The sequence below is a fragment of the Nicrophorus vespilloides genome, unplaced genomic scaffold (genome assembly GCF_001412225.1).
Source record: "Nicrophorus vespilloides isolate i.1.1-1 unplaced genomic scaffold, Nicve_v1.0, whole genome shotgun sequence".
Classification (NCBI taxonomy): domain Eukaryota; kingdom Metazoa; phylum Arthropoda; class Insecta; order Coleoptera; family Silphidae; genus Nicrophorus; species Nicrophorus vespilloides.
In genome coordinates, this window is record NW_017100084.1 from 106,515 (window position 1) to 167,462 (window position 60,948).

The following is a 60,948-nucleotide window of genomic DNA, read 5'->3' on the forward strand; positions in this document are numbered from 1 at the left end:
TAATCCTCGTATAACACGGATTCCCGTATTTCATTGAATTAGGCGTTGTACTAGTATCGCGTTATATATTTTAAGGGTGTTGTAGGAATTCGCGTGTACTGTAAATAAATTTAGAACATATGTGATTTTTTTCCTCAAGAAACTGATTATTACTCGGCAATTGTTTACATATCATAGCTATTTGAGTTTGTTATGTCTGAGTCTGCCTGAAAATTATTTTCAGTTGGTTTGATTATTTTTAGAACACTTTTCAGACATATACAATAATAAGCATAACCTTAATTATTAAAATACAAATACGACTTCAAAAAAACAATGTAATTGTATGTAAATGTAACATCATCGTCATTTATAGTATAATTATGATATTAAAATAAATTATATATATTTGAATATGAGAGTTGCTAAATTTGGACCACTTCGTTAATTATTGTAATATACTAACGACGTCGCTATGACGGTGAATCGTGAAATATGGGGAGCACAAACTGGAATGTCACCATACCCAAAATTCAAAGGTCCTGCTGATGACACGCTTAGTAAAAATTATAGCAAAACCTTTGTTAATATAACTTGAAGAATTATACTAAGTAAATGTTACAAGAAATAATATTTTAGTATTTGAAGAAATGATGATTGTAAGAAACGTACATACCGATAAAATTTGAAAAATAATTACGCTTAGCATCACTGGCGCTATGAAGATTGAAATTGTTGCGTTCTTATATGCTGAGTTCAGTGTATTCGACAATCTGAAACAGAAATTTTGAGCACTGTTTCTAGAAAATGAATTTGAACTCACTTGATGATGCGTAAATGGTAAATAACACAGTTTTTGATCTGAACTTTCCTGGATGATCTGGTTTTGAAGTGTTTCAGCTTGTCCAACTTTAAATTTAAGTGCTTGAACATAGACAAAACGCACCGGATACACACTAAGTAATCTAAGTAGCTGAAAACTATACTATATGCAGTAAAATATGTAGAGAACAATTGGGTAAAGAAGAAAATCTGCCTTGCAGGTGTATAAAACGTATCCATATAGACATAACTGTAACTGATCAAGCCACAGTCTGTGACTATGTGTTTCTCGCAAGTTATAAAGAACGAAGCCACAAAAGGTATACTAGTTAGAAATATGAATAACCAGAAGAACCTCTTACTGAGCTTAAGCAGCTTCTCATCAATTTCATCAAAATCCTTGGGTTTATCGCATTCGTTCTGGAATTTATCGATGTTATCGTGCAACCATTCGCATAATTTCCAGTTGTTGATATGGTTGACCTGGAAGAGAATTAAAACGATGTCTGGCATTAAACAAGCTATATCTGTCACAACAATTAGTTGATCTTCAACGCCAGTTGAGATAGCGTAATGGATGTGACCAAAAAAGCCAAAGAATATCGACTGTTCAATGATCACCACACAGATTAGGTATAGCAGACGCTTTAGATTCATCTTCCCAAACCACAAACCCATGTAGTTCAGAACAAGCCTATTGAATTTCAGAGACTTCAACATCGTAGCTCAAAATGCGAAGGAATTGTGTTCCAATTCGTTAGAAATATTCATTAGATATCGAAATCGAACCCTTTGATCCGGTTCACGTGCCTTCGCTCGTTTGCATCGATTGCATTTAAATCCTATAATCTTCAGCGAATCATTAAAACCGCATTCAAATACAATTATACACGAAACGAAGGCAGGAAGCAAACGTGTTGCAAGCGCCGTTTATATATCATTATTATCATTGAATTTTCGTGATAAACGCACCGACTTCCAAGGTCAATCCGAGATACGTGGATTCGAAGATCACAGAAAATAATAAAAATAAATAAACAAATGGATGTGTACATTTTTTTTTTATTTAGGCTGGACGCACGCTTTTTCAGATACGGAACTATTATGTAACGCTTTCGTGTGCACAACCAAATAAATGTAAACATTTAGTGTTTTGAAGCAACCAAAGATTAAGATTGTTTTGACTAATTAGGGAATTAATTAGTTTTTGGTTTTGTGTTATGGATTCGGATCTGTTCGAAACGATAATAATCGAGGACTTTAACTGCACAAAAAGAGACTTGACTGAATGAAATTGTGATTTATTGTTAAGAAAATGGACACATCTAGAGTTTAAGCGTATGGCGTATTATGTATATGTTAGATATTATGTATATGTTATATAATTTAAGAAAGGCTTAGGTGGGACATGGCACATGGTTGGGAATCACGTATAAAAGAAAGGAAATTTCCGAGTTGATCTTGCAAAGTTAAACAATAGTTAACAAAAAATATAAACAAAAGCAACTATTGTATTAAGCAATATAATTTAAATATAAATTAAGCCATTAGATAATGTTGAATAATGTTATCATGTTTCAAATGATTAAAGTGATAATAAAAAAAAATCAAAAAAATAATGTATTAATAGAAGTGTTTTATATTTACATAAGTTAATTGATATTATCTGTAATTATTATTTTTTTTAATTACTAACTACAAAAGTACAAATTGACTAATTACCAATTAATGAAGGATTAATTAAAATTTTTCATTGAGAAAGTAGAGATTTTTTTGTCAGGATTAACGAACTCTAAATTGATTGTAAGCTCTGGTGATGAAAACTTACATGAAAGTCCTTGATCTACAATACTTTTATTTTGTGTCACACGCTTTTGATATTGACTTTTTGCCAAAAAATGTTCCTATCCTATTTTCCAATGGTGTTTTGCGTCTCAACAAAATACAATAACTAAACTAAAATTTGACAAACATTATTAACTTGTAGCCTCGAAATCAGTTTAAAAAAAGAAATAATAAACACAAGACAGAATTCATTCTTATCATTTGACTACTTTTTGCTTTGCTTTTATTTTGATTTTATAAAAAAAATAATTGATTGCTGACGTGGTTATGACGCATTTATGAAAATTAATTTATAATTAGATTTGCTTTAATTATAAAAGTTTTTTTATTCAAATTATTGTATTGTTATATAGGCTACCCAAATAGCGTTCATGTTTTATTTTCCGATTGGATCTTTGTTAAAAAATGAATAAATTTGTAACTAAGTACACTTCAAAATCAAAGTACAGATAGACCAAGATATTGCTATCGTTTTACACGGTACTTTCTTTACACGATTTCGCTTATGCATGGTTTAAAAAATATTTAAATTAAAAAACAAAGTTTGACCATCCTTCGTTTTACAACACGTCCTATCTTTTTTTTAACACGTTTTAGCTTTTACACAGTTTAAAATAATAAAATAAATTAAAAAAATAGAAAATATCTGGCTATGATAAAAAAAAACTATTTTTAGCTGTATACATTTTGTTTTACACGGTTTTACATATAAAAGTTACAATTTTGATATACACGTTTTTCTCGTGTAAATCGAGTGATAGGTGTACTTTCAAATTGGACATCTTAGTTAGGCAAAACTATTAGCATTAAGGTGAATTGGTTTTATAGATAATGTTGAGGCCGTGAGGTGCTGCCACCTAGAATCCTCACCTCCGCACGTTCCTGATATCCTGGTGATCGCGTAAAAATTTGTCATAACACAGAAGAAAGCCATCAATCATTTAATTAAACAATTACATAATGCTTATAAACAATAGTCGCTTAAACGAAAAAAAAAACAACAAAATAATGTAAGTTCGAAAGAATCGCTTATGCTAATTGACTTACTATACAACGTGTTGAAGAACGGACGAGTAAATAAATAAATTCGCCAGCAAAAATATGAACGGGTTCTTTCATTTAATATGTGTTTCGTTCTTTATTTATATATACTTTTTTTTCCTTCCACTGTCCACATGTAAATAAATAACACACGTAATGCCGATACGTAAACGGCCTTTAATTGTTTCTTGTCGCTGTCATAATTTAATCGTGTAATTGAAGTGGCATTTCCTTTCTAAGCGCGGTATACAATCAACGTACAAAAAAAATAATTATAAGAAGATGGTACTCGCACTTTCTGAGCAGGAAACTCTTTCCCTCATCCTTTTATTTATTTCCTGGAACATTGAATAATGGACCGCTGTTGCTTTTTGTTTTCTTTATAAAAATTACCTATGCAATCAATGATCAAAGATCATTTCATATAATTTCTTTATTACCATTTCTTGGGCATTCTTTTGTCAAGAATACAAACATACAATTCGTTCCTAGAATGAAATTCGAAGAGAAATTCTTACCTTTATTGCTTTATTAATTTCCCAGAAGGATTGATAACCGTTCCATGTATTACCTCTACTTAATTAATTAATATAATTTACTAAAAGCATTTCACTCTATCTGATTTTCATTAATTGATTTTAATTATCGACAGCTATAAAATTTCGAAACATGAATACAGCATTAAAATAAGAATACTACAATTCTTGCAAAAACAAAATAATGATTAAGTATAAAGTTTCATGCATTCAAAGTTTGATCGAACAATTTCTTTTTTTTTATCTCAATTGACTATCGACTAAATAGTTTGATTATAAGTCACATGTATTTTCCCCTATTTTCAATGATCTTTACAACATCTAAACAAACAATCAAATAAAATTTATTTACCTGTTCCATTTCCAAAATCATGTAAATTTATTCAAGTACAAAAATAAATATATTTGTTTATTCCTTCTAATTTGGGTTTTATCGAACTAAATTTAATACATAATATTAACAAAATTTATTTAAACAATGATACAATTACATAAATAATTACAACAGAGAGGTGAAATTAAAAAAAATAACACATGATATTATATAATTAAACAATTTTTTTTTATCCAAATGTTGGAATAGTTAAACTTGGATTTAGTACAAATTTACCAATATAGTATGTTTTTTTTATATAAATTATCATCAAATTTGTATTGTCCTTCTAAGACAAGGGTTGACAACATTTTTGGAGAGAAGAGCCATTTTTTTAAGATTTTATCTGTTAAGGAGCCGCACGCGATCAAATGATTTCAATTGTTGAAATAGTAGTTAATCATTAGGTAAAAAAGTATTTAATTTTACATAAATTATGAATTAGATAATAATAAGAATTAATTTGTTCATCATATTTCTATTGTCCTTCTAAGACAAGGATTGTCAACATTTTTGGAGTGAAGAGCCATTTTTAAGATATTATCAACAGAACACGGTCAAATAAGGGTCGGCAAGCTTTTTGGAGTAAAGAGCCATTTCTTAATATATTATCTGTTAAGGAGCCGCACGCAGTGATATTCCAATGGATACAAGAATCTAAAGATAAAATAACTAATGTAGACATTAATTGTAATTTAATTCTTGGTTAGATACATTTACTAGGATTAATGAATTATAATTAAATAGGATTTGAGTGAAGACAAAAATCAATTAAAATACTTGTTTTTTTTTCTTCTCTCTCTTCATTTCGTTTGCTCGTTGTTACATAAGCCAGTGTTGGTACATCGGCGGAATTTGATCGAAAGTTATTTCCTTTTCAGTGTTGGAAGCATTGATTATAGGCTGTCACCGTGTGGCTCTTTCTTCGCTCTCCGATCAAAGTCTATCACTCCTCTGGCGCAGCTCCTCAATTAGCAATTGTTATATCTCCTCTTTGTTAGTTAGAAAGTATCATCACCAGTTCTCATGGTGTTCTTATTTTTTCCCTGTTAGGAAATTGGATCAAAGGATGTCGTATGAGTTAAATATAGATAGATGAGCGTCGAGAAAAATATGTAGTTTTTCCGGATCAAAGGCTGTCAGTTTTACTTTTTGTGAATCAATAAATTAATACTTCTTCAACCCAAATATTTCCGGTTCACATAACTTATTATTACATTATACTTAATCATCTATTAAAAAAATCTTACATTGTCTCATACAATACAAAATATCTTTATTACACATATTTTATGATTCTACTATTTCTACTCATTTTTTTTTTCAATTTTCAAATCAAAAGGAATTTTTATTTATGTTAGATCGACAATTCTCACGGTATTTTATATATTGGTTGTCTTTTTTTTTTCTTGAACATAAAAACCTGTATTCTTACATATTAATAATATAGAATTATTAATGAATTCATACATTTATTTTTTTTTAAACATTATTAATTTAAATATTATTAATCCAGGAAGCATCGTCTTTTATTAATTAAATTATTAATTAGTATCTTTCTTTCCGACTATTAAATAATATTTCATAACAAATTTGAAAGAATCGTTGACACCGAAAATCAATAAAAAAAAAACTAGATTTATTTAGATTTTTTGTTTTGTTTTTATAAATATATTCTGGCCAATAAATTGTTATTAAGATTTATTTTTATTTTTTTGTTATTACACAGAGATGTTATTGAGAAAAATTGATGAAAGGATTACAATTTCAAAAGGTAGTGACAGCAATTCATAATTCTCTTTTGAAGAGAGTAATGAATTGGTAAGGAACAGATCACAATGCCTGGGAAAAGGTACCGTACCTTCTTCATATATATTTTTTTAAACCAGAATCGCAGCACATTTTTTTTTGATTGAACGCTGCTACCTTTTCTACCTTTTTTTTCCTTACCTACCGTGCAATTAAGAACTGTTATATCTCGATTATTTTGACAGCGATTCATAGAAAACTTTCAAGCTGATACTTTAAAAAAAAAATCGTTCAATATGTGTCAATCCATTAATATTTCTTTCACATTATTATAGTTATTTTTCTGCTTCATCTGATTTTTTTACAAAACTTTTCAAATTATTTTTTTATCTGCTTCAAGATAATTCCTGAAGATCTGATTTTATATTAAACTTTTTTCACTTTATTATTTTCTTTGCTTCAATTAATGAAAATCCTATTTTTCAATGCTACAATTCATGAAAAACCCATTTTTTTTATTAAAATTTTCACGTTATTACTTTTTTGCTTGAATTCAAGAAAATTTCTGCTTCAATTAATAAAGATTTGATTTTTTATTAAGCGTTATAAAGAACGAATTTATTTTTATGAAGCTTTTCACCTGATTAAAATATAGTTGACAAAAATTGAGGTCATAAAGATTACTTCAAATACATTATATAAGCATTGCTATTATATTTGGGATAATGTTCAGATCACAGGATGTTCGTATCTGACTATAAAAAAAGCACATGCTGATAGCAAAAAAAATATCAAAGGATGTCACACTCTTTATTTATTTATGTGAGTATTTAATTGCGATAATTATAGTACTTTCTAAATTAAGCAATTATAATTGAGGTTCATGTCCACAATGTATCTGTTATGTTTATGCTTGTTTCTCATTACAAACATTTTTTTTATATGAAAGGAATTTATATAGTTTTCAAATCTATTAGAGAGTTGATCAAAACAAGAATAATTAATGTGTGTTGATTAATATAAAAGTAAGAATCAAAATTACTTAACTAATATAATCTCACTCAATACTATTGAAATCAATAATTGTTAACTGTTTAACATTAAAATTATAGTATTTTTCATGATTAATCTTACGAATTAATGATCAGTTAATAATAGATTATTGCTATATAATTAATATAATTGAGGTTTATAAGCTTGTTTGTTAGTACAAAATATCATTTTGATGGTTTTATGTGAAAGAATTTTTGAGATTAGATTGATCAAAGGATTTATTGTTGGGATTTCTATTGTTCATAGCTGAGTATTAAGATGTGTAGCACTTCGTCTTTAACACACAAAAAATCTTATTGCTTGGAGCAGAAAACGGTGTTGACTAATTACCATTAACACCTCTCCATAATCCTTTGTTTCGTGTCAAGTTCTCATTAGTTCCCTTCGTGCATTCGATGGAAACCATTGTCGTGGAAAACAATTAATCCGTCGATGCCCAACCTTGTGTGGTCACTTCTGGGTGTTACAGCGCTTACGCAACGGGCCCCGGGCCATTGTTATTGATTTCGGCGGAGTGCATTTAGGGAAATAAGGAATTGTCCATTGTTATCTGGAACAGCGCGAGGAAACAATGGTTTTTCCTTTTATCAGTTTCCCAGATAAGATGAGAGCTTGTCCCATGTGCGTGGGAATGTATCTGGTGCTGTGCGAAAGGAGACGGCACAGGGAGTGTCGCAGAGCGAGAGGGATGATGCGCGGGGGGTGGGGAAAGGGTGTATGTTTTTGTTGATTTATGGGAACACCCTTGGAAAAGGAAGTAGCTGGATCTGCTGCGATGGTCCAGGTAGTCAAGGTAGCTGAGTCGCAAGGAAGACGTGGATGTGCGATGGTGAGAGCAGCATGGCACCCCTACGGCTAACATCTGTTGCTACCGCATCTGCGCTCATTTCTTCTTAAGAATCAACACATGCTTTATTATTATCGTCTTAAAGTTTCTACCGATATTTGTCCACGCCGGAGAGTGGCGCGATTTCGGCGTTAGGATTAGGTTTTTTTTTCTCTTTTTTATGCGATTCCGCTTAATCGGGACTAATATATATGTGTCCTGATTAAGCGACTGAACTTATCCGAAGTTCCATTTGTTATTTGCTCAATTTTGTTTCCGTTCTTTAGAATTTGTTCCTAATAAGCGGCTGTGTCGATTAAGCGGAATCGTCTATACTATACTTTATGCCCCATCCATAATCATCGACACCCCTCTGAAAGCAATTTAATGGCAGCTAGGGGTAGCTCAATTCACCTTCGCAAATATAACTTATCCTATTTAAACAAGTGTTACAGTGGCTTACCTTTCATCCCTACCCTACCTTTTTAGACCATTATCACAATCTTATTATGTCAAATTATGGAAATCACAACCATTATATTATGTAAGCACGCACACGGAATAATAAATAAATAAATTCATGAATGAATGAATATTCATAGTAATACGCAGCTGATATATACGACATAGTACTAAATTTATCCCAAATTTATAGCATTGATTACCTATACTCAGGTATGCATTTTCATACATCATAAATTTTATATAAAAATCACATCAATTATTAACTTACATCAATTACATTTTTTCTTTCTCTGACAATATTTTATTCTGTGTTTTAAAAATTATGAAAAATTATAATCAAATTAGAACTTGAATGCTTAGTTTGGAAATATATCAAAGTTGATCATGAGATTAACTAGTATTTTGAACTATAAAACTGTAACATATGAGACAAAATCAAAATATTGAAAATTTATTTTTATCTTTCATTCTGTGTATTAAAAAGTTTATATTCAAACTGATGTATGTGTACAATGTAATAATTGTGTTTGATCAAATTAAAACTTGTCAACACTATATTATTATAGTCTGATTGGTACATTGATGGCCATGAATCATACAGATTTATGATGACTCATAATTTGACTCTCACTATTTTTACAATTTAATACAGTTTGCAAACAAAATTATTATTATTTCATATACAAAATTTATTAACTTTGGTTTCTAATATTACGTTTTAAATAAAATCTTAATATTATAGCAGATTTACTTAAATTCTCATTCATGAGATATACATGAAGTGGAGCGATAAAATCTTTATGATGATTTATTTAAAAATCTTAAAAATATTCCATAATTTTGATAACTTAAATTCGTACTTAACATATATAAAAAAACGGGTTTATTTTAAATCTAATTATTTTGAAGAGTCTATTATATGTATAATGTTTTTCTACATTTTTTTTTTCAAAATCAAATTCTAAAAATGTATTTGCTACTTTGTCAAAATTATATAAAATCTGTATAATTTAGAGATGGATTAATTGGATTTATATAAATTGGATGAAGTGTCAAAACAAAGAATTCATTAACTTTCAAGAGAATCTAAGTACACTAAAACATGTTATATCCAATTAAGAATACAATGGCTTGAAATCAGTTTATCTAATGTTTTAATTTAATTGGATATACAGTTGGCCGCTTTTGTTTCCGGCTATAAATCTTGGCCTAACATAAATTCTTTGCAGAAGGTTCTGAATTGCAAAGATTTTACCGTAAAATCTCACAATTTTGTCTCATTTTTATATAAACTGGAGTACAAAATCATAGTTTAATCTCATGATTTAATTTCAAATTTATCAGAATCTAAAGCCAACTAATCCTGTATATGTCCGGAATTTGTTACTTAATTAACTAAATATGTTGTCAAATCCTTGAAGTATACTTTTTTTTAGCTACAATTTACAATAATAGTATTAATAATATAGTTTAAAATTTTAAAAACTATTTTTCAAATTTGCCTAGAATTGGACCGCAGTTGCCATAATTGGACCAGTTTAACAAATAAAAACAATACCTCAAATAGTGCGGCTTCCATGAGAAATTGAGCAAATTAAAAATAAATACATTGATTCTTATTTCATTTTTCTTTAAATATTGCTGATATTAAAAAAAAAGTAGATGGTCCAATTTAGGCAACTTTTAATGAATACTTTGACCTGGAATATGAATATGATCTAAGAATTCATTTGTATATGTACAAGTTAAAAATGAATGTAATTAGTATCCTGAACTGAAAAAAAATAACATATGAGTATGATGATCGAGATGATCATAAAGAGAGTATGGGAATAGCAAACAAGTGGACTGGATACCTGGCCTCGCGGATCCTTAGCGCCGGCCCTGACTGCGGGCATAAACTAGCAGTAAAAATATCCTTTCCATTCCCATTTGAAATTCCCCGGAAAATACCGCGACCTTGTTTACAGAGCCCCACTCGTGGATGTTTCAAAAGCGGAATCCTTCAGACGGTCCGACAGAATCGGAACGTCTGGCAACCCTGGAGTTTTAGCTTAGCAGGTGGTTTGGAGCATCTGAGCACGCATGCCCGATTGCACATTCGCAGCTTCAGAAGGTACCATCGGTAACCATCCGAACTATCTATACATTTTAATGTTAAATTGATGCAATTTCAATCCTAATTGCTCATAGGTTTTGCAGAAGCTTAGGGTATTTGGTATGTTTCTTTTAATTACCAACTTCATCGACATCCTTTTACAAATTGAATGCGTGTGGTCCTCTTCTCATATCAATTACTTGATTTCATTTCTGATACAGATTAATTGAGGAAATGGGTTAACGAGTTTATTTTATAAATTCATTACTTCGTTTCAGGCTTTTCATAGATCTCAAATTTCTTTCTAGGTATTCACACGAACTAAAACTATAAACAAATCCATAAAAATAAACATATTAATTAGAACTCTAATTTTACATATATAAATCTCGTAGATTTCATATTGATATACTATTAAAGTTTATTTCATGAAATACCAATTTTCAGTTGTAATTTTTACTATAATTTGTAAATTTGTATCTTAAATATTCAATGAGGGATAAGAAAATTGTTTGCCATCCGTGCAGGGTAGGTTTTACGGAGAAAATATTGAAGCCACAGAGATTGTGAAAGGGAGACCCCCAAGAGCTGTGTTAGTTATTTCCAAATGGACAAGATTTGAAGAAATATTTTGCTGCTTTTGTTCATTTCGTCATAAATCCTATTGACCATTCATACTTTGTTTACTATGTAAAAACTATTTTCCAGAAGTGCATGTGGTCAAATACCGCAAAGTAATATTATTTGGCAGAAGATTTATTGAATGGAAGTTCGAAAACAAATAATACGCTTTAACTAAACTATTGAATCTATAAATTATTCAATGCATGAAACGTTCAACCAAATTGAATATACATGATTCTCTTCTTTTTTTTTATTAAATTGTTTTGAAATATCAATGAATCATTGATCCATTTTCACACGGAATTTACATTCTGAATTATTGATTTTCAATAATTTAACATATCTTCATTTATAAATTATGTTATTATAGATATTTTTTTCTATATAGAGGTTAAATGTTACTATGATATAATAAAACAATTAAAGTTGTCCAATTCCTAAAGATGTTTAGATTTCAATATTGTTTACGTATTTGAATGAACTATAATAAACTTTTGTTTTTTCAAAATATGGTTGTTGTGCAAATATTAGTTTTCTTTGTAATTCAATATAGCTATGAAGAAGAATGCATAGAAGTAGCAAATATAAGTTTGGAGCAAATTGTACGGATGCATGCACGTAGAGAAATCACCTCACAATCGGACTCATCTTCATGTAGAAAGTTTGTTTTAGAGCGTTTAAAATAATATTATAGAAATGAAAGTTGATTATCGCACATATCGGGCGGTTTCGCTCTCCGACACCCACACGGTTTCGAGCAAGGAAGGGACCTCTTCCTGTATCTTCCTGGTACGACTCGCGACGTCCACGAACCCATGCACATACATACCCATCTCCATGTCCATACCCATGCATCCTCGACGTATCGAGCATTCCAATAAATATGCAAATCAAATGTGAAAGGTTTTTATGATCGGGTTAGTTATGTCCATTGGGAATGTTCGAAGATGGCGCAAAAGCCCCGGCATAAATTACGAAATGAAAGTAATAATTTATGTTTCACCTGAAGACGGAGAAGAAGAAGAATCAATTAGGCGAGCAACAAGTGTGCCATATCGCATTTTCGAAACTGTTCGTTGATTATTATTACTCATATCTCTTCTTACTCATATCTATTTATTTTTATTTTCGTTACATGTACAGATTGACAAAAACTAATCGTTTTCTGAGCGGTAAGTCGTTTTTTTGTTGTTGTTCCTACTTTGATGAAATAATCCTTCTTCGACTTTCAACGGTGAGGAGAGGTGGTGGAGAACGATGAGAAGGACGGCGCGACTTTCACACGCATCACCTTGCAAAAATCCGAATCAGGAAGCCACCGTGCTTCTTTCTATTCCATTTATTGGCAGCAGCAGCAGCAGCAATCCTCGGAGCGTAGTCACAGCTATCTATGACTCCGACCATGCCTATGGTGCGCTATGGCCTCCGCTTGCCGGCCCCCCGCAACTCTTCCTCTCCTTTTCATTTACACAGACATATTTATTTACTCTTGTTTTTTTTGTCCCTCTCTGTTCCTCCTTCTTCTCATCTCTCTGGACCCCCCCAAAGTGCCACGCTGCAGGAGTATCAATTACGCCATTGCATAAATCTAATGGCCACATATTCACGCAAAGAGTCGAGGCTAAAAATAGAAGAAGACACACGTTCGCCACACACACTTTCTTCTGGCGAAAGAGGTTGTTCTTCTTCATGTTTCATTTTATTTTGTTCCTATATATGTTCTTCTCCTCGCACGCTTCTCTTCCTCTCGCTTTGCACAAGCACTCGCATCTTCTTATTCTTCTTCATTTCAAGGCGAATTTCCTTTCGATGCTTTTGCATGTCGTACGATATTGTTCGACTGTTCTGCAGCACCAGAGCAAATCTCCTCCAGCGATCTTTCCGAAGCTGCATCCGGAAGTGCACAAATCATTTTGGACCTGGGATGTGGAAATTCAAATGCCATCCGATCAGGGTGCTATCGGGGTGTAAGTAAATCACGGCACGGTTTCACGTCTGCTTCCGAAACGCATCAAATGCAACAGTTTATGGCTACTGATAAGCAACCTACGCCGAATCTGCTTCACTCCATTTCCCATCCGTCGTTCCTTCCCCTCGATTATTCAATAACTTACCGTGCTACATTAACTCCTCCAGATCGATACTAATAATAGAAACTATCGCTACCTAAAAGAAAAATTTATGTAACATATCGATTACATATTTACAAACATAGAACTGTTTTATCCTATACTCATTCATAAGTTATTTAAATTCTTTTTTTACATATTTTTATTTTGTACAGATTTGTCCCAATTATAATATACTTAGTAATGATTGTATATTTATTTTCAAAATAAATGAAATAAAAATTAATATCTCTACCACAAAAATATTTTGTACTGTTAATTATATTTTATGTTCATAAACATATATCCTAATAGTAGTAATACCCGACGTAAATATAACCGAGGTTGTACAGTAATTTATCTATAAAAGAATAAAATGGATTATTTTTGCGAACAAGCGGCGGATATATCCGCCCAATGTACTACTAGATAAGGTACTACTTGAGTTATCAAAATTCGTCTAAAAGGTTAATATTCATATAGTATTAATGGTTTTTCCAAGTATATGACAGATTTCAAAGTAAGCAGACAAATCAAAATAATATTTGATAAAAGTAGAATTATATGAGTTCTCTTTTCATAAAGTGCTTTTAATTACTTTAAATATAAAAAAGCTTTTCTAATACTCGAAGGAGAAGACTTTAGTTTTTGCAGAGAATGTTTGAAGAATAAGCAGTATCTCGTATAGTGCGGCTTCGATTAGTCCAATTAAAAAAATCATTTTAAAAAATTTTATACAAAAAAAATGTGTTTCCTCAATTAGTCCTGATATAATGGCGGAAGCGATTACCCGCACTATGCAAGGTAATTGGTAACATTTTGTAATAATTTTTGTTTATTATTTTGTTATTATTTCAATATCTATTATTTTCGATGGAGAAGAATATTGTAATATTTTTTTCTTACTAAGAAAATCCATTTATACTATTTGTAAAATACTTTTTGGTTAAAAAATGAATGAGTTTTAAAGAAACGAAATATATTTTTTTTATAATTCTTACAATGACAACGCTTTCTACAAGAAAATAGTACCGATTTCCGACAAAGTCAAATATCCTGGAACGCACCTGGATCAGATTAACATGGATAAGTGAAGAGGGAACAAGTATTATGCGAAAATTCGCAGGTATCGTCGTAAAGTTAATCTATGTAAAATACCCTAAAGGTTACAACTGAAAAGATTAAGAATGATCATTGATGTGCTTTTGTACATAACAAATACAAGGATATGCAAGGATATACAAGGACCTGTAAATGGAAGCTATGGTAACAGATACCTACTTTGAATTGAATGTCGCACAGATGTTTTAGCTATGAATTTACTTGACAACAGTTTCACAATACAAATATTAATACTTTTTACTATTGGGTCTTAAAATTTACAATTTATATAGAAAATTTAAACTTATTTTTTCTAATTAATAATATTATTAATATATAATTACTGTATTTGTAAAATTAATTAGTTGTAAATAAAAGGATTCTTGTCCATCCATAAACTGTAATTTTTTAGTTCAACATCGTAAATTTTTTATGTATTTTACATCAATCGTTTCTGAATTTTAATTTTACGTTTAATAACTTCAGTTAAACGTAAAAAAAAACTAAGTAAGAAAGCACGTTTAATTTTTTTTTTCAATAATTCTAAAGTTTTATTTCTTATTTGCATAAGAGAAAATAGGTTGCGCATCGTGTACATAACATTTTTTTCAAAATTTAATTAGTGAAATTTGTAAATTAGTAAAAAAAAGTAATTATAATAACACATTACAATCTTGTATTGAATCACTTAAATGTTTCGAAAAAAAAATCAAGCGCGAACGTTTGCATAAGATCATTTAATACGCATTACATCTCATCAATTTTCGTTAAAGAATTACAAATTAATAAGCTTAAAAAAATCAATAATTTGTTTTGCAAAAAACAAAAAAAAACTTTAACCGTTTGTAAAAATAAATCTTAGTACAGATTTTTTTTTGCAAGTTTATAATTACTTATAATGAAGAGAATTAATTAAAAATATCCTTACAATAAAATTACTCAAAAAATATGTTGTTTTTTTTTGTTATTAATTATATAAATTATGATAATTGAGTTTTAAAACTGTTTTGTGAACGAAGCATTCCTGAATTATTTGAAATGATATTTAAAAGAAGAAGATTGGAAAAAAAATGTAGTCTTTATAATTTACATAAGAGAAATTAAGTTGCTCATCATCATAATTATTTGTTTCTATTAAATAAGAGAAATTATTGGTTAAAATAAGAAAAAAATATCTATGTCGCATGAATAATAATAGTAGTGCTTAATTTTTTTTTTCGAGTGATTCACTAGATTTTTTTTTTCCATAAAATATTTTTGTAGAAATTATTATAATAAATACATTTAAATTAGAAAATTATACACAAGACTTTAAGATTAAGTCTTTTTTGTTTTGCATAATAATAAATATATTTATTTCAAGAAAATTAAACAAAATTAGGTAGGAAATGAAACAAAATTACTTTAATTTAGGGATTATTGTTTTTTTTTTATCATTTTCGTCATTTATTTTTAGTTAAAAATACTATTTTAATATCTTCATAGTGCGGTGATTTTAATATCTTCATAGTGAATCCGCACTATGCGCGGCATTGCTGAATATTGTCAAATTAGAAGTGACAAAAAAATGGTAAAAATTAGATTGATATTTGACAAGTTAATTTCTATTTTTGACTTTATGACTATTTTTGACTGAATATCAAAGACACAAATAGGTTTTTATATATAAACAGATTGTTCTGTTTTGAAACATGTGAGTTATCACGTAACAATCAGAACTTATTTTAAGTAAAAAAAGAAGAATTTTTGAACTTAATTTGAATTTTATTGGAAGAGACATCATTTCGACGTAAACAGAATCATTTCTCTTAAGTTGCTTGAAGAAAACATTTTTTGTTTGCTTAAATTTCATCTGACATGACATAAAACTATTTATATGTAGTAATTATAAAAAAAACAACTCTTTAATGAAGAATATTAATGATGAAAGTTGTCGTTTTTTTTTTTTGTTATTTTCAAGAAAATATATACTTTTTTTAATGAATTCCAACAATTTTCACATGATACGAGTAATTTACATATGCGTCTTGCATTGAAATGATCGGACAGAAACAAAAGATTTGTAAGAACACACACACACACAATACCTTTTATATACAAATTATAAGCACAATTTATTCCGACGAACTGAAAGAACGAGGACTTTTAAGAAAGACGAAGAAAGAAAGAAAAAGAGGTAACATGACTGAAACACAGAAAACATCTTCATTCATTCGACGTGTTGTTGTTTTATTTTTGCCTTCGCTAATTACAATACTTTTAACGAAACGTTTTAATACTTTCCAAAAGAGTGAAGTAAAACAAACAAACAGAACAAAAAGTAGAAATATTTTGTAAAACGGATGAAATTCCTGCGAGGTCAGCGGCGATTTTGAAATTCGAACTCCTTAACCTCACTCATCAAAATTCCGTCCGTATTAATATCATTATGCAAGGGAGCATCCACGAGAAGAAAGACCGTTTCCAACAGATATTCCACGGCTTTCGGATAAAGAAGACTACAACAACAACAAAAAATGAAAATTCCTGCGGGATGGGAATATACCCACGTGCATCGTAATTAGAAAATAAATTGGCTTGTATCCACTTCTGCTTTCCACTAATTAATAGATTGTTATATTTTTTTGTTGTTCGTTCTTTGTCTTTTAATTTTATATTTTTTTGTAATGAAATTATAATTAATTATAATTTCTCTTCAGTTTTTTTTTAATTTCTTCTATTCCGCTTTATCGAGACACGTGACTAGTGTATTTGTCTCAATTATCCACTTCCATATGTTCTTTGCTAGGTTTTGTTTCTGTTGTATAGGAGTTGTCCTTAATAAGCGGTTGTGTAGACTGAATATTGTTATTTTCTGGATAAATTCAGGATGTGGAAGTGTAAAGATGCTGTCCTGGTTCGCAGATTTCGACTGAGCAAATATGACTGTAGGAAGCCATAAAGTGCTAGTATCACGTAGAATGCATTCGAATAATGAACAGAAACTGGAGTAGTCGAATTCCGTGTAAATGAATATGTGCGTAGATCGTTTCGAAACGGTCGTCAAAGAATTTCGACGAGATCGCAATTAGGAGGTAAAGAGAGAGTGAGAGAAAAGCCGACGACAGACGCACATCGCGATTATATAAGGATAATTTATTGCCATCCATGGGCGAATTTCAAAAGCGTCTGAAAAATTTATCGCACAATAAAAGCGGCTGTCGGTATTTAGGTGAATTGATTTGTGTTGAGATCTGTGGAAATCCAACGCGTTTTTTTTTTGTCTTTTGCTTTCTCAATTTTATTTGTATTCTTTTGTCCATGATGACCATTTCGGACTAGGTTTAATCGTGTATGCAGAGGTTGTACTAAAAATTGAATTCGCGTTCCGAGTGGAATGCAATTCAATCAAAACCGATCGTAAATTAATTTTATTACCGAAAATCCGTCAGCGCGTTTACGCAACCGCCGATAGATATTTCCTGGCATCCGACTGATCAATGTGCTGTTCAAATATCTCTGGACTAGGGGAATCCCCGCCTGGTGGGGGTGCAGAGAGGTGTTCCATACCAGCCGCATGGATGCCACACTATTATTCCATTTCCGATTCAATCAAATGCTAATTCCAATTAACGTGACAAGCTATAATTAGATTGTTAATTTCAGATTAAATTAATCCACTTCATCAAACATTGAAATTAGTATTTGTTAATATTAGGGTTGCTCAGTCTCGATATTTTTTTTATTCCCGAGATAATTGCATTCCCGGGAATTCTCGGGACTCGAGAAATTAAAAAAAAATCAAATTCATTAGTTTCAAACAGTCAAATTTAAAGGAATTACATTGACAACATAAAAAAAATATTCAAAACTTTTGTCATTGTTGATAAGTCGTTTATATAATGATTCATATTTTTTGTTGCATACAATAATGTGGTTGTTTCAATAAATATTATTATTACTAAATTTTCCATTTATCATAGTTTCTATAATTTCTGTTTTTGTATCAACTTAATGAAATGAAATTAAAAATAATGTATTTGTTAGTTAAAAATGTAATTAACGACGTTCATCTTAATAACGAGGTAAAGAATTATAGTCGGAAGACGTTTTATATTTCCAGTAATTACTTATCTTTCAGTTTTGATATATATACATATGAATGGAGGAAAAAAATGCTGTTAGGGTAAACAATTAAAATTAATGAAAACCGCCGGGAACGTGTGTAATTTAATTATTCAAATATATTTCAATGCACATGTATTGTTCTTTATCCTATCTCTTTCTCTCTTCTTCTCTCTCATCTCTTTACGTAACTAGATTTGAATGTGCGCCGCACATAAATAACGCTTCTTTTAACCGACGCTCCATTAATTTTTCCTATTATTTTAAAATTCTTAATTGGACGACGTTCGAGTGCATTTTTATATATATAATTTTTTTGTTACGTTATTCGTTATTTTTTTCTTCTTTCTTGTCCTTCTTCCGCTACAATCGTTTCCTTCTTTAATGCGGGAAGAGCGCGTAGCGTGAAGCCACACGAACATATCTGTTTATACCGAAATAGGTATACTTTTTTACCTTTATTAATTATTTTTTTGAAATAAAGGTGTGATGTTTTCAAAGAAAATTATTATTGGGTCCTTAAAATTAAGTTTTTAATTTGAAGCTTTACTACTTCTGAAAGAATTGTAAAAATAAGGACGTATTTTCAATATCAGATCATCCTTGATATTTGATCTTATAAATTGTATGCTTTAGAACAATTATGTTCCGTTAAAATATATAAAAAAAGACCTTGCTTAATGTTGACTCAATATAACGATAATGTCCCCATAAACTTGTGCAAGTACAAGTAGTTTTACAAGTAGCTTATAGCAGTTGAGTTGTCTTTATAGGAAGGAGTTACACCTATGCTTTGATTTGGGATGCGCCGGCAAACTGAAAAAGTTTGGGAACTCTTGTAGCATAAGTAGCATAGATATCTGAGAGGCGTAGCAACTATTAAGTACTAAATATTTTAATAATCATGAAGTAATTGCGTAATGTAATGTAGTACTACCATAAACCAACACGTCCTGAATTCATTATATTCATTGCCCCGTTAAAGTACAAAGTTATTTTACAAGTAATTTGTACATGTTAAGTAGTCATATTTAGAGGTATAAGCTAATTTAATATTAGATAAACAAACTATTTATTTATAATAACTTCTTTATTATGATGCAATGTGCTGTCATGGATAAGATCTTAAATCAATTTATATCATTAGATCAAGTCTCATATTTCAAGTAATGTGTTGCAATTTTTGGTTTGATGAAATTGATAGTTGAAAACAGGTTGATTAATAGGTGATTACATCGTTGATGTTGTATTAGATGAGAGACAACAAAGAGAGGGAAAGAGGTAAGTAGCGCGCGTTTCTTCATCTTCCTTCGATGATGTCTATTAATTTGTGAGAACGTAACTTGCATAGCGAAATCCTAGGATTTCGCACTTCAAGATGGCTGCTAAGGAGTCTAGGCAGACGCGTCATCTAAAAAAAAAATAATTATGCATCTCTGGACGTTTCCAAACGACTGTCGTGTATGTGCCTTCTAATTCGGTGCTTAGGCGCCCTGGCCTAGGTTAACAGAAATAAGCGCGCGTTTAAATTTAGAAGCTCGCCGTTTTCGCTTTGTGAATAAAATTTATTTAAAGATCGGTACGCTCGCTCTTTTCCATTTGACATGGCATAGGTGGGCTCTAGTCACCTACATATATAAACTTGCAACACTACTTTCACGAAAGGAAGCATCTTCACGTTGGAATGTACAGTACCGCGTTTTACTTCGCCTATAACTTATAACTGGATAATACGTTGCGCTCTAAACGAGAGATGTGCGCGTTTCACCTTAGGAATAAATCTGGAAACTAATTAATAAAGAACCATTTAACACATATTTAATGTGCGACGGGGAGATGGATCGTTTAGTAACCGGTTTACAGATTCAGCGAGCCTCGACACACACACACTCTGAAACATATACGTACACACACACAGCAACACGGGCACATTTTTTTGTTTGTTTATTTTTTAGGTTGTTACCCCGCATATTAAACTCATCCATCGTTCCCACGGATAATCGATTTCACTTATTTATTCGCTTAATATTATTATATAACATCTTTTTTTTTTCTCTGTCACTATCTTTCTTTCTCGCGCGAGTCATCCGCCTCCCGTCCACAAGGATTCTCTGACAATTTGACAAATAAATCCCTAATCCGAGCTGTGAGTGTTTGGTTGGTCCCGCGAGTCGCAGCTAAGTTGGCAGCTCCTTAAAATCTATGACATGTCTGTCCACGAATCTTCAGCCCTCCGGGCTAATCCGTTTTATTGTGTAAATACCCTGAGCTTCTGAAACCCTGGGACCTTTGTCACAGTTTTTACTACACTATCGCATTTGATGGATGTAACGCGAATTTGTTTGTTTTTGAGGAAAGCATTTGTCTCTCAAAAAGACATAAACATAAAAACAGCAGTACCTCGTTAATAATGACTTCGATCAGTGCAGATTCACTATATTTAAAAATTTCAAAAAATAGTGAAAAAGATTTACTTAAAAAGGATTTTCTTTAATAACTCGAATGTTCCAACGAGCCAACTTACATATTCGTGCTATGAGCTGCAGAATTTGGAAGAAAAATGAATTAAATGAATTTATTTTTGAAATCGTTGATGTATATAAAATAACGTTTTTCGTTAATCAATCGAAAATTATTTTTTTTTTATTTTATTGCATAATCAGATGCATGCAAGCGTTGCGTAACAGAGAAACGACGTGTTTCTTTCAGTTTTTCGTGAATTTGTCGACAAACCCTTAAGATAATTACATCATCGAATGTTTCACCTTTTCTACAAGCCTACCGGCATCTTCTTGCTGTCGTCAAGTCGCATGATAAGAGGCATGAAATTGGAAAAAAAAGTGAATAGGATTTTCTTAAAAATCGCTGTTTGGATGTGATCCGACGAGTTTTCACGTTTTTTCTTAATTACACGAAAATTACGTAATTAACATATTTTAATAATAGCTTTTCTTTGTTTAATTGTTAATTGATTCAATCATGTTAAGTGAAATGTTTCAATGTATCTTTTATATAAAGCAATGTTGACGTTGATTAGTTGAACTTATGCAGATTTATGATGTTTTCAAATTTGTCGAGGTGATAAAACATGTAATAAAACTGGTCTTGAATGAAAGTCACATTTAATGATTCAATGGGAATGCAATAGGCGATATTACGTTACGTGCGGTTTATATATATATATATATTAATAGTCAATTTCGAGTAAAGCCCCCTTCGGGAGGTCGGACATAATACATCATAGATTTTCAGATGGAAGTGGCATAGATGGAGATTAGACAAGGGCACCCCGTGGCCTTGGCGAGGCGGTCGGTCTTTCCATATTGTTTCAAAAACGTAACCAACTACCAATAAGTTATCTCCGCGATCAAAGTACATAACCAATTTCCGTATCCTCTGGTTACAGGTTAGATGAGACAGCAGCATTTCAGTAGGCTCTTGTCTTGTATTTCGAAGTAAAGTAATCTTGCTTCGCTCGACAAAGCAGCAAGTGCACACACACCAAGGGAATGCAGGAGGATCCAGGTCGGACGTCTGCAAAAGTGAAGACAATGGAAGAAGAGTGTGCATGCGAATTTGACCACGGCATCGCAACTGGGTCTTAGAGCAAGCTGCGCTCAAGAATTTCACGACGTATCATTTTTATTTTCGAATTAAAACCTCTGTCGCTTACTTTCCCAGGGCTTCTCACAAGACTTTTGCTGCAAATTTGCTTCGTCTCGTTTGTTTTTCTTTGTCACGGAACTTGAAACGAAAATTACATTTTCTACGTCTCCGGACCACAGTACAACACTCTCATTTTTATTTTCATGTTCTGCCCTTCTTTTTGTCTTCCTATTCTTCTCGGTTTGCTCATTTTTCTGTTAATGCGGAATTTTTAATTAAACGCTTTCGCGAATTCATTTTCGCTTAATTTACTTTGTCTCGTCGCAGTTTTATATACTATTTTCTTCTCATCATTTTCACCGTGCGATTCAAAGTTTGACATTTTTTTTTTAATTTCTTCTTTTTAATATATTGTCCATTCCTTTCACTTTCTTTTCATATTCTTGTTTGAATTTAATTTAGCAAATTATTAACAAGAGCATAATTTCTCATATTAAAGCACACTTAAAAAACAAAATAAGTGTATTTTTGTGGGTTCAATTTTAACATGGAGAACAAAAGCGTTTCATTATTTACGAAAAGGAAAAAATGCACGTATGGTGATGAAGCTTGAAAAGAAAGACAATGCAGAAATTGGTAATATAAATTTGTCCAAACTATTTGTTAAATATTAGTAATTTCTTCAAAAATAGAAATTCCATAATTTTCACTTCATTTAATATTATTTTTTTTATTGTAATTATATTTTTTTTGCAAACAAATCGAGATTTCGTGTTGACTTCAACAAAGGTTGAACAAAAGAGAAAACCCACTGGTCCAGAATTGGGCACTATTTATTTTTAAAACCAGACGCTCCACCGTATTTATAAATAGTCAATACTTTGAAAAGTGTGATCGCTTTTGGGATATAAATATGCTTAGTTTTCTCATCGGATGAATTGCATCTTCAACCAATAACGGCGGTAAATGTGCCGTTGGAATGTTGTTCGAAAATCGCTTAGATTTCGGGACGACTTATTTTTGTTGCTGTTGCTGCATCTTCTCGGCGTGTCATATTAAAATGTGATCACATAATCGTGAAGATCGAAAATAAAGTGGCACATGAAGCGACGAAACTTCGTTTAGAAATCGCGATCTCGAATCCATTTTATTGTCTGCTTGTCCTTCAATTTCTCATCACATTAGACAACCTAATATATTTTTCTTTACTAATGTTGACAACATAAGTAATAATTAATGAATTCAGTGACCCCCATTTTGTAAACATAAATGTCATTTTTTTTCATAATATTTTGTTGTTTTTGTTGCTCTATTTTATTTACAATCACATACAGTAGATTTCATCCTAGATCAATCCTGGATGTTTTTCTACACATACCCATTCTTTTGGGGGTCGCAAAAAGAATTAAAATAAAATGTATGAAACAAATTCTTGAATTGTCCTTGATTTTGCAACATATTTCAATATCATAAGTATAGCACTTCACTTTAATTAATTGTTACAACTTTCTTAGAAGCTTCGACATTTAGAATATTTCATAATATTATGAAAGACATTTTAAATTAAATTTTCTAAAATTTAATAATATTTTAATTAATTAATTCACTTTAATAGTTCAAAATAGTGACATTTTAGAAACTTTGACATTCATTTAAAATTACAAAACTTTAGCAAACTATGAATAAGTATTGATTTACAAAGTTTTCAATTTGTTATAAATTGGACTAAATTTGATTTTTTTCAATTAAATCTGTGTAAATACGGATTGAAACAATAATGTTAGTGTTTTTAAATAAAAGAACAAAAGTGATTATGTTTGAATTAAATGAAATGTAAATAAAAGAACTAAATGTGATTTTTTCATATATTTTATTGGTATAAGATTTAAACTGAATTAAGCAAATATTTTTCTTGTGGTACGTGCAGAAGAACAAATTCCATTTATTGGAAGTCGCAAAAATGTTATAGAATGTAAATAAAAAATTAAAAGTGTTAATTTAAAGCAGTAAATGTGAATTATTTTTTTAAATATATATATATATATATAAATGAAGATGATTCAATTGGGTTAAGTAATTTGTTTTCTTGTAAAAGGCATTTAAAGTTTGGGTAGAAGAACAAGTGCATAAGAAGCGAACAGGAGTAGACAACATAGCCGTGTCTATGAGATTAAGATTGAAAACGAGCCCCGTTTATAAATAGCCTCGATGGTCTGGAAACAGCTATCGGTTTTTGAGGTTACGAGCAGAAGATGTGGGATCATTAATTGAAATGCATTAAAAGAGCAGCGAGATGCAGCGCGGAGCCCAGGTGAATGCCGGTTGATGGTGCAGGTCGTGAACCCGCGGAATCGCGACCTCTTGCATCTAACCTATAAAGTGATACTGTAATTAAAGGAAAGAAACCTAGTCCAGCTAGACGAACGAAATCGCGCACGGATCGTTAATTTTAATTGCTCCTCCCCGTGCATTTTCGGGGTGGCCACTTAATTGCATCATTTTTCCTCGCCGCGTCATTACACAAGAATAAAAATGATACGGAGAGTTATGTCACCATAAAAATACACCGAAGAGCTGCCCCGGAGTAGGAGAAAAGGACAGATAGAGAATGAGAGAGAGAGACGTTTTGATGGCGGTGATGATGATGATGATGGAGAAGCAGAAGAACAAGAGGTGGATGGATGGGTGGATGGATGGATGGTTGGAGAAGAACAAACAGGAGAGAGATGGTCGCATTGCGGTAAGCGTGAGCGCGCAGAGGATGGAGGTTGTAAGAGATGGAAACGCGCATAATGCAAGAAGGAATCCGGACGGGGCATCAAATTATTCATTCCTCTTTTCACTAGGCTTAATTAATTTCGACGCGTTTACACCGGTTAATTCCTCGCATACTCTTTTACTGCCACGAATTTCTGGAATAAAAGTGTACGCATAATAGGGTAATGAGTATTAAATGTTATGTCGTACGCGGTTTTAATTAAAAGCGGTTAACGAGCGAGGCTTGAATTCGTGCTGGGGGCTATAATTCATTTGGCTTTTGGCTCCTGCACCCATTGGCCACCGTCCAGAATCCGGGGTCCACACGAATTTATTGCGGGATTCCGTGTATCGCTGTGAAACAAAACGCTGTACGTCACAGATAGTTTTCCAGAAATTTACTGGATACGAACGGAGATGCCGTGTATACGTATATATATATATATATGTGTGTCTCTGTGTGTCTGTGCCTTCTTTAATATATATTTTTGTTTTTTTTTGCTTCGTTCTGTTTGGGGTTTTTGTGGGAGCACGCAGTAGGAGGTTCGAGAGTGTTTCTGGGATGATGTGTGTTTCGGGAGCACAGCCTTTCGATTCATCCGAGGTTCTCGGGGGTAGCGAATCGTGCGACAGACGGGGCTGTAACATGCTACCTCCCTGTAATTATCGCCGTATAAATCGCTGATGTATTAATGAGAAAATAAACTGCTTCGCATCCAGGGTCCGCGTAACGCCCTTATTACCACCCCCTCGATTCCAGGTAAACGAGGCACTGTCGGATTTATGGTCTTCGGTACCAAATTTTTGATTAACAATTTTTCTTTGATACAAACTTGGGGATACTAATTTTAACAATTCCATCCACTTCCTTAATTTCACGAAAGTTTCTTCTATAGAGCAGGGACTTCCGAACTGTGCGCCCCGGGGCGCAGTTGTACTATAGGGGCGCCGCCAAAATTCTGATATATTAATATAGAGATAGACCTTTGGGAATCCCAATAATAAATTGAAAACAAGATTTTTTACTTCATACATCAAAAAATTATTTAAAAAAAAATTAATTCATTTATTATTTATTATATTTTCATACAGCTTTAATAATGTTATGAAACATTGAAAACTAAAATTATGAAACAAAGAAGTACTAAAAAATAATTATTATACTTTGATAACATTATATTTCATATAAATTCGAAGAATAGAAATCTTTAAGCAGACTTTCCCTCGTTGTTGAAGAAATCTGTTATTATATACCAAATATGTGCATGAAATGATTTCTGCATACAAGAAAAGTATTCAATGCATTATTACCATTTTTATTAGACAATCCCATTGTTCACTTAACTGAGCTTCGTATAGTTATGCAAATATAAAGACTAGTTACATTTCAACTTGTTAATTGTTATTATTAGTAATTAATATTTAAATTATTATTACTATAATTAGAAAATTTATTTTTTTTAAGTTGCATTTTTTTTAAGGTTTTAAATAAAAATGATTTTTAAATTTAATTTAATTAATTAATTAATTTGAGTATTCTTAGGAAGGTAATGGAGAGATTGGAATTTGTTGGTTATTCCAACAATTTGTCTTGAAGAAAATCGTCTCAGATTTCTCCGAACTTATCTTTTGATTTATTCTACAAAGAAACTATTCTTATTTGATTCAAACGTCAATCCGAATGAATTTATGCTCGAGTCTTCCGAGTTTCCACGAACCTGAGGGCTGGTTCACTTCCCAACTGGTTTTCTCAGCAATAAAGTTTCAGATTGATGAATATATTGAAGACTTATATTATGCACATAAAAGTTATGTTCATTGATTCAATAACAAATAATAAGAATTATTAATGGTCAAAATATTATGTTCTTAATAAACTGCTAAAGTAGTTTATAAAAATATACTAAATTTACAAAATTAATACTGAAATTACAAATCGAAATGCTAATAATGAATCTCCAACATATGTTAATTACTATAATGAATAATGAGCACACAACAAATTACTTCTTTTGATGACCTATAAAAATATAATTGTTATGGTAATGTTATTTTTAATTGGTTATTTCTATTAGAATATTTTTTTTAAATATTTTTTGAACTTACATTAAGATATATTTTGTACTCGTGTATAACACGCACTAAAGTTTTTTTTTTTGCAAATTTAGTAAAAATTATGAGTATTATACTCGAGTTATTACGGTAATCTAATGTGTTCTTAATAATTTTTATCTTGAATCTAAAACTACTGTAAAACAAAATTCAAAGGAAACCCAATCGAAATGTTATTAGGTTTTAGATGCGATAGGTGATGAACATTAAATGAGAACGTTAGTCAATCGTCGATGACTTCTTGGATATTCTTACCGCTTAATCTTTACAACTTCCGTGGAAAGTCTAACAAGCATCGAACAGTGACTTTAAGTATTGGATTCAGTGTTCCGGCGCGAAACGGAACATCTTCGGTGTTTTCACCACAGCCTATGAGAACATCGATCAGCGCCATCAGAAGTATGTCAGTTTCTTATGCATCGATCACATACGACCACGAAAGTGCGCCAAATACACGCAGAAAAAAAAAGAACGTGCATTGATGCGCGTTGCATAATCACGTCCGTAGCGTTGGTCGAATGCATACCTATGTAATCCTTGCAATTAGTGTTAATTGCCCGATCTCTATGAATCTGCTTACGTGGATTTACATCGATTTGTGTGCGTTTGTTGTTGTTGTCATCGACGTTGTTGTTGATGTTGTTGTTTTCGTCGTTTTGGCGAGTGTTGGCGCCACGAACCGGAAGTGGCGGTGCGGAATTGGCCGTGGGCCAATTTGGAATCATCAATACAGGAGAGGGACAGAAAGCTTGGGTTCGGGCGGTGACGAAGAAAAGCCAGATAGACGAACGATTTTTTGTTTTTTATTAATTAATAAGAATAATTTATTAAAGAAACAATACTAAACTTATATAGACATAAAGTTTTACATACTACGAAAAAATGTACAATATATAATACAAAAAAAAAATAATAATTGAACAATAAGTCTTTCAAAGTAGCTACGTACAATCATAATAATTCATAATAATAGAACGAACTTCCTTTAATTCAGTTACATTTACATATTCTTTTCCCATCCGCGCGTCTTCCGCGCAGCATCCCTTAACTGGAGGATGATGCGCGATAGACCATTCGAGATGGCTCGTGTATAGTTTCCGGGGGTGGGTTATGTCCATCTACTTTATATGTTTGTTGTCATTTGCCGTTTGTTTATGTTCTGAAGGGGCGGGGGATGGGGGCGGCTGATTCTCGTGATTACATATATACAATGTTCGTTGTTCTGATTTCTCGTTCTTCGCTGCTATTTTCTTTGGCGTCCCGAAACGGAAACGGCGGCGCGCCGCCTCCGGCCGTCAGAGGTGTCGATATCGATATGCATTTATGCAACGGTCGGGGTCTTTCGTCAATTGATAACTTCGCATATAAATATGTACGTGCATACGCGAATACATATGTGTATGCGCACTAGGTATTATCCATTGAGGAGGAATCCGATTGCAGCCAAATAGGGGATGTGGATTGTGGTGGAGCGAGAAATCAGAGCAGCGACAGAACTTACACAATTGACAAGCTAAAGCGAAAACAATAATATTGATGACAAGACTGTACAAGTTGTATAATACAAAGTCGAACAATAAGTCTTTCTGAATGGGACTCGGACAGACAAAGCCGTGGCTATGCTGACAGGCCCGGGGGGCGGGCTGTGTGTTTTGCAGCCTAGGACAAAAGGGGCGGATGCCTTTGAATCGATCACGTGACACCGCGTCTCGAGATGATAATAATAATATATTATAATAATAATAATAAACACCTACTACAAATATTTACAGTATGCACAGATTAATAATTTAAATATATCTAAAATACGCGTGTATATATATCATATACATATATAATAACTAAAAGAAATTGAAGAGAAGAAAAAACAAAATAACTGTTCGAGCCCTCGAAAATTGCTATACGAATATATCAATATAGAAGTGGGCCCACGTTCAACGAGCATAACTAAAAGCTGACATTTAAATAAATTAATAAAAAATAATAATAATAATGCGATATTTTGGCCCCCCTCAGAAACGCGCCTCGCGGATGGGTCAAAACAATTGTACCAGTCTACAAGTTACATATATATATATATAAGTGTGTGTATATATATACATATATATTAACGTATTCTCTTTGTCGTTCCGGTTACACACACGCAATATCCTTATATCATACATAATACACAGCTGGAAAACGATTTATATATATATATAATACGAAAATCACAAGTATATCAATACGGTATACATATTATATAGTGCACAACGACAAGATTACGCTCGTTACGATAGTAATAATATTGATAATAATAATATCGGTTGCCGCCGCAGGGGTGGCGCGAAATCGTTTGGGGTTAATAATTATAATAGTTGTGGAAGAAGTAAAATGATACCGATAGAAGAGAAAACGCGTTAACAAGAATGAAAGAAAATATAGTAATAATCAATAATAATATATCTATTGGCCACCCCTGCCGCGCCTAGCAAAATGCATAATGACTTAGTTTACAATACAGGAACATGATTCTTTGTAGAAATAAAAAACATTACATAACTAAACTCCATCGAGAGAGAGGGAGAGAAAAAAAAACGTAATAATAATTCTTTTTCTTTCCATTTTTCCCGTCCTTTCGAATATATATATATATATATTTATTATTTTATGTGTATGTTTTTTTTTGTTGTTTTTTTGTTTGTTTTTTAATATATATATACATATATATATTTACCAATTTTCCATTCGCGATTCCGGGATTTGGCGATCCGGGAGATCCGGGGAAAATAACTAGGCTAGCCGCTAAACTGACTTAGGAATTGGACATCACAGATAAACGCTGACGTGCTCGTAGTCGGGCTCGTGCAGCTTGGCCGCAAGAAGGGCAGAGGAGGCGCGCGGCCCCAGTTCGGTGTTAAGCTGCTTCTGCGACCTAGACCGCTGCAGCGTGTAAACGGACCTGCCGTCGATGACCTGGTGCACACCGGGCTTGGGGTAGCCGCCTCCACCGCCGCCCACTCCGATACCAACGCCGCCACCTCCGATGCCGATGCCTACACCGTCTTCGTTGATGGCCGCGTTCGAGATGTTACACTCCTCAGGCGAGCTGAGCACGTTGGTGCACTTGCCCCAGGAGTTTTTAATCATATGCGCGTCCGTGGACATTGCGGCGCCGCGTTTCGTGAAGCTGCTGTGCGCCGTATTCTGTTCGTTCTGGAGACGCGCCTCTTCATCAGCCTTCGCCTTCTCGCGCTTACGACGCTGCTTCAAGCAGATGATGACGCCAACGGCGACAAGCACAACGAGTGGCACGAAAGTGGAGATTGTCGCGATCACAATCACGTGCTCGGTGGTCAAATTGGACTCGGATGAAACGCGAGCGCTTGGCGCCGCACTCGTCTCTATCTCCTCGCAGGTCTTCCCCAAGAATCCTCTGGAGCAATCACACTCGAAACCCGGGAAGCGGCTTCTGCAGGTACCGCCGTTTTGGCATGGTCGCGATTCGCACACGTTCACCTCAACGCTGCAGTCCTTACCGGCGAAGCCGGGCGCACACGTGCACTGGTAGTCATTGGTGACGTGGTTGCAGGTTCCGCCATTGGCACATGGCTTTGTCATGCAGTAGTCGACGACCTTCTCGCAGAGGAGGCCCAAGAAACCGGGCACGCATTGGCAACGGAACTCGTTGACCTTGTCGATGCAGGTACCGCCGTTGAGGCAAGGATTACCTTGGCAGTCGTCCACGTTCACCTCGCACTGGGCACCTTCGTAGCCAGGCGCACACTTGCACTGGTAGCCGTCGATATCGTCCACACAGCTACCTCCATTCTTGCAGGGATTCGGATTGCAATCGTTGATCTGGTGCTCGCAGTCAGCGCCGGAGTAGCCGGCCACGCAGCTGCATTTGTAGCCTCCGTTCGTGTCCATGCACTGGGCGCCGTTTTGACAGGGTTGATCAGAACACGTCCTTGCGGATTCCTCGCAAAGCGGTCCCTGGTAGCCTCTGGGGCAGACGCACGTGTGGTAGGTAGAGTTGGTGCTGCGGGTGCAAGAACCTCCGTTTGCACATGGTGTCTTCGTGCAGTCGTTCACCAGCATCTCGCACTCGGTGCCGTTGAAGCCTGGTGGACAGTTACAGGTATAGCTTCCCTGGCCGGTGTTGTGGCAGGTTCCGCCGTTGCGGCAGGGCTTGTGGTTCGTGCAGAAGTTCAGATCTTGATTGCAGAACAATCCACCCCAGCCCTCGTCGCAAAGGCATTCCCACGGTTTCATGCAGCTTCCGTGGATGCACCCCGGGTACTGCTGGCACTGGTTACAAAGAGGACCTTCCCAACCTGAATGGCATCTGCGAGCGAAACAGAAAGCAAACAAAAACCCATATTTAATTAAACGCTTCATTATTAACGTTATGCATAAACATAAATATATATATGGAGAATAGAGAAGCATGTGTAGGAAAAACGGTTGGGAATCGATCCCAAGACAACCAGGAAAAAGTCTAGCAATGCTCCCACGTCAGAGCATTCATATATTCAAATCATGTATCTGGGAAACGAGTATATTCCTACCATATCATAGGAACTCATTGACTTGCTCAGCTGCAAGTCTGTCCGTGCGAAGACCAGGTACCTATACCTGATTGCGGTGAGAAAGAGATAGGAAGATGGTAGTGGGGCGATATGCAACACGCCCACAGAGATGTTTCCCACGCTGCCCGGTGGCATGAATGCAGGTCAAGGAAAGGTTACCTGCGGGTCGCCGGCCCATTCCGCATACATGTACCATCATGGTTAAAAGCAATGCGCGCAAACCCATATAGACGCACACAGGGAGACGAACACACGTACACCAAACCATACCAAACCGAACCGGACCCGACCCGCCGCCGCCAATTAAATATCGCACAAAATTAATAAGAGGAAACGGACCACAACAAAATATTCTTATTTTTGCTTTTTCCTTCTTTCATTATTATTATCATTATTCTGTTTTTCTTACTCTTCATCTTTCAGTCAACTCTCTATCATAATAACCACCTAACTTCTTTAAAATTACGGGTCTTCTCCTTTCTTTTTACTTTTGCTTTGTTGTTCGGTGTGTACAATAAAACGCTGGTTGCGAGCGAATAATATGGGTATGTAGGTGAAAAAAAGGACGCGACTACGTGTTATTACGCGCTCCTCTGGGACCATTTAATTTACCGTAATTCGTTAGTATCATTTCATTTATTTTTTTCTTTAAGTGTGGATATACCCCTCTTCGGACTGTAATTACGCGGACACGATGATACTGATACTTGAATAGCAATAGCGGCAATAACAACAAAAATCCGGTAAAATACCGTCGCGAAAATAATGCAAAATGTGTAGACTTACGTGCATTCGAAGGGCTTCGAACAGGTGCCTTGGCATCCAGCGAGACAGCGTGCTGTAATTAAAAAAATCAAAAAATCAAGCCCTGATAAAAGATTCCAACTACTATATGACTGTATATGTGTTGTATATATATATATAATGCAGTATAGAATGGTATGCGTTAGATCGTGGGAAGAACGGTGACTGCATAAAGCCATAGCTCAGCAGAAAGCACGTCTTCCGAACAAATTTTGTATTACATTTTTTTTATTCTCTCTTTTATTTTATTTATTTTTTTCTCTTCCCGTCTCCTCTCTTTTCGTTTGCGGTCGAACATCATGCGGTTACCATTTCAATTACATCGGGTTACTTTTGTTGTTGCAGGACGATGATGATGATGATCATCATCATCGCGGTATTTCGATTACTTACGTTCTGTGCAATAGTCGCCTTGCCATCCCGAAAGGCAGACACGTTTTCCGGTGGTTGAGCACGTGAAGTGGCCGAAACTGTCATCCCTCGGTCTGCAAACATTCTCGCAGCCGCGTCCGTAGTAATATTCTTCGCACTTCACGCGGTATTCGAACCGCAACGTCGAGTAGCTGGAGGTGTGGTTGTCTTGGGTCCACTCGCCTCCGATCTCCAGGAACCTCTGCCTTGTCAGTCTACTAATCAACACTGCAAATTCGCGGAAAGAAAACAGAAATAAAACATCAGCATAAGGGTTGACATACTCCGGGTCGCATATACAGTAACAAAAATAAAATGCAAACAAGCAGCATACAAGAATGAGAAGAAAACGAAAAAATAAGGACAAAATTTGCTTTTTAAGCGTAGCACCTGCAGCTTTATCCGAGACCATCGTGCAACTAAGAGGAGCAGCTGTATCCGGTATAACACCTTTACCTTTAATGGCTCGCCTCTTAAAGACACTTTGCGCAAGATTCAAATCTCTCGGTGAAGCGAATGATATCGACTTCGTTTCCTTAATCGATCATTAACTTTCAGGCGTCGATTCTTCAGCGAAATTATTTCATACCGGTTGCTTTTCACTGCATATACACAAAACGTGTGTGTGTATGTGTATATATTTACAAGAATGTGTTGTGGTGTTTACGAAATGAACGAGGTGAAAGGGGAGGAGCGGAAGCAGATAATATTCCCCGGGGGCCTTATTTCTTAAAGGACTTCCGGGCTAATGGTTTGCTCGGAGGAAACTCTTTGTGCCCCCGTGTGATTGAATATCCTGATGGGTGATTCGAGCACACATATGAAACAAATAAATATGGGCCGACCAATCGATGAGCGAACAAGTGAAAGATAGACACTTGGAGAGAGAAAGAGTAAATGCTTTCCTGTTCCCGCCGTCCATCGCGTAAAGGACGAACGTGTGTACGGAATGTACCAGAAACTAGTAGTCTGTTAAATTCTCTTAAAATAAATAACTTGAAAAGACAGGTTCTCTCGGGAGGAAGCGAAACGTAAGATGAAGTCGCGGCGCGGCGGACGAGGAACGGGCGCTACCAAGGTTTAAGACATTAAGCAGACATCGGAAACGCTCGAGGTATGCTTCAATAATTATTGTAGTACTACCAAAAACGCGGCGCGCAGAGAGGCAATAAAATTTAATCATCCACCATTAATGCGGCATTATCGTCATTTTCTTAAATAATTGACGGAGCCTAGTAAACGTGTGAACAAGTTTAATTAAAATTAATTCGCCGCGGCTCTCGCATGCAGTATCCGCTCTAAAATAAACCTCCTCTCCTCTCCGTTCGAGTGGTTTATTTTTACATCGGATCCCGGACAAATTGCCATAAACATTCGTATAATCCAAACACGGCGGACCGATAAGAAACGTACTGGAGGACGAAAAATGAAGAATTTATAGATATATATATATATAAATACACACATAAATATATATATATATAAGTATATAAAAGAAGAAGAAGAAAAAAAATAAAATGGGGTTGATAATCGAAATAGAAGCCATTTATCATTTCGAATCTGTCACACACACACGCATATATACATACTCACACAGGCGTACAAAAGCAAACCGTTCATTTTGGAAAAAGATAGAACTAGCGGTAGGGTGTCGCAGTGAAACGAACTGTTTGGACGGTTGAACTATGGAGCACCTGGCTATAAGGCTATGTACAGTCTAGATGATAAAAAAATACCCCCTCTAACAAAAATTAACGCGCCAGGGTTCCGAACCCCTATGGCTGGTTTGAAAAAAAATTTAACTTTCAAATGGGCGAGAGTTCGAAGCGAACGGCTCTCGCTTCCTAATGAGCTCTTGCAATTACCGCATTAATTAATTCGAATTTTATCGGCGAACAATGGGCGCCTCTGTGAATGAACGACGAGCGGGATCATCTTGCTTTATTTATTTATTTATTTACGTTTTTTTACAATGATCATCGCATCATCCGATTTTACTTCCTTTCCATCGTTACTACGATGTTACTGCTGCTGCTCCTCTCCGTAATTTATAATTGCCGCCGGTGTAAACAATGGCAACCGAAACAGTTAGTTGGGAATACATTAAAGACCTTACGCCACGCTCGTCTTTCACCTCTATCGGTATTTATTTTACCTTCAGACATACCGGGGACAATCTCACATATATACACACGCACATATACATATAGTATATTTCTCAGGTATTTTTTCTTCTTCTTCTCCTTTCAATTCTCTCTTTATTCACAAAAGGGCGCTGCGAACGGAATTCTCGAAAGAGCAAGGAGTCGAAGGGACAAGTTCCTTTTGAAATTCCCCGGGACAGCTGTTCCACATACTCGTACGGTGTACTTCTTTTTATTTATTTATTTTTTCGGGCGCGCAATGAAAGAGGTTTTTACCTTAAAAATCATTGTCCGTCTTTCGCTTACATTTTCGTTTTCTTTTCTTAAGCTTTGAATGCATTTGCGTTCGCACTGTATGGTTTTATTTACTTATTTTAACTTTATATTTTTTGGAAAGAATAAAGAAAGCAGACTTACCATCTGAAGATAGGTTCCCCGTCGTGTGCCAGGCCTCCACGATCAGTGAGAATGTGTTCTGCAAAACGAAATAATATTTAGCAATCGGCAATGGTCATGATCATCATCATGGTAATAGGAGGTAGTTGCAATTAAACTATGGACACGTTTGGTTACGAGGAGGATGGGACGACGATGGGTCGTGAAGAGAGATACATAAACAATATGAAACCGGTTAAGAGTACTCGCATCATATATACTTATATATATATAGATAGTTGTGTGTTGAATGTTTTTTTTCTTCGTCTCTGTGATTCCCGGCGTTTCTACTTATTGCTCTGAAAATTGTGGGAAAATCGTAGGTTTTCGCGATCGACGGTGTGCAATTAAAACGAATAATTAAATAATGGAATCGTTCGAAAAAAATTCGCATCCATTTACATAACGCGCGCGGCGGTTACGCTTTCCAATTTTACACATGCTCGTTTCTCCTCTCGTCTTCTTCAATACACTCACTAAATATATCTATATATATATGCGGATATATAACAGAACACGAATATAAAAATTCTAAAGGTAATTATTGTTTGTTTGTATTTTTTAATTGGGAAAAACCGTATGCAAATTATGGTATGTTAGGATGAGCGTAAGCTTTTAATTGGCGCATCGGAATCGTGGAAAATGAATTCGCAGGGCGATCGATAAATCTGTTTCCATTATAATTAATAATAAAATTCGTGTGGTGTTTTCCCACGGCATATACCTGCGCTTCGAGCGGCAAACGGAAATACGTACATTCAATGTCAGAATCTCGTGTACCGTATCTCAACCGTGTGCAGGCGGCCGCGGTTTGCGCTCCGCACGCTCGGGAAGCAATTAGTCCTTGGAAGAACGACGACTCCACGGAGCCTGGGATGAGGATAAGGATGGAGGCGGTGCGTTACGTAAAGGATGATGTTGATTACTTTTAGATTTAGATGACACTTACCGGCCAGTTGAACTTGAAGGGGAAACTGATGGGGTTGGTGAAACCATCCTCCGGCGAGGAAGTGACGACGTCGCCGAAGGTGCACGGCGTCGTCGTATCGATTTTGACCTGGTACTGTTTCAGGCAGACTCGGAACCGCGGATGGCAGCTGTCGTTGCACTCGGAATTCAGATCCGTCGATCCGTTGCAGCACTTCCCCTGGTCATCCTTGCCCGCCTCATTGACGAAAGACAACAGCCGCAGCTCGAAAGCGCCACTGCCCTTGGCCTAGGACAACAATCATAACACGATATAGAATGCGCTCCTCTCCGTAGATGTGATGTGATGTGATGTGAAGAGAGCTGATCCTCGCTCTTCCTTCCGCTCGATTCATTTACATGTTTTCTTTTTACCCCCCTTTGTACACTTCCCTTTTTCGGAGCCCCGCAGAGGCAGGAACAACAAATGACATCCCGCATAAACGTATAAATAGGTGGCGAGATTTTAAAAATATTGCGGTCTATTTCTGATCTCCTGAATGGTAGCAGAGATGTCACAGTCTCTGTCTGTATATGTATATATTATTTTTTGTGTTCTTCTTTATCCTCCACTTTATTTTTTTTGGATTTATTTTTATTAAACTGTTTTCCCTGGGAATGCTATTGTTGTTAGGTTTTCTTGCGGAGGGACACTGACCAAATGAAACGAATCTCACTGTCTCCTCCATTCATGAAAGGAGGCCCCAAGAATTTAAAGGCCCAATGTCAGTCGCTGCTAAATTTAAATGGGAGCGCGCGCCTCTTTCTTACCTGGTGAACTGCCAAGAGGATGAGCAGCGCGAATATCCAAGACATCTTCTTGCGGATGCGGTTGGTGACGGTGTTCGGTTTGATGTAAGTCCCTACTGGCGGTCGTCCTACGATCCGGTGTCGGTGTCGTCGAGGAAACCAGCAACTTCTGGAGGAGTGCTGTTACCTCAGCGATAGACTGCAAAAAGCCATAAGCTTTTTAAGGGTCCGGACGCGAAGAGCAATCCGTGGAGCGGCTTCAGCGGGTATCCGGCCTTGCGAGCAAGACGAAGCCGAAGAAGCACTGGGCGGGTATAGAATAGCAGCCTAGGCTATCGCTCAATTTATTTGATTTATTTTTTTATTGGGATTGGAGAATATTTCTGCTACAATCCTCTTTAAACAACTCGTATTGAATTTAAATTTGACTGCTTTTCTCTCGGTTCGCTCGAATGGTAAAATTCACTGCACTATTTGAAACACACTTGGGGTTGTTTAATCGTCGGGCAAATACGTTGTGGATTCTAATTGAAAGTCGCATCCACCAAAGCGCAGCACTGCACAACCAACAAACACACAAGCACGTAAAAATCCTGCGGAGCGACAGACGCGTTCTACGTTAGCGAATGCCAGATGCAGACTGTATGCTATGCTGAAGAGCGCAACGACAGAGTGCTGCTATGGTAGAAGCGTCTACTAGAAGCCGTGGTGGGGGGATGGACGGTGTTACGTTAGATATCCCAAAGTAAAATCTACATGCAAACTATGTAACGCTCTCTACGGCAATCTACCCTCGAATGGGCAACACCCGGCTTGTGCTTTAATATAAGGGTCGGACAGCTGCTCGCCGGCTGCTTTGGGGTGGGTACGTCATCAACCATCCACCACCACCACCATCACCACCTACCTACCTACCCCCCATGCCCATTTCATTCCATACCATACGCATCATGTGCGAACCATCGTTCCGTCTTTGTCGCGCTCACGGCGTATCCGGCCCCGTAAGGGACGGCCGGACTCCCACGCACAACCCTTTAAACCACTAATCGAAAAGCCAAATGTCAAAACATTACTCCATTCGCCTTCCACCTCTAATCACATCATCAAATATCTCTCAGCGCTCATCAACTGCAATTCCCTAACCCCTTCAATTTCAATCTAAATTCATTCCTTTATTCCATTATCCCTTATCTAATTCACAATCATTTCCATTATAACTTGCAAATTTTACAAACTATAATACTCATTCAATATTGTTTTCATCATATTATATATACAAATTAATGATTACTCCTGATTTAAATAATTTATGAAATTTAAAAAAACAGTTTTTTTAGCTATACTCCAAGTTTGTAAATGATTCCATAATTTCTAAATTTTCTCATGGGCTTCAACTCAAATTTATTGCTTTCGTAATAAAAAGTTATGTAATTGCATCTCTATCTCTATTTTTTTTCCTCTAAAGCCAAGGAGGTAAATTTCAGTATTTAGAGGAATTACAAATAAATTAGATTAACTTCATATGTTACTTGTATTAAATTATAAAATAGATATAAATAAATATTGTTGTTATTCGTGTGGTAAATTGAATGCAGAAATGTAAGGAATTTATTTTAGACTTTCCATTCGACTAATAATTCATAACAAAAATATTGGTAATTCGTTGGAATGTTTTCTATTATTTTTTTTTTCTTTATGAAATAATTAATAATTTGCATCATGTTATGTATGCACAAATAAGAATTTGCACCAATTATAATAAATAAAATGCTATTATATTTTTTTTATAACTTAAATATGTTTAGTCTGATGAACCTTTTGTTTGCTTCAAACAATCAAATTCGAATTGTTATGTGTATAAAATTATATATCATTTTATATACAAATTGATGAAATCTAATTGATCTTACGCAACGGAGGTGACAGAAGACGTAACCTTTCAACAACGGTAAATAAATAACTCAATTTTAATTGCTGAATGAACAATTTCATTCAATCATCAACATGTTCAATTTGTAGTTTATTGAAATGAAGATTTTATATGTTTTTTTTAATACAATCCAGTATTTTCATAAAGTATAACTACTTGAACTTTTGTAAGTACATATTTCTTGTATGTTATAAGATGTGTACATTTTAATAACGAAATATAAATATTTTGATTAATGGATTTAAAAATTAATTTGAGTATTGAAAGTAGCTAATAAAGGCTAATTTATACAAATGGGAAATTACGTAATGAAATTTGTTGTTAATTTATTGCGTTAATTTGAAACATCCAAAATTGGTTAAATATTTATATTACTGTATGTCCTCATTACGTTTTGACAATACTAATTATAAACAATTTTAGTTTAATTGATTTAATTGATTGTTTTTTTGTCTTAATATATTAAATATGTGCATTTTCAACGTGTGACCTATTGAAGTTCAGCAATGTTCTTATTTTTCGAGATACACACGGATGCGTGCAAGATTATGTAACAAAAGGTATATTCAAATGTGCAATTAGCGGTAGGAAGTGGATGAGACGTAGTTAATCGAAGCAATAACTTTCATAATGAAACTTAAATTGATTTTGAATAAATCACGGAGTGCAGAGTTTCGTCATCGGCGTCATCAGCGTCGGATATTTAGGTAATTGAAGAAGTATCAAGGAACTGTGTATAATTAATTTCTCTACGAGGTAAGAGGAATATGAAGAAGAAAAAAGAACGAATGCCATCAACGAGAATAAAATGATGAGAGAAAAAGAGAGAGAGGAGTAAATTGCAAATAGATTTCTAATTTGAAGAAGAGATGATCGTGTGTGTATGGCTTGGAAGAACATTCGAGCTTTTACTAACAAAAAAAAAATAAAATAAGAAAAGAAAAGAAAAAAAAATCAAACCATAATTTAGCCAGGAAATAGAAAATGAAGTCCGTGTAAGTAAGCGACGAAGAGAAAATATTTTAAGTGAAATGAATAAATTAAAATTGAGAAATGCCGTGGTATAATGAAAGATGATTTTAGAAGATGAAACGAATCCATCCATATGGATGCAGCGCGAAATGAAAGGGAAATGTTCAAGTCGCGTCTAGTTTCGAGTCCGGTAATCATTTAACCTATGGATTATGGATGATGACAACAAAATGTTATTTGAGATCGACAACAGAGTTGACAAAGCCAAATTTGAAATGTTTCTCTAACGTTTTCGGTGGGTTTTCGCAAACGCGGAGGCCGCATTTTCGAAACGGTGAAATGATGTCATTTGAATCGACGTTTTCCAATAGAAACTGGAATAAATAAAAGCGAAGAAGCGAATCGTTGCGCAAGCGACCTACTAGGTAAAACGCAAGAATTCCCACAAATCGTTAGACGCACATTTCGTGTTCATTTTTTTTCCTCCTTCGTCTTTTCTTGTTCTCGTCTCTGTGTATATATATATATATATTTGTTTTTTTATATCTATTTCGTTCGTACTATTTGTTGCTCCTCGGCTTCGTCCTTTTCCTTTTGCTCGGGCTCGACGTGCTGCCTTCGCCGAGAATTGTCGCAACCGTGACACGGAGAGTGTACATACCGGCGAGGAAAACCTAGGTTTCGCAAGTTTTCGGATAGGTGTAAAATCTTTGGCAGGCTTACCGCAAATCATTTCGTTCCAAGTATGGCGTGGAAATCGATCGGGGACTCCTATTTTGATTGATTTTTATTGGCACTCGGGTCTTTTCTTACTTGGTCTTACTCTATAAGCGGCGGCATGTTGTCGACGGTTTCTTGATTCCTTTTTCACTTACTACTTTACTTAATTATATATATATATAAACACTACTTCTTACTTTGGGTTTTTGGGCTTGTATCACTTCGCGTGTATGCAATCCATGTCGAAATCCGTGTGCATACTTATCACACACACACTTCGCAAAACTTTTGTCAGAGGTTAGAACTTAAGTGCGTACATGTTCCTGTGTAAACACATGTCTCAGTTTGTCCCCAATCTCACAAAACTATTATACCCACTCTTTTTTTATCAGCGTTTATTTTATTTCCCCCCAAAAACCTTATCATATTCATTTCTTTTTTGCATTCTTCTTTCGTTCCAAATCGATTTTGATGTAGCTTCAAGTTACAGTTTTTGTTACTTCCATTACATTTTGTGTTTGCTGCTCGAACAATGAGGAATGAAAGGATCCGATTGGTTACAAGGTTCGTCAGCTCATTAACCAAAACCTATTCATTTGCGGAATGCTCGCTAAATTACTTCACTCAATTAGTGCGCAGCGATTAGTTTCGATCGTTCCGACCACAAATTGTTGCTCATTTTACTTGGGAATTGCTCGCAAAGTCCTTTCCACAAAGTTTCTAAGCGAACCTCTGCCACTGTCCATTACATACAATTCCCTTAGATCATTTCGATGCAACCATTACTACAATACGAACATCGCATTCCTATCGTTAAATCTCATAATTAGTTATTCTAGAAATAACTAGTTATTACATACATAAGAATTACGTTGGATCTTATATAAATTTAAATAAAGAAATTTAAACAAATACATGTATTTTTATGTACAAGCTAGTATTGATCAGTATTCAGGAAATTTCAGCCATCAGAACAAAACAATGCAAATCCTTACATAAATATTGTACACAACCCCTTTATGATAGAATAAAGAAATTTACAAAATGTGTATTTTTTATGACATATTTTATAGTAAAATTAATATCGTAGTTCATTGGTGCAAACTAGTATTGATCAGTATTCAGGAATTTTCAGGCATCAAAAAACAATGCAAATCCGTACGTCTATATTGTATACAGCAACCCTTTGTGATAGAAAAGTAATATATATTGCTGGCTACATAAAACTGAATAAAATGAAAAAAAAAGAGTGTAGCACAGAATCACAGGGATGAAGCACCCTTTGATTATAGCGTCGTCCTTTCACGAGTCTTTCCATCCGATATCGAATTTTAATCATTCGCGACGGCAAACTTTTCTCTTTAAAATTAATACCGTCGCCATTAATTAAAATCGGCATGGTAGAAGCGAGACAAAAAAGAAAAAAACGTGAATGAAAATTGAACAAATAAAATCCTCTTATCGGATCTACTCCACCCGAGCGCTTTAATTAATTTCCGAACGGAAATATTGGATTTATGTTTTTTAATTAAAGAGCATTAATTAACGAATCCGTAGTCCCACGAACCCCCCCGTCGGAATCACAAACCGGAAGTATAATTCGGCCCAGTTAATTAAGTTCATCTTATCAGTCCGGAAGATTATTCGGTGCAAATGAATGGTTAAAAACAACAACAAACGAAACAAGACAAACAAGATATGAATGATGGAAAGAGATGGAGTGCCATTGTTTTCGGTTCTCAAATCCTATGGGAGTCTCTGCAGCTCGTCCTTTGCTCATGCAAATTTCAAATGCTCTAAGGTGTGTATGTGTAGTAGTAGATGTATTCTCTCTTCGCTTCTTCCTTCATAATTAATGGATGTCTGTATTAATTAAATACAAAAAAAACGGGAGCATGCAGCAGCTATCCCGGTCTGCAGCATCTCATTCATTAATTCTGCGAGTGTCTCTGATGGTTCTTATCCTTCGGAATTAATGAATCCTGGCGCAATGGAAATTTAAACGAGATTAATGAAAATCCCATCTTCTCTTCTCCTCTTATTTACATTTCGCTTCTTCTATTATTATTTTTTCTTCACTCAATCGATTTTTTTCGTTAATTCGTTAAGAAACTTTTCGCTGGATTTCTGTAACCGGTGCAGATTTTTTTTTTGTTAATTAAAAATTAATTGAGATTGTTGGGAAACAATGTATCCTGCTTATGAACAGCACGTCCTTTAATTAGTTCTTGCATACAATTAATAGTTAGTTCTGTGTAGAAAATCGAAATTGCATTTCGCTCGTTTCTATAATCGCGCAAACGGATTGTGGACAAGTTATTTGCGCCTTTACGAGGCTATAAAATTTTTGTAGTCTGAAATGCAACTTGAATTCTCTTACAGTCACGAAACTCATGTTCGCTCATATTTTGTGTATAGAATTTCACAGATTGGATTTTGTGACAAACCAATTACAATAAAAACCTGTTTTACTGCGGTCCCTATAAAAAAAAATCGCACAAAAATATATTCGAAATTTTCATAAATTCTTACTTATTACAAATAACTTTGTACAATACATTAGAGTAACTTTTTTTATGCGGTGGATAGGAATATGCGGTATAAAAAAAACCGCATAAAAAGGACCACTCAAAAACAGGTTGAATTGAGAATATATAATATTAGTTTGTAACTGAAAATATCTTATAGTTTCCATGAATGGTTTATTATTTAAGAGAGAAGATATATTGTATGGATGTACAGCAAAAAGAAAATACTGTACTCTTTTTATGACATAAACTTGTGCCGATCCAAAAATAAGCTGCATGTTTATATTGCATTTCCGCACGTATTCGTAAAATAAATGTGCTCATTGCTTACAATTTTGTGGGAAAAAATATGTGCGCGTTCCATGAGGACAGACCCATTATTTTATTGCCACCAATAAATACTACCTGTATTTAACACTCTTTATTACAATCCTATTATCACACATTGCGTGTTACGTGTTTCACAACAAAATTCACACAACAAGAAGAAAAAAAAACATCAATAAAGTAATTACAGTTCATAATTGTTATATAACTCAAAGGATAAAACAGAAATTTTAACATCAAGCGAAACACATTTTAAAGTAAACAACTGATGATTAAGTAATTATAATTAATAATAATTATCTATAAAAAAATAACGTAAAAATTCGAAAGGTGCGATCAATTTTTAATTATTATGCAAGTTCTTAAAGGAAGTAAATCATGGTCATTGCAATTTGTATCCAATTTGAAACTCGGTGCTCACGATTAACACGTTCGAATATCAATTAATAGAAAACACCGGATTGCGTAACGAAAACGGAATTTGTGCAAACGCCAAATTGAAATTGAAGCGTTCATGTAATAACATGTTTGTGATTATTATCGTGTTTCCGTCGTTTAATTGTTTCATTACAAATCTAGATTAATTTTGTCGCAAATTATTTCAAATAAATTATCTGATTAATACGTATTTTATTTTTCGATTTAGACTTTTTCAATGTTAAAAAAATGTTTAAAACTTATATTTTTAAATTGTTTTGTTAATTATTTCAAATAAAAATAGAAAATTTGCAGCAAAAATTAATTCTTTGTTTTTTTTTGGTAAACGTAACACAAATTTCTATAAACATTTAATTGAGACATTTTTTAATTAAATTTCTTAAAAATATAAACTGTATTTGTTTTAATTGATGAAATAAATGCAGCTTCTAATTTGTGCAAATTACACTACAATTAACTCGCTGCAACTCGGTAATTACAACGTTTAAATTTGATGATTATTGTGTGTTAACATGATTACAAATTACATTGAAATTAAATGCTTTGCAAATTTGGTCATTTAATATTTAGTTTGTATTGAGATTTTAAAATTGTACTATAGTGAATCCGCACTGATCGAAGCGACACTATGCGAGGTGTTGTTAGTAAAAGTTTAAATTGCTGTTATATTTTGCTATTGTTGTATAATCATGTAAACATAAAAATGATGTGTATATTGTTTAAATTGGTTAAACGGGTGTTTATGTAATTGTATAAGCTGGCTTTGTGCGTGGTTCTTCTGATTTGTTATTTTTCTTGCTGCTGGTTCGGAGTGATTAAGTAATTAAGCTGGGAAGGAGTCAACAGTACTAACCTAACACTAAAATGCGTGAGGTTGAAGGAAGCAAATAAAAAGCGGCGAAGAAAAATGAATGAACGATGGCAGAGGCGGACGGCCGAGCGTTCTTTACTGAGTTTCCTCTTAATGATGTAGGTAAGCTGTGTAACTGCATTAGATGTCTGTTTAACAAACTCCTTACACAAATTGCTATTTCGGAAGGGTCTAAAAATAGAGAAAGCCGCTCGGAGCGGAGTGGATTCAGAGCGCAACCCTTTCCGTTCGGACCCCTCCGAATCTGTCATCTTCGAAGAAATAAAGAACGAGCTTTCCGGCCCGATTTCTTAAGTTCATAGGTAAGATCTGCAAAAACCTGGATGTTATAAATGCTTGTGTGTGTGTATCCGTCATGGACGGATGGATGTTAGAAGAGGAAGGCTGTAGCCCCTCTCCCACCCGCGCGTCTCCTCCCTAGATTCTTAGACTTTTTCGGGCCATCTGTCATCTTAGGATGTTAGGCTCGTGCCACCGGTATTATGTTCTTCAGAAAACTCCACGGCACGGTTGTTTACCACGTGCTGGTAAAAGATATATCCACCTTTTGTCCGGATTTTCTTCTCCTTTCACGTAAAGCGAAAACGAAAAGAAGGAAGAAAGAACCAGAGAAGAACACACATTTTATTTTTCTTACCTACATATATTCGGCGCACGTCTCGCACATACTCACACTACAATCATATTCGAACACACACATACAGAGACAGAGAGAGATAGTGAGTGAGAAGACTATGAAGAAGAAGAAAAAAAGAAAACGCGCCATTCAAACATAAATATTATTGTCTTCGTGATTTACAGAAAATTCTCACCATTCAACATTCTTTTATAATAAACTATTGTGCGGCAACAGGGCCCCTTTTCCTCCCCCCGCCATCCCCCCGCGGTACAAAACAATTAAACTTAATCCTGTATTAACGAGACACACGCACTCCATTATACTATTTCTATTTTTTTTGTTCTGTCTCTTTGTTCTTTCGTTCGTTTCTTTGATGAGCTTTTCGGTCTGGAAAGAAGTCGCTCCAATCATTTTGGGGGAGTCGATAAATTGGGGAGCTTCTCCTCCAACCCCTTCAAAACCGCTGCCAATTTGCGTCCGAAACAAATGTCGAACTGACATGCATCCCACCCACAAATCGATAAAATGGCTACGTGCAATTGTAATAATGCGATCTGGAATGCTCACGATCCATTCCGAAACGATTTGATGGCATATCGCAAGTCGTGAACTCCTTGCTTATTCCGTCTCCGAAATTGTATGAAAAGGGGGAATGGGGTGGATAAAGGGAATAGAAAAGTAACTTCGATTCGTTTCAATTCAATTTTAAGGGATGGGGGGATCTCGATTTAGAAAGGGACGGGAAAAATGAATTTCGGTAGTTAATAAGCTTAAGAATTGGCCGTTGAGATACGAGCTTTAAAGGATAAGAGTAAATAAGAGAGAGAGAGAGAGATAAAATAAGCTGAAAGGCCTTAATCCAATTACGGATTAAATCAGTTTCCCCTCGCTTCGAAATTTAAATGTGAAAAAGGATCTTGGTTTTAAGGATTTCTCTGTGATAGGGGGGGAGGAGACATTGGTGTGGCGGCAGCGAGGATAACGCACACGCATGTGAATACCGTGCATCTAATTTCAAGTCACGTGTTAAATCGCGCGGGAATTTGCATAACGTATTTTTCGGGGCCCTCGGGGGACAGGTATCAGGGGACCTTTGTGTCCGTCCCCCATCAAATTGTTTGATCGTCCTCGCTTACAGTAGTTGTACGCTTCTCCGGTATTTTTCCTCTTAAATTTTTAAACAACTTTTATAGCGCACTGAAAGGGACCCTTCGCAACAAGAATACTATCTGAAAATCAGCTATTACAGAATAAATAATCAATCAGCCTTTCAGGAATATCATCAGATCCAAAATTTTAATAGTAATTTAAAAAGATAACATGAATACATCTCAGAAATTTAATTTATATTTATGAATAAAAGTGAAGATAGATGAAAATAGTTTTAATTATCATTAACAAATTTACAAATAAAATAGTTTTTTTTTGTTGAAATACAAAAAAAAAACAGTAAAAATCAATGATTTATTTCCAGTTTTATAAAAGAGTTCATTAACAATCTTAAACGTAGTTCCAATGCTTTGAAGTCGTTGGCGTGGTTAAGCTGTTGTCAAGTAGATTTATAGCTAAAACATTTTTGTGGCACTCAAGCCTATCTTGGTATCTGCCACTGTTTCTTTTGATAACTTCATCTACTCTTTCCATTTGGAAGTTCTGTATTTTTTTTTCATTTTTTAAGTATTTACTGCTGGAAGCATTCTTAATTACTTTATTCAATAAAATAACTGAAGTATGAAAGTAAAATTGTTGTTTATCAAAAAATTGTTTCAAAATTTAATAATATTCTAAATTATTCATATCAATTTACTTTTAACATTATTTATTGCACATTTTAAACGTAATGAATAACGAGGGGAAGTTGTAAACTTCAATGTAAACAGCATTTTAATTAAGTTATTACGGTTATACTGTAAGTTATAAACCTGTTAACTATCTTGGGAAGCTATAATTAAATTACTATCAACAGATACCATCGGATTATTAAGAAATACACAACAATAATAGAAAATTTGAAAATATCTTTTTTTATTTATACTAATAATATTACAAATTGTTAATTATGTAATTAAAATTGTTAAACATTTTTTTTTAAATTAGAGTTTAATTCAAAATAATTACTAAATAAAATTCACTATTTTTTTAGAATTTATTTTGCTTAATTAAAATGTAGATGTTTCCAAATGGACTGATCGAAAACGCACTATGCGAGGTATTGTACTTTGATCAAACTGTATTATATTTTATAAAAAAATTCCGTGCTTGGAACGGAATGATGTAAACGCTCAATAAAGATGATGATTATGACGAATTTAAGGGTTTTCCCTTCAAATATTTCCTCAGCTTGACACGAAATTCGTAAGGCAAGCAGCAAACATTCACGCGTTTAATCTAAAATCAACAAGAAACCACTTCTGCTCGTTTACATGATTTTCGTATACACACACATAGTTGTACACGTATACATACATACAGAGATATTTTTATTTTTTTTCGGGCAAGCTGCGCGCTTTCTTTCTTCGTCTTTTTCCTGTGATTCAGGATGATTGGATGTTTTTTTCCCTTTTTTTTTATCCATTGTTCACCCCCGGCAGCTGATTTCTGGGCCGCATTGAAATATAATTAAATCGAAAAAAAGAGAGAGATTCGGTCGCAGAAGGGAATTTACCTGCTTCATGTGGGAATTGCATCATGTGCAGTACCTGAAATCTCTTCTCTGTTAAGCGGTACGTCCTACGCCTAAGCTGTTCAATGCTTGTCCTCGCCCAGATTCTCCTTCTTCTTCTTTCCTCCCTTACATTATTATTATTATATAGTCTTGGAAATATGAACACTTGTGCGCTTAATGACAGGGTAAGAACGGAAGTACCGAGTTGCTAGCAACAAAAGCACATGCACAAAAATACCTGTGCTCTTTTGCATCGTCGCTTCCTTTTTTTCTCATTCCTCAGGTTTGGTTCATTCTTCTTCGTTCCGACAACAGTCTCCACCCCCTCCTTTTCTACCGGAGGTGTTTGTATGTGGATCAAGAAAGAACGATGCGAGAGGAAGAGAACAAGAATAATAAAAAAAAAATATGTGAACTGATTGAGAAATACGGGGCGCGAGGAGCGCGCATATTCGCAAGCACTTCCTGTCTCAGGGGGAACTTCCGTCGCAGGAAGTCGGCCCCGAAATTTCGGTCATGGGATAAGTAAATAAGGTGTGCATTTATGATCTTCTTCCAGCACCAGAGAGAACACGTAGGTGAAAAGATTCCCATGGCTGGGATTCTGAAATATTCATCCGCAGATTGAAGACTTCACACTTCGCCCCCAGTTCAGCTTTGCACAAAGGAGGGTTTACTAATTTGATGCAATCATTTTTATGATACATTTAATGCTTGCAGTAATTTTTTTTTCAAATACTTTCATATTTTTTTAAATTACCAATAACACTTGTCGAATAACTTTTTTTGACTTTTACAGAGAACTTGAAAGCTTTAAAACTCTTGTATAGTTTATTGTTATATTAGAAGGTTATTTATATTGCGCATTTTTTGATATAATTACTTTTATATTAAATTAATTAATGAGCAAGATTTTTCTTCCTTTACGCCTTCATGTTTTATTTAATTACTCACTAATCACATACGCTAATTAGATCATCTAATATGCAAATTAGAGATAAAACTAGTGCCTTTCCAACGAGTTACCTACTAAATTTGTTGTGTTGACCGTTTTCTTTTTATAAGCTGTCAAAATTGAAAATCTCTACGTTTTATCACTTATTTCACTCATTAATTGCTTGAATTGGATCAGTTTCCCAGAATTGACAGTTAAATGAATTAAGTAGATTCCAAATCAGAGTTAAAGAAAGAGAAGGAAATCATGAAATTTTGTACAATAAAAGATACAGTACTGTATGATTATATTTTTTTTTTAAAGAAACTATTAAAGAAGACATGATACGGTGCATGAAATGTTATACTTGAGTCCACACAGACCAAATATTACTTAAATTGTACATAAGAAAACTAAAATTAAGTCAATGGTCCATCCTGGGAAACAGTTGCTTTAATTGGACTGACGATTTGGTTTTCACATAATCTATTGTGTTTTTAAAAATATACATTTTAAGGGTATAAATAAGTTTCTTTAAATATTAGTTTTGAAATTACAAAAACGTTTAGGTACAATGTGGACAACTATTGCGTATTTGCATCAGTTCCTGTCTCACCTGCCGATTGTAGTATATTCTATTCCCCGCGTACACAGGGATTAGTCTAATGTCGGCAAAAACGGGAATGGGAATATATTATCGAGCTGTACATCTGTGTTCGCAGGGTAACAAATAAACCACTGCTGACGACCATATAGGATTTCCGTTCAGCCTGTTGATTCAGCACCACTTGAGCTAAGATTGAACAGGAAGTAGGTTTCCTTCGGAAGAAATACTATATTTAGCATGTTACCTAGTTAGGTACGGGCCGCAGCTGCCGTCGAGGCCGTGAACACAGGTTCCTCTGTGTCCTGTCGTCCACTTCCACCAACCCCTCGCTTCCGATCAAATCCATGTGCAAAGGCATTGCCATAGACGCATCGCATCATCATGATCATCATCCCACAATCGACAAACGGCACGTGCCGACCACGTGCCACCACCTACGTCCCAAGCGAGTTCAAATAAAGCCATCATCATCCACCCCGTATTAATACAACCACTGCGCCAAACCAAACAGGAGAGATACAGACGAGAACAAAAACAAATAATTCTCGTTTTTATATCATACATGTGCTTCCCAACGTGAAACCAGATATACCCCAATTATATTCAAATTAGATTCAATTACAAATTAAACTTTTTCTTCCTTTACATTTTTATTTGTTTTCTTTGAACTCATTCATGCTTTGTACAATTAGTTTTTTTTTTAATTTATTAATCAATAAGTAACAAAAGTGCTTCTTAGTGGAGAAATACTACTATTTCTTAGAAGGTTTTTTCCTACCTGACCATTGACCACGAGATCCTTATACAAATTTTCATACTATTACAAATTTTCCTATTTTTTGTTGTTGTTCTGAATAAACTATTGAAAATAATTTTATGAAACCATATTATATAAATTTTATATATTAAAATTCTATTCTTGTTTGACAAGTTTCACAAAATATTATTTTGAAAAACGATGTTTTCTATATATTTCTACATACACTTGCAAAATGTAATAAATGTATTGGCAAAATGCCTCTAAATATTTGTGTCTATGCCAAGATAATATACTATATTCCTTTCACAAACAACACATTAAAGAAATGCCATTCCCAAATGTCTCCATTAGTTATTTAATCAATAAAATTTTCAAACAATGTAAATTGTTGATTTTTTTTAAATCTTATTTTTAATAAAAGAAATTTATTTTCATTAGAAATTTTCAGTAATGTACATCAAAAGAAAAAGTATGTATTTCGAAAAAAATAATACTTTATTTTTTGAACGCATTGTGGGAAACCATAGAAAATAAACCTTTTCTTTGCTGAATGAACAATATTACCTGAAGAAAACAAGTACAATTCTCAAAAAAAATCTGGTAAGATACAGGTTATTGAAACACCTGGTGCATCTCAAAGAATCAGTCCCTTTAATGTACCATTACAAAGATACTTTGAAATGTATTATTACTTTGATAGATTACAAAAAAATATATAACTGAAGTAAACAAGATTTTTTTTTAGTATTTTTAATCATTTGATGAAAAATTTAAGTAAATATTAAATGAAATAAAAATGTCACTTTTATATAATATTATACATTTGAAATGTCTTCAATTTTGTTATAAAATGAAATTTTGTCAGGTAAATCTCTGACGAAAACAACCATTCATATACATTGTTATGAAAGTAACGCTGTTACCCAATGTGGAAAACCTTATGTAATCAGTCCCTTTAAACCACGATTTTTAAAGGGACAGTTTTACCTAGATAGGTATTGTATAGAATTCTTGCTAGAAAATTGCATTGAATTAAAGGACAATACTCAATTTGAACCGCACAATGATACATTCAGAAACAATTTTTCCATTGAATTATTTGAAAACTAATCTTAGAAATTATTCTCCATTTTGATGCAATACCTCGTATAGTGCGGAAACGTTTAGCAAATTTTATCCTTTCTTAAATAAAAAATTGGATCAACTTAAAATATAAACAAATTCAATTTTAAAGTTGATAAATATAGAATCATAGTAGATTCAAACTAAAAGTGTTATATTATAATTCGCCATGAACTATACAGCTCTATTAACACTGTGACCAATTATGTAACAAAAGAAAAAAAAAATAAAGAAACGATACTTTTCAAAACGTAATACAATGTTGTCACACTAATACAATCAGTCCCTTTAAACATTAAAGGGACAGGACACTCTTACGTAGAAAAGCACCAGTAGGTTTTCAAAGGAAATTTGCTTAATGTTTTGGATTGAGTGTTCTGAATTGTAACAGAAATCTAACAATAGATTTCCTTTGTATAAAAGAAAAAGTGAAGTGTCTAACTGAATCAATACCTTTAAACTAAGTTTTTTAAAGGGACAGTATTGAATAGAAAAAAAAACTAGAATTCTATCTAAAAGCATTGAATTGATTTTTCTAGTTCAATTCAGTGCTTCTATATAGAATTCTAGTTCTAACGGATTTTTGAATTTGAAGAAATAATATTTTTTAAGGATTGTGAAAATGACTTTTTTTTAAACGAATTTATAAATAAATTTGTTTGAGAATGGATTTGTAAATGCACTAAAAAAAGACAATGGATGGGAATCACTGGGTTAGAGAATGCATAAAAATGTTAATAGAAAGTAGCTAATAAAAATTGTTAATGAAAGAGTTTAAAGAAACGAATGTTATGTAAGGAAAGTTAAGCACTGTAATAGTTGGATGGGAGGGTAAGTAGGATTATTTTAAAAATGGTAATCACAATTTATGTTAGAAAAGTTAAGCAATATAAGTAATTAGATGGGTATGAAATATTAGTCATTTGTATATGAATTTAAATCAATAAAAGAAACAAACTAATACAAGTTGTCTGAAGAAATATTAAAAAAACTAACATGAAATTAGTAAAGTTAAGCGACAGATATCGTATATTTGTTGGATGGGTGACAAATGTCAGTAATGTTATGTAAGGAAAGTTAAGCAATATAATTAATTAGATGGGTGTCAAATATTAGTTATTTGTATACGAATTGAATTCTATAAAAGAAAGAAACTAATACAAATTGCCAGAAAAAAATATTTAAAAAAAAAACTAACATGAAATTAGTAAAGTTAAGCAACAGATGTAGTATATTTGTTGGATGGGTGACAAATGTCAGTCAAATGAAATGAACTGTCAAAACATAGAAATATATTATAATGTAAACAGATAAATTAACTTTGCAAAGTTAAGCAACGTGTGTAGAGTCTAGTGAGTGGATTGATGACAACTGTTCTTTATTTAAGGTATTGAATTAAGCTAAAATTACTGCATTGACAAAATATATTGATGGATGGATGGTAATTGAGGTTGAAAACCTCTTAAAAATGGTTGGTACTTTAATGATTGCGGTGAACTAAAATTTTGAAAAAATTATGGGTTAGGAAGCACTGCATTAAAGCACGGCAATAATCTTCCCGCGCCAAGCTTCCCCTCTATATCAAATTTTTTGACGGTAACCACGTGTTCGCTATATGGCGTGTGCCAGGTGGTTGGTTACTCCACGAAATTAGACAGCAGCAGCATATGTGGCGTTTTTTTGGACGTCACAAAGAGAAAAATCCGTGTAGCGCGGCGACAGAAACCCCTAAGGATAATTAAAAAAAGGGAAGGAAGGAAAACGAAAAAAAGTGGAGAATGGTCATGAAAAAATCTTCAACCCCCACGGTTCGGTGGTGGCGAGGCATATGCTCCTGATCTGACGGCAAAAGATGGAGATGAAGAAGGAGATGAAAAGAAGAAAAGCGAAAAAAAAAAGATTTCCTTCCTGCTTCTCAAACGCTATAATTTAATTTAGACCCGATGGAAGATGGCGCAGGAGTAGGGAGGAAAGGGGACAATCATTTGGGGAAGCAGAAAAAAAAATCACAGCTGCCCCCTTAATTGCAAATGTTAATGGGAATTGGAAACGTTGACTTTTCGGATCCCGGCGGGCGTTCGCGCGATTGCCTCCCGAAAGCCCAGCTGGAGCACGCATTACTATTAATCTTCCATTACTGATCATGCATAATACTGGATTGCGCCAAATCATTTTTCCATGGACACCCTCTTTACCTGGGGGGAAGGAGCGTGTGCTTGCAAAGAAAAAGCATGAGAGAAGGTATATTACATACACACAAATATATATATATTATTCTGAAAGAAGGTGACCCAAGAAAAGTGTTTACATCTTTTTAAAAAATATGGTCAAGACGACGGCAGATGTTAGGTGCGGCTTTAAAAACACCTTTAACTTGCTACGAAAGTTACCGGGGGACAAGGGTTGAGAGGGGAGACGTACACAACTCTGGTGAGCATAGGGGTTACGACCGCGACTCTCGCGGGGATAGGAGGAGAGAGAGTGAAAAAAAACAACATATAATATGGAGCAACTCGACCGGCGGCTAACTATCCGGTACTGCAAGGAAAAACTTAGCCGGAGCACGGTTTCCTTCATTCATTGTTCCTCATCAAAGAGAGGAAAAGGTGCTCCCTTCTTTCTTTCAATGCCCGTTCTCCCTGAGCACGTGTCCTATTCAAACACTCCAGAGATCTAGCGGACTTCAATAGAGCACATAGCTCCTTAAAGGAATCTACACTTTTTTCTATTAAGCTGCGATCTGAAAGCAATTCCTTGGACCGTGCGCATAAAAGACGACATAGCAAACAAAATAAATCACTCGTGAAGGGGAATATTCCTACCATTCCTTCAATGCAAATTAAAATACATATATACCCCGCTTTACGTAGTTTAAATTTTTATATTTTACCAATTTAAAATAATTAAGGATTTTTTTTTAAATATCCTTTATTTAAAATTTTGAATAAAATTTGCAAAACTATAATCTTTTTTTTAATGATTATATGTACTAATTAATTTGTTATATTAAGATCTGAAATTAGTCGAGAATAAAGGTTATTCTAATGCAAATTACACTTTTCAGAGTTTAGATATAAAAGAAATATTTCAATATGTCCAAAATTATTTTTATTCGAAATAAATTATAATAATGAAATGAACCTTTTAATTAAATTAAATTTTTATTTTTTTGTCTTAATCTACAAGAAAAGTTCCTTGTCAAATAGTCGTTTCACATTTTGTATTTTTACGATGTAAAATAATCGATACATCATGTTGCAGAAAGTTACCAGTAAAATTTTCAAAGAAATTTTGCCTAGTATTTTCAATTGATTGTTCTGAATTGCAACAGTAAACCACAACTGAATACTCTTTGTACAAAAATGAAATACCTTAAAGAATCGGTCCCTTTCAACTACACTTTTTTGTATTAAGTGAACAGAAAGCAGTTCTTTTGATCACAAAAGACGAAATACTAAACAAAACAAATCATTGTTATATTCTGAATATTCATCTTTTTCGTCGCTTTGCGTTGATCTTACTGAAAATTAATCTTATTAAAAAAAAACGCATGGAAATAAATTTGAAGGTTAGAAGATAGTGATTTTTTTTTTGCTTGCTCTTCTCTAATTGAGTCATTAAGGAACGCATGTTTCAAAACAAACCACTTGTGATATTTTCCATGCTAGTATATAAGGAAGTTATAGTACATATGCGACTCCTCCCTGCACCTGCATCATAAATGCCCCACATTTCTCTATACATACAATAACATTGTCCCCTTTTTCCTAACATACCATTATTTTCCTTCATGTAATCACTGCAATGAACTCGTAATTGTCTCGAAATCATTTCCAAAGTTGTCACTCAATTTGAATACCAGCTGCTACAATAGGTCTACGTGCGTGCTTCGACGCATTGTTTTAATCATTGCAATCCAAAATTTTATCAAAAACAATAGTTTATTGTTATAATCATTGATTTTTTTAAACATGATCATGTGGACTGTTCAATAGTACTAGTACATGAAATATATTAAAAAAAAAAAGAAACCCAAAATGGAAACTCGGAAATGTATGCTTCAAAACACCTGTTGATCAGATTTGTAAATAAAGGTTTGTGGTTAAGAATTTGAACCCCTTTCGGATCCTTGAAAATCGTATTATAAGAGTACTAACAATAGTATAACATAATTATTCTAAATATTTACAAATAGAATACAAATTATGTAATAATACAAGTATTAAAATTTAATGTAAACTGTATACTTGCCAAGTAACAAGTTAAGTATATTTACGAAAGTAAATGAATACTCTTCGTTAAATACTTGTAAGTATGATATAGTAAACGATACTTGACAAGTAAAGAGAAATTTTCTTTACTAGTAAATGTATTTTGCTAGTTAGAATTGACATCAGCCGTGACATTCACAAGTACAATTAACTTTCCAAATTATACACACAAATATAACAGCATTTCTAAATAAATGATATAATCATTGAAATTTACCACTACACTTATTTCGTGAACTGTTATTCAAAAAATTAATAGCGCATAAAAATGGCGAGATTGTTTTAACGGTAATTGAGTTAATGTAGAAATTATTTTGCATATAATACGAGAATGCTACTAAATAAAAACACCTTTTATTACTTTGATAGTTTCAGCTTTCATTTTCTTAGAAATAATTGAAAATTGCTTCAATGATTTTGGAGAATAGCCTATAAAATTAAAGACCTTGTTTCGCGTGCAATTTACTTAATTTTAGAAGCGTTTTACACGAACTGTTCAAATGGCACGAACATACAAATGGAATCATTTACTTTCCACCTTATTCAGCTTTGATTTTTCCTATACATATTGCTTATGTAAGTTTAGAGTATAGTAGAAAAAATATTTAAATTATTTTCATTTTGCTCAATTCAAATTAGATATTTTGACAATTTTGTAAATTGTTTATTTAGAGATATTTTAATAAGAAAAAATCATTAATATATTGATAAAATTGTATTCATATGTGAAATATTTGGATATATAACATTCATAAAATGGATTGTTAAATTTTGTAATAAATTTGAGTGACAGGAATGAGTAGTTAATAGAGTATAAGTTTATAAATTTGTATTGGTATTTGAAGTATTTGGAAATGCCCTTAGGGTTGAAAATAATGGAAAAAGGTTGAAAGATTGATAACACTGGCATATGTGGTCCAGGGTATAAATTGACCAACGTCAAGCAGATGACGGGGTTTGCGGGGAAAAGCTGCAAACGACATTCGGTCAATAAGGGACGATAAGGTGAGAGACAAAGATATCATTGGAGTACGGTAAATGTTTGACGCGTAGGGCGGCGATAAGGAAGGACTTAATTGCCATAGGCATAGCACGCGCGACGACAACGGAGAGTTTGACGAACGGTTGGATAAATCTAGTCGCATCGCATCGCAAGGAGGAAGCCATTCAGGTGATATTATTGTTGCTCTTATCAAAATCAAATATGTGTGTGTTGATTGAATTTTGCAGCTGTACCACGAACAGATGCATACGAGGCAGCTGGACGATACCAGCAGGTCCTGCCTGTACCTTCGGTTTTATCCCCACCGTGTGCCTGCTCTCCGGGCATCTCTCGTACCTTCTTTTCTTCTGAGACGTCGAGATCCGCACGGGACAAGGACATGCCTGGCGTCTTTGAACTGCCTTCAAAAACACACACACATACAGAGAGAAAGAGACAAATCTATACGGACACACTCACACGCACGCACTCACTCCCTTGGCTTCGGCTGTTTAGATACACACCAGCTCGCTTTGTTAATATTAATTATGGGTAAATAAACAAACGCCTCGTGCAACATGTTTTTATCATCATCAGATTGAACTTCCTGGGAGGTGAGCTTCATCCAGATACGTACACACATACGCACGCACGCTCGAATCGCGCCATACGAGAGCAGCTCAGCTTGAAGAAATCGCAACCCTTCGAGCTAATAGCCCCGATAATTAACCAAACGAAAATTGTAAGAAACCTTAGAAAGAAAACTACTTGACCCGCACCCATCTTTTCTGAGAACGGGACAGCTGCTCGACCCCCGGAATTAAAAATAATAACAATAATGGGACAGAGAGAGGGAGAGCTCTGTTAAAGATGAAGAAGTAAAAAAAAAGAGAATAAAATCCGATCCCATTGAGAAGATGATCCATGCCGGACAACCCGCCGCGCCTCGCTTTTAAACAATGACACGCTGTTACGCCACCGGATTATGCAACGTGCAAACTTGACCTACATCTGATGGTGGTGAGGCTGCTGCTTCTGCTGCTGCTGGAAGTACAGCCGGGAGTTTGAATGCGATCTCCGTTAATCGTCGGACAAAGCTAACCATCCTATGGTTAGTCAGGATCGCGTTTTCCGCGGTTCAAGCAGATGCTCCACCAGGAATCTGAATATGTCCAGCAAACCTTTAATGAGGGGTTTCGATTGAAGCTTAATAATTGGGGCTGATATCGCATGGTTGACTCTATTCCAGTGGGACGCGTGTCGAAGAGATACGCCATCGGTCGCCACGAATGACAGGTGTAAATTCATGGAACACCTGTCGCCATATTTAGCAGGTATATGCAGCACGACGCGCTCCGCTCATACACACTACTATCTTTGCTCTTAAAAATAATAATAATTCGATGCAGATAACCGAATTTATCTGAGGCCACTGCGTTTTTATCACGTTGTTATGGTAAACAGGTTCATCTCTTCTTCGTTTTTTCGCGCGGACGGCGAAGGGTGTTTCTGCACAGAACGAGAAGCCAAAAGGCAACAGAACATCCACAACCGCTTGTACAACAAAAAAAGAACGCGACTGACCAATAAAATGAAACTTTTATCGCGTTTTTATGGTCACCGATGGTAGTCTTATTTATTTTTATTTCATTTTCTTCATCTCCGAAGTATCCAAAAAGTGAATGGCGAGATGAGAGTAAAGCAAGCTGAGAGTAAAGCGAGATGAGAAGAAAGCAGTCGTACAATTAAAACAACAAAAAAAAGTTGTTTTTTTCTTTCTTTCTCGGTTCCTTCATTCGGTCTGAATCTCGGAGGAGCGCTTCGAATGTAAACACGGTGCTGTGCCAGACGGAGGCAGTGTTGATTTCCTAATGTTTCTAATTTAATGCACACTTGTCGCTTTGTACGTCCTCGCTATACGGCGGTGCGCCTACTCCGGCCACCTCTGGAACCCATCCAAAAACAGATCCATGCTTACCTTGCCTAAGACAATTGTTTTCCTAATCTATTACTGGATCTACTAAATCCTACGTGCGTATATACTTAACCTAACTCAATGCAATAACCTCGATTCCAGCTATCCCACTGCTAGCACACATCTCAAAGCATCTTAAAAGCATAAAACGCAATTTTTAATATTTAGAAATTAACTTACAATTAATATGCATCTATTAATTAGAAGACCGTCTTATGATCCAGTTTAATAAAATAAGATAATTTAAAAAATACAAAATCTTAAGATGTAAGTCAAGTAGAACATACGTCCTAGGGCCGAAAAATACGATACTTCTTAAAATATTATATAAGTATAACACGACTTTAGACCATTTTTTTTTAAATATTCCAATAATTAATAAATGAAACTTCTCAAGTAATTTGAAGTATAAAGTAATACAAGTATTAATAGTCGCAGAGAATATACGCAATACTTGACAAGTTAGACATGTAACGTGTTACACGACTTTAGACCATATACTTTTTTAATATTCCAATAAATAATAAATTAAAGAAACTACACGAAACATCTCAAGTAATTTGAAATATAAAGTAATACAAGTATTAATAGTCGCAGAGAATATAAGCAATACTTGTAAAGTTAAACATGTGACGTGTTACACGACTTTTTTTTTTAATATTTCAAGTAAATTCTTATATATAAAAAATAAGGTAATATCATTAAGATTGTTATAGACAGGATGGAATTAGTGGTTTAAAGTGTATTACCATGCATTTCAGGTGGTTTTGGATGCAGTGAAGCAATGTATATAGGGGAACTCTGCATTTTCTAGGTCTTTCATAAGGAGAGGGTAAAAATAAGCCGTTTATTTAGGAAACATTGTAACGGGTGACCCCGTTTCTGCGGAATGAAAAATTACTTCCCCCGGTTTCCTATACGGGTTGATGTTTATAAATGCGACGAACCAAGAGCGTAAGGAATTATAAATACGTCCATAAATTGTGGACATATTTTGCAAAAATAATAGCCACAACTCTATTGGCTATCGACGAAGCCAGCCGTCAAACGCAGTGTTTTCAAAACGGCCAGATTTTTGCGGCCAAACAACAATCATAAATATGAAACATGTAAATAAATATACGTGTATATACACGAAAAGGTCCGCCTGTTCGCAACAAAGTAGTCTCATTCTAAGCACACAACACTTTAATCACTTCCGGTCGAAAATTAAACTTGGCACGGCATGTTGCGCCTCTTGAAGTTCGTGTAATTCTTTCGTCACAGATTGGCTGAACCAATTTACAGGAGCCCTGATTGGATAGTCCGTGTAAAAAAAAGAGCAACAACAACAACATGTACTGCAACAACTTAAAAAAAAACATCAAGTCATTATGTGAGGCAACGACGTTGTTCCTTATACGAATATTCGTTATGCTGTCTTAACCCGTATACGAATAGTAAGTTAATGAAAACCGAGTTATTCCAAATATTCGTAAAAAAACAACATTTCTTGATAATAATTACGTTATTATCAATTTTTTACATATTATTACATCAAGAGACAACGCAACAATCAAATTTGTTTATTTTCACCATACTAATATTTATTTATCTAAATAACGTTGTAGCAAATAATTTTGGTAATTTCTTAAACAATATAGTAAAATTTTAGTATGTAGTTTTATGAAGCAATTCAAAACTTAAATGTAATTAAATTTCACTGAAACAATAATGTGTGAAAAACAGCTGTAATAAATGAATCATCAATAGTAGCAGATTTTACTGCTTTTGAGTTGATAAACATCTTTACTACATTTTAATGGACCAATTCAAATCTTCTAAACATTTCGTAAAGATTTTTACTTCACAGAAATTACGTAAATTATTTTATTCCGGTCCTTTGTTTCGTTCGATTTATCGCTTTTCTTGTGTTATTCAATATTATAATTAACTTTAGTAGAAACT

At 34.2% G+C, this 60,948-nt stretch overlaps 2 protein-coding genes and 1 long non-coding RNA gene across 6 annotated transcripts in view; 1 reads left to right on the plus strand and 2 right to left on the minus strand.

The window, feature by feature from the left end:
* The window catches only part of LOC108567107 (glutathione-specific gamma-glutamylcyclotransferase 1), an 8,046-nt gene extending 5,248 nt beyond the window's left edge, over nt 1-2,798 (minus strand). For 2 of the 4 annotated variants that reach the window (XM_017927374.1, XM_017927372.1), the window contains exon 1: nt 2,630-2,755. Coding sequence is in view for 1 of the 4 variants with exons in the window: in XM_017927376.1 (XP_017782865.1) it covers nt 656-752; nt 803-1,041 (336 nt within the window). In the remaining 3 variants the exon portion in view is untranslated. Of the gene's footprint in view, nt 1-655; nt 753-802; nt 1,285-2,629 lie in introns of all 4 variants that reach the window. The other 2 variants (XM_017927376.1, XM_017927377.1) reach the window with 2 other exon arrangements.
* A 27,057-nt stretch (nt 2,799-29,855) lies between these two features.
* Nucleotides 29,856-41,392, minus strand: LOC108567092 (neurogenic locus protein delta-like). Its single transcript, XM_017927347.1, is given in 8 exon segments — nt 29,856-30,022; nt 30,025-31,526; nt 32,557-32,608; nt 32,968-33,213; nt 35,547-35,604; nt 36,514-36,780; nt 37,302-37,479; nt 40,906-41,392. Coding segments are annotated over 7 exon segments (2,199 nt in total). The 5' UTR covers nt 37,347-37,479; nt 40,906-41,392; the 3' UTR covers nt 29,856-29,993.
* Nucleotides 37,398-57,163, plus strand: LOC108567093. Its single transcript, XR_001891229.1, has 3 exons — nt 37,398-38,141; nt 56,909-57,049; nt 57,098-57,163. It is a non-coding gene; the product is annotated as an uncharacterized LOC108567093 (long non-coding RNA).
* The last annotated feature ends 3,785 nt before the right edge of the window (nt 57,164-60,948 follow it).